The sequence below is a fragment of the Mytilus edulis genome, chromosome 3 (genome assembly GCF_963676685.1).
Source record: "Mytilus edulis chromosome 3, xbMytEdul2.2, whole genome shotgun sequence".
NCBI classification, from domain to species: domain Eukaryota; kingdom Metazoa; phylum Mollusca; class Bivalvia; order Mytilida; family Mytilidae; genus Mytilus; species Mytilus edulis.
In genome coordinates this window covers 4,202,154-4,274,242 of record NC_092346.1, presented here as the reverse complement: position 1 = coordinate 4,274,242, position 72,089 = coordinate 4,202,154, and the positions used below count along the sequence as shown (strand labels likewise).

General features: G+C 32.3%; 2 protein-coding genes and 1 long non-coding RNA gene across 4 annotated transcripts; 1 reads left to right on the top strand and 2 right to left on the bottom strand.

Annotated features, from left to right (window-relative positions):
* The first annotated feature begins 37,913 nt into the window (after positions 1-37,913).
* Positions 37,914-40,216, top strand: LOC139514762 (protein pellino-like). The gene is made up of 3 exons (XM_071304399.1): positions 37,914-37,991; positions 38,696-38,811; positions 39,202-40,216. The coding sequence occupies exons 1-3, from the start codon at positions 37,989-37,991 to the stop codon at positions 39,323-39,325; spliced, it is 243 nt and encodes an 80-aa protein (XP_071160500.1). The 5' UTR covers positions 37,914-37,988; the 3' UTR covers positions 39,326-40,216.
* A 17,104-nt stretch (positions 40,217-57,320) lies between these two features.
* On the bottom strand, positions 57,321-69,345 carry LOC139515636 (SCAN domain-containing protein 3-like). 2 transcript variants are annotated; one of them, XM_071305262.1, is made up of 8 exons: positions 68,474-69,300; positions 67,721-67,914; positions 59,928-60,017; positions 59,526-59,669; positions 59,286-59,348; positions 58,655-58,783; positions 57,968-58,084; positions 57,321-57,682 (listed from the first exon to the last, which is right to left on the bottom strand). In XM_071305262.1, exons 1-8 carry the CDS (start codon positions 69,048-69,050, stop codon positions 57,389-57,391), a joined length of 1,608 nt encoding a protein of 535 aa, XP_071161363.1. In that variant the 5' UTR covers positions 69,051-69,300; the 3' UTR covers positions 57,321-57,388. The 2 variants fall into 2 exon arrangements, with proteins under 2 accessions (XP_071161363.1, XP_071161364.1); XM_071305263.1 differs by lacking the exon at positions 67,721-67,914 and having other exon boundaries at positions 69,172-69,345.
* LOC139515637 (uncharacterized) lies at positions 61,692-66,844 on the bottom strand. Its single transcript, XR_011662817.1, has 2 exons — positions 66,774-66,844; positions 61,692-62,416 (listed from the first exon to the last, which is right to left on the bottom strand). It is a non-coding gene; the product is annotated as an uncharacterized lncRNA (long non-coding RNA).
* Positions 69,346-72,089: the final 2,744 nt, after the last annotated feature.

The window sequence follows — 72,089 nt, the reverse complement described above, 5'->3', positions numbered from 1 at the left end:
ACAGTCATGTATAGTCAAGTCATTATGTACCATTTAATCAGAATTAATCATCATCCTCTGCAGAAATGAATCTTCTATATTCCCAACTGCTTATGCATGTATTGCATACATACACAGTATTAAAGTGTGGTTGTATCTAGCCTTTTTTTAAAGTATTGGGAAACCTGTTTCGCCGAGCGTATCCAGGGAAATTCTTTTTTAAAGGGTTTGGGAGCCATTGAAGGCACACGAAGCTATAGAACAAATGATGCAAAATCATGCTTTCTGGGTGTTCCTCAGACCCTTTCTTAATCTGAATATGTAACTCTGTTTCAATAATTTTTTGACAATAATTTGGTCTCAAAGGAAAATGTATAGATTCAGTGACTTAAGCTTCTAGGGACAACATCAAATATATATTCATGATAAAGCAAAAATGTAATTCACATAGTTAAGTCTGTGCCTTCTGTTTTTTGTTTTTAATTCATGATCAAGTTAATAACAAAATGACTAAATTACAAAAAGAATGCAACACTAACAGAAGGGCAATCAATGAACAGTAGACAAATAATTAAGAAACATTGATCCCGAAAAATCAGGGGCTATGTCTGAGGGAGAATAGAACTTGCTTCTTGCAAGGCACTCGCCGTGAACACAATTTGATATGGAGACGAGCGTTTGGTTTTAAAATTTCCTACACGAGGCATTTGCCTCAATGTAGTTATGGCCCTGCAATAAATAAACTCATCATAGATACCAGGACTAAATTTTATATTTACGCCAGACGCGCGTTTCGTCTACAAAAGACTCATCATGAGGTAAGTGTTCCTAAGAAAATATACCTCAAGTTGAATGAAAGCAATTTTCAGACATTTCAAGTACATTTAAATAATATTTATACTTTTATTATTAAAAGATTTTGGAAGTGTTTCCCGATTTTTTTGGGAAAAAAAATGAATTTATGAAGAATCTAGTGCCATCTCATACTTTCGAATAGATCTGTTGAGTTATTTATTTTCAATACATTGCAATTAGCTATCAAAGGTACCAGGATTATAATTTAGTACGCCAGACGCGCGTTTCGTCTACATAAGACTCATCAGTGACGCTCAAATCAAAAAATATTTATAAACCCAAACTAGTACAAAGTTGAAGAGCATTGAGGATCCAAAATTCCAAAAAGTTGTGCCAAATACGGCTAAGGTAATCTATGCCTGGGATAAGAACATCCTTAGTTTTTCAAAAAGTTCAAAGTTTTTTATACAGGAAATTTATAAAAATGACCACATTATTGATATTCATGTCAACACCGAAGTGTTGACTACAAGTCAGGTAATTTATTGTCAAACTACCACAGAACAAGTCATTTATTTTAAATTTGTGATTATCAAAATCCTCCTAAAGAATATCAAATGGTCGTCTCCTAATTTAACAACCACATGCACACATATAACCTAAAATTAGTGTAGAGCAAAGCAGTCCATAGCTTTTTAGAAAGCTAAAACTTGTTTGGTTTTAACGTCGAAATCGCATTACACTCCTGGAATTTCAAATCAATAATAACGAATTGATGTGAACAAAAGAGGCGGAAAATAAGAATCCTACATGGATATACGATTTGCACAGTGCTCTTATCTAGTTAGTCGTAGTAATGTCCTATGGTTTTCAAACTCAAATTTTCCACGCTGCTTTAAATAGCATGCCGCTTAGTTCTTCTCTGAAAATTCAAACTCTCAGGTTATTCAATCCCTCTCAAGTAGCCATAAATTTTATTTTCATAAGATTACTATTGAAAATCGTGTCACTCGTTCAGTATGCTGTTTTACTATAGTTGAAACACTTAAAAAGATAGGTGAAAGATATTTAAGGGACATTCAAACTCACAAGTCGAAAATAAATTGACAACGCCATGACTAAAAAAAGAAAAAAAAAAGACAAAAAGACTAAAAGACAAATAGACAAACAAAACTACACAAAACACAACATAAAAACTAAAGGCTGATCAACACGAATCCCACCAAAATTGGGGGTGATCTCAATGGCTCCGGAAAGATAAACAGATACAGCTCCACATGTGACGCCTGTCAACATAAACATGAATTTGTATTCGTTCACACTAAAGGAAAGTTGCAATTTAAAATTTACTTAAATTTCTATTGGTAGTTTTAAAAGATTTGGATGCTATGTCAAGACAACTGAAAATCCATTCTTCTCTATTCTTTTTTTTGCCGGAAATAATACTTTAATTTACACTTCGCATCTGAACGTTTTGGTGTTTTTACTGGCCAAACACCCAGAAATATTTAAGATATCACTGATATCATTTACTTAAAACACTGTTGGACCTGTTTGATGTAGCCTAATTAACCATGACTCTTTGCGTGCTGGAGCTTAGGAATGAGTAAATCCAACATTGTGTTTTACCTGGTTTCCTGTAACTGTTTAAATGGGCTTTTTCAAAACATAACATTAATATATGTGTAACGTGTCCTTATCGATATTTTGGCGCACCTCTATCTGATTACGCATTATGTTGGATCATATTTTATGTTAGAGCATCTTTCAGGTAATGCATGTTTGAGATACTTAGCGCAAATACAGGTATTACGCCGGTATTGATGACTGGTGTGTTTGCCAATTATCTTGAAAACCGTGTAAAAGATTGCTAAAACCTTTCAAAACAAAAAATGATCAACAAGATAAGATCTACATACAAGTCAAAGTTTCGTTATAGTAAGTACATTTTTTCCAGTAATGATTGCCCTTAAATGACGACTTTTTTTTAATCATCTCTTAGTTTTGTGTTAGAGACAATAACAATCAAAACCAAGGAGTTAACAAAGACTCACAAAAACCAAAGGACATTTACATCAACAGTTATAAATAATAATTGAGAAAGAACACGAACTCCACTAAACTCCGGGAGTGAAATCGTGTGCTCCGGACGGGTCAGCATTTCCTGCACCGTATACGGCACCCGTCGTGTTATTTCTTTGTTCAGTCCGGTAATGATGGAAGGTTATTATGACTGAGGAAGAAAATCAGATATGATTTCTGACACTATTTTGTCATAATGGCCAATCAGCTTATGATGGCGACCGTAAAATTTCTTGAGTGATGACCTTAATTTGATTGATTCATAGCCCTGTCTTAGCAACTTTTGAGAAAGCAGTATTCCTCGTTCAACAAAACCAGCGTACTTTGACCTAGCTCTAGAGTAACGTATCAATTGAGACACATATACTCCATATGATGGTGCCGCTGGGATGTTGCTACACAGAAATGGTAAGTTGACTATAGGAAAATTAAAATCATCGCGTTTGTCATAAATTTTGGTATTCAACCTACCATGAGTAGTCATTTCGAGAAAAAAGGTCTAAATATGAAGCAGATTTATCTGTGTCGGTAGTATCTTTAATTTTAAATTCACTTGGATATATTAAATGTAAGTGATCACTGAATCTATTATTATTAAGAGACAGTACATCATCAATATACCGAAAGGTGAAATTAAAAGACTGGGCTAATTTCTTATCTTCTTTCTGAACAAGCCCTTGGATAAATTCTGCTTCGTAGGAATATAAAAACAAATATGCAAGTAGAGGGATTCCAATAGTATGTTAAAGGACCAAACCTACAAATTCAACAAATATGTTGTCCAGCATGGCAGTGATATCCTCGTCGGTATATTTGTTCATTGACTCTGTATGATTTTTCACAAAGTAAGCTGAATTACAGCCCAAAACTAGATATTTAAAACGTCTAGTGCCCTTTTTGTTAAAGAAACATAAGCTGACGAGTTCTTTCAGTCGAGCTTTAAGTTTAGTATGTGGAATAGTGGTTTAAGGTAGCACAATACAAAGATTTTTTCACTCCTAATCAGACATCTTTAAACTGATGTAATTCCACTCATCTTTCTTTAAATTTTATAAATGAGGTACTCAAAGAAAGAAGGATTAATCTTTCCAATTGTGATAATTTCATTATGACATAATTAGTTGAAAAATCCAAGGTTTTAATGTTGGTACAATGTTTTAATGATTGAGATTGTAAATTCACCAATAACTCTTTTGATTTTTTCAGTATCCACATCTGATTAACACCACTTCTTGAATATGCCGTTTCGGAATATTTTTGAAGTCCTTCTTTGACTGCAGTGAGTATGGCAGTCAGAACTTTAGAAAGGGGTTTAGTGGAACACTTGGAGGAACCTGCAATATACCTTTCCTTAAAACGATTCTAGTGAAACTTAGGAATCCAATATAAGGATGGAAGATCCTGGTCTTCATCCTTTTTGATTAACACCAAAGGAGATCAGAATCGATTTGTGGTTTTCCAGGATCTCCTGCTTCGTAAGCGTACTTAGTGTATATGTAAGATTTCCAAGTGTGTTATTTATCCCCAGTTCCTTAATCGGGCAGTCAATGTAGTGTTTCTTGCAAACAAAAACAAAATTGTTTGAGGCTATTTCAGCTGGAACGGCAACATATTTGTCATGGAGGAAAGACAACTCCTCTATGACCTGAGGGTCTTTAAAGATTGAAGGAGATTTGGTGCTCATTGACCCTTTAAGCTTACTTACTATTATCTGAATCAATGACCTCACCGATTTTACCCACTCCGAAAGAGTGTCAAGTAAAGATAGAGTGATTTTTGTCATGGTTTATTCATGTCTATAATGTTGGAGAGTTCCCATTGTTTAGATGCTCACAGACCTAGATGAAACGTGAACATATTTGTTGTGTAATCTTGTTAATTCAGTCGGTATTGGTTTTCGTAGTTCTTTCCATTTCCCCCCTTATATTCCATCCATAGAAATATTTCTTTCCGTTTTCCTTTCCGTTTCTCTTTCCGTTCCGTTTTACGTTTTCGCCGTTTAGCAACACCCGTCAAAGTCCGATATAGACTATACGCAATGCCCCTCGACCATCTGTCCCCGATAACCAGCATATCATTATCAGTGTTGGAGGTGTTCGCCTAACAGATGGAAATCCCATCAAATTTCAAAAAAATATTTCAAAGGAGTATGGAATAGTTAAACATATTAGACCAATAAGATCTGGTAACATTATTGTACACTGTTTGGATGGTATGCAACTATAACAACTGATGAAAGCGACTCAGCTAGGAGAATGGCAAGTCAAGTGCTCTAAACCACAAAGTGTTCTGAGCTCACAAGGATGCATATATAATGTACCTCAGGAATATTTCTAGGAAGACATTAAATATGCATTAAATGAATATGAGGTCATATTATGACAAACAACAAGCCAAAAGAGCACCATCTAGAACTATAGAATTGTTCTTTCGCATACCACTAAAGCCAACATCTGTATGCATTGGGTTTCTAAAGTACAGAGTCAAACTTTTTGTACCCAAGCCACTCCAATGCTACAATTGCCAACAGTTTGGCCATGTGGCCACAAATTGTAAATAAACTCATCATAGATACCAGGACTAAATTTTGTACTAAAGAAGACTCATCGGTGACGCTCGGATCCCAAAAAATTAAAAAATGCCAAATAAAGTACGAAGTTGAAGAGTATTGAGGACCGAAATTCCTAAAAGGGATAAAGCATGTGTAAAGTGTAGTTTAAGACATGAAGGTCAGTGTATTACTGAAACAGCAGTGTGCGTAAACTGCAAAGGTCCTCATCAGGCAAACTCCAAAGATTGTCCTAAAAGAGTAGAAAAACAAAAAGCTCTCAAAAAGAGCAAAGAATTAAAAATATCAGTCGCTGAAACCACCAAAATTGTAAAAGGTGAAGGTACCGAGACCTTTGTTTCTGAGAAAGAATTAAATAAGCAACATATATGTAAAACAAAAACCCACAAAAAAATCTATATTGGGTGAAGTAAATACTACTGATTTCCAAATGTATCAATAATGACTATTGCAATAACTCACTAAAAGTGAGAATTACAGTTGAGAATGTAGCAAAAAACATAAGTAAAGTGGCCAAAACTCTAAACTTGTGTAACATGTGTAATGTTGACAAAGATCAAATGAATCATTATATTGAAAAAAGCCAGTCCATCAGTATTTAAAATTCAAAATAATCAATACATAAATCAACAATATAAACGCCTAAAACAGTTTACATAACAACTCCAAATACAAAAAAAGGTAACTATAAAATTTTGATGTAACTATTTATAAATATTTCTGATAACAGATATCCTTCTTAAGGGGGTTCGCGGGTCTAAATCATTTATATAGGATTTCTCTATATTTTTCCATAAATGAACTTTATCTTAAAGTTAATAGAAAAATAAAATAAAAAAGTGGGGTCACCGTTCATTTGCGCTCACAATCTGCCTTCGAAAGAAGCATACATTTTTTTAAAAAAGGATTTTTTCTGTTGAAGTAATAGGAGAAATAAAATTAATATCGAAATAAAAAAAAGAAATTTATTACAGAAATCGCTCAAATTTTACAATAATTTAGTTAAAGTACAGCTTATATGGAAATTATATTAAAAAATATAGGTCACCGATGAGTTGAAAAAGATATTTCAATTTTAAAGCCAAAAAATGGCATTTTTTCACCAAAGGGAGATAATTTGGAACTTTTTCAATGATGTATACATTTTAAAAGTCATCTGGGGCCAACACGAATTGATTGTTTTGAATGATTTTTGTACCATATGATAAAATAACAACTACAAAAGGTAACAAATGAAATTTGTATTGAAAAACAAATGTTTAATTTTTTCTGAAATTTTTATACCCTCGAGCCTCCTTAAGTCAGATTCTGATGCCAAATGAATCATCTTTAAGTCTTCTTAGATTAAACTACTTATTATTACAGTCTGTCTCTGTTTCTATTTCTTAACCTTTTTCATCTATTAAATAAATTTGTCGAAGATACCAATTTAAATTGCTTATTTTTTTGAGGGATGTAAAAGTACCAAGCCACGTTCTTCTAGTTATACTTAGTCAAAACTTATTATTTACAATTTGATGTTTAATGTTTAAATACTCAGACTCTGTTGTAGCCAATGTCTTTCACTCTACTCTGTACTTTACTCTGTCAATTTGAAATATTTATAAATGAAGATCGTTCAGTGCTGTCTATTTAGTAATTTTACTGACGTAATCAACCTTGTACCATCATAATTGTCGTTCCCGTTAAAGTTTTAAAATTGTGCTAGTTCATATCGCACATTATTATTTGTATTTAAAGCATATATATAAACTCTATGTTGTAATAAGCCATATAACCTATGTCATGTTTAACAAATATTTAGAATGGTGCAAGCGTCTAAACTAGTTGTCGGTTTGACTTTTTTATTGTATAAATTTTAAGATTGTAATAGTTTTATCTAAGAAGACTTAAAGTTGATTCATTTGACATCAGAATCTGACTGAAGAAGGATATCTGTTTTCCAAAATATTTATAAATAATTACATTTATAGTAACCTTTTTTTGTATTTGGAGTTGTTGTGTACACTTTTAGGCGTTTATATAATTTATTTATTGTGTACATGTATCGTTACTCGGAACGATGCAACGCCCTCGTGGCGAAAATCTTTGAATTCTATTCAGACGTTATATATATATTTATCTATTTAGGCGATTAAGGGTGTAGGTAGGGTGATTCCTCATTCAATGACAGAAGTGTTTTTTTCTCCTCGTCAGGGGATGAGGAATCACTCAATACCAGGGCCCGTATGCATAAAACATTTTAACTTAGGTGTTCCTTAGACTTATATTTCACTGCGAATTCCCTTAGTTAAGCATTAACTTACTTAAGTCTTCACTTAACTAAGGAATACTTAAATCGGAACCTTTCTCTAATTACCGTACGATATGTATGATTATATTAGTTCATCAAATAACAAATAAATTAATAAAACTTGTTTTCAATAAATTTTTTACTATAATTGTTCAACTGCTTTTGGATTGCCGTCCCCCCTTTCCGACTCCCTGCTTACGTATTCTTTTTGGGTTTAAACAAATCTATTTCGATTTGAAATTAACATTGTTATCAGTAATCTTCCCTTTTTTAACAATAAGGGGGTAGGATCAATTTTCTACGAATCCATATAAAAACAAGAGCATTTTCAAAAAAGGTTCTACAATCTTAACTAAGACACATAATTAGATTGATATATTCACGGCAAGGTATTATCAACATCTTAGTGTGATTATCAATATTTTCGTTAACATCAACATAGCGCATATATAAGGAAACATGAAAAAATACGGTTAAGGTATCATAAATACGTTATATAAACTTCGAATGGTATGGCAGTGGCTAATCTAGGGGGAGGGGATCCTTTGGTTCGAACCCCCCTTTTTAGACGATCAACTCATTTGAATGGGGACATATAGTTGGAACCTCCCCTTATCCTGGGTTGGGAACCCCACTTTTAAAAGTGACTGGATTAGGATTAGCAGTGGCGGATCCAGAAATTTTCATAAGTGGGGGGGGGGTCATTGACTGCCATATGAGCTCCAAGGGTTTCCTAAAAAAATCAACAGAATTGTTCCCTCAAAAGGGATGTCCCTACCCACCTCCCTTCAATCCACCAGTTGCTTATTTGCTTAATCCTGTTGGCCCTTGGTGGAGCATAGGCCACTAACGATATTTTTCCACCTTGTTCTGTTCTTTGCTAGCCTCTCCAGATTGTGCCACTTGCACCTATGTTTCTCCATCTCGGCTGCAACATTCCTTCTCAAGGTGTATCTTGGTCTGACCCTACCATGCATTCCTTCTTGGTTCCACTGTAAGGCTTGCCTTGTAATGTTAGTCTTTGGCTTCCTCATTGTGTGTCCTATCCATTGCCATTTTTTTTTCATCAACAGGGGATTGGTTGGTCTTTCCCCAAGGCCATCTGATGTTAAGGATGCGCTGGATGCAGTTGTTTATAAAGACTTGAAGATTATATGAAGCAGTTTTTTTTTTATGTTTTCCAAGTTTCAGCTCCATATAAGAGTATGTTTTTTACGTTTGAATTGGACAAGCGTATTTTGGTCTTGAGCGTGATGTTTCTTGCTTTTCAAACTGACCCCACCATGTTAAATGCAGTTCTAACTTTGCCAATTCTGATCTTTACATCTTCATCTGAGCCACCACGATTATCCACTACGCTTCCAAGGTATGTAAAGGATTCCACTTCTTCTAATGCTTTGGTGTTAACCATCAGACTGCTTGGAACTTTGTGTTTGACTTTAACACTTTGGTCTTATTGTGATTGATGGAAAGGCCTGTTTCTGCTGCTCTCTTTTCAACCTGCTCTAGTTTGTCCTGCATTTGTTGGTGGTTGTGGGACAGCAAGGCAATGTCATCGGCAAAGTCTAGGTCATTCAGCTGAGTGAACATGGTTCATTGGATGCCATTTCTTCTGCCATCTGTGGCTTGATTCATGATCCAGTCAACTGCCAGGAGGAATAGAATAGGTGAAAGGAGACAGCCTTGTCTTACCCCAGTTGTTATATCAAAGGCCTCATCATTCCCTGGAACTGATAGTAGCATTATTCCTCTATAGTTGTCACAAATGCTTAAATTGCCCTTCTTTGGAAGCTTTACCATGTGTCCTTCTTTCCATTCTAGCGGGACCTCTTCTTCCTCCCAGATCTTTCCAAACAGCTCGTATAGCATTTGAGGTGATGTTTCAATGTCTGCTTTCAGTGCTTCTGAGGTATATTGTCAGGACCTGGAGCTTTGTTGTTCTTCGGCATTATTATGGCTTTTTTTATTTCTCCTGTTGATGGTATTTTACAGTCCACTGTCAAAAGATCTTCAGAGGGTGGAATGTCAGCTTTATTTACAGGTGGGTCCTGGTTTAGCACATTCTTGAAATGCTCAACCCATCTTTTCATTTGCTCTTCGTGTGTGTTGAGTGTTTTGCCTTCTTTGCTTTTGACTGGTCTACTTAAGCTTCCTTTCTGGTATTTCCCTGTTAGCAGTTTAATGTTGTCATATAGAGCTTTGATGTTGTTTGCTCTGGCTGCTTCTTTTGCTTCTGCTGTAAGTTTGTCTACAAATGCCCTCTTATCTCTCCTTGCACTGTCCATGACATCCTTGTTAGCTATAGAATATTCTCTTGAGGCTGATTGTTTTGGTGATTTTGTTTTGCTGTTGTCCAGGATATTTTTTATATTTTTCCTTTCTTCAACTTTTACAAGTGTTTCTGTTGTTATCCATTCCTGATGTTTCCTATTTTTTAGGCCAACTGATGTTTCGCAATCTGTTGTGAAAGTTTTTTAATCTATTGCCAGTGAGCTTCAATTGAAACTATTTCCTCATTTGCATTCTGAAATGCTGAGAGGCGATTTTTTTACTCTATCTGGAATTCTGATTTCTTTGTATTGTTTGCCAACATTGATATGTCAAATCATGTTCCTGTTGATTCAATATTTTGGTGTTTCTTTAGCTTCAAGTTGACTTTGGCTACAGTAAGGTGGTGGTCAGTGGCAGCATCGGCTCCTCTTTTAACTCTTTAAATTTTTGACGCGACTTTATTGTTCTAATACGAGTATTTATCGGGTCAATAAAATCGGTATCGGGACAATTGCACTCAGTGATCCACTGTGTAACGAATTTAGTCTGATTTTGTAATATAACTACTTATTATATTCAAATTAAATTATAAGAACAATGTCAACCATTTAAAGCAACTAGCACAATATTGTTTTTTCTTAGTTCAATTGTATTATTATTTTATCATTCTAAACCTAACATTTCTGATTCTGAATTTTAGAATTTTACTTGTATACTAAATATTTTTACTTCGTGGGTACACGAATGACAGTTTTGTTTTTGGGGTAAAAGTAGTAATTTGTTTTCTTTTAGAGCCCAATGGTTGACACTTTCATTTAAATTTTATCCATTTTTTAATCTAATTAATCTTTCATAAAAACCATTGGTCATATCCTGGTGTATATTTGGTATATAGAGAATAATACATGGTAAAATCCGTATCATATGTCGTAGCATCCCGAGACACCAATATCAGCCCAAGGGCCTTTAGGCCAAAGGGATGATATTAGTCGAGGGGGATACGGCATGTGATCTGGATTTTCCATGTTTTATACGCTTCATCATATATTTTAATAGGAGAGTATTATGTTATGTGAACTGTTTTTTGTGTGTTTTGTATTTTTTATAGGTGCATTTAGTGTGCCAAAAAAATATGAAAAGTTCACGTTTGTGACGTCACATGTACATACTAAACAATGACGTCATTCAATAAATTGCGTCACGCCCGAATGACCGTTCTATGGGACCTATTTTGAGGAAAAATATTTCTTAAGCTTACATAGATAAAAACTGACTTTATGGAAAAGAAAAAAAAAGTAGGGGTGTGATAAAGGGTATGCGATAAAGGGAGCGCATCAAAGTTGCGCAATATGGATTAAACAGCAGGCTATTTATCAAATATTCAAAACTACTTTATTTACTACTAAACATATGATAATATCAGATTATTACATGGCATTTTTCATATCGCATGTATTATCAGCCCTAGGTTTAATATCAGCCCAAGAGCCGCATGGCTCGAGGGCTGATATTGACCGAGGGCTAATAATACATGCGATATAAAAAATGACATGTTATGATCTTTTTATCATATGCTTCAACAATGAAGAAAAATAACAGATTCATTTATTAATCATTTTACGTGGTTTCCAAATAGAAGTTCAAAGAGTGAAAAGTTCACGGACGTCGGACCCCAAATTTAGTACATTCGAAATGAAACATTTCTATCATATGCCTCAACAGAGAAGAAACATATTTTAATATGGACCAATCGACAAAAAAAAATATTCAACAATATACATAATGAACACTGTTTAGAAAACTCAACCATTTTTAAGGTGACTTTCGAAATTATGTTTGAAACTTTTAAAAAACGCATTTATCTAACAATTTTTGTATTTCTTATTTTATTTCTTATTATTATACACAATATACTTTCGAGTATCCATATAATTGTTTTGTACACTACTTATTATGGTTTTCACTGAAAACGTAGCATTGAGGTGTATTTTCCGGAAATTGCCGAGTGTTACCGGAATGCCATGCGATAACGTTACGGAAAGGCATGTGATAACAATCGAAGCATTTGATAAACTTTTCATATCAGCCCGCTAAGCACCAATTCCAAACATATGCAATTTACGTTAATGTAATGCTATTATATCACAGTACAAATCATATGTTATTTAGTCTAAGTATATGATAAAATAATTTATCAAATACGTTATGCTTAATACAGTGTTTTTTGCATATGTGTAACGACCGGACGAAAACAAGCTTTATTTGCATACCGGTCTGATAACCCCGTATAAGCCCAATGACGTCACTACCCAGGCTGATATGGCCGTATCAGCCCGGGCAGAAAATCCATATCAGCTTCCGGTGTTAATCTTCTTTATTTACGGAAGTGTATGATAAAGAGATTATAACATTATATCGACCCGGGCATCATCCCTCGAACCCATATCAGCACCTCAACTATCCGAAAGAAATTATGTTTTACCATTTTATATACTGAATATAAAATCTATGGAAGATTCTGATTACATACATATGCCCATATATGATACAAACAGTAATTGATATTGCAAGAAAGCAATGAAAAGGGGATGGTAAAATTTATAAGGGCAACTTTTAGTATTTTGTCCTAACTGTTTATTGCTACCTAAAAATACATAGAGATTAATACATGGCCTTTTCCATATCAGCCTGCGTATCATCCTGAGACCCCCATATCAGCCCGAGAAGGAGTCGAGGCGCTGATATGGGCCGAGGGATGATACCCAGGCTGATATGGAAAAGGCCATGTATTAATCGCTTTATCATATACTTCCGACAATAGTTTTATGTAAGGCAAATAAACAAATGCAACAACTAAAACAGTTGAAAACTTTATAAAGAAGTTAAGTGATGAATCAAATATACTATAATTGTCCACCAACACCATCACTACCTCCATATATATGTATAGTAGCATTTCCTATAGAGGCATTTTGAAACATTGAAAATTTGGAAGAGTTTTATGATCATTATTACTCCAGGTTTGTTGTACTATATCATGATTCATAATTGCCAATGGCATTGTTAGCAAGTACTTAACTATCCCCACAAAAGTTCACGTAATTTTTTCTATATTTACGATTTACATGAACCATTAATTTTTTTCTATCGTGAACAACAATTTTTTCATAATAAATCCTAATTTGGACTATATTGAACGGCATGCGACATTACCAATTTATAAGTATATAACTCCTAACATTTGACATATAACTAAAACTGTGATGGCCAGCCGAGACCGGATCCTAGAAAAATATCTAAGTTGCGAATAGCCTTGGTTAACACCTTAAAAATGTGCTAGGTCTGGTTCTGTCTTTGGCCATATGTGCTAACCAAAAAAATGTGTAGTTGATAGGAAAAATGTCCGTTAATGAGCAGCTTTGAACCTAAGTAAAATCTAAGACTTAAACATTGTACTTCGCAAGATCTGGTTTGCTCTTACCCAGTTTTAATTACCGTGGGGTGTTGTCTTCCTGCCGCTAGCGTTCCAGCATACTAGCAGACTATAAAGTCCTGCAACTACAGTAGGCTAGCACAAAGCAGTCAACATTATACATTCACCCTTTGGTTTTTTATTTCTATCATTTTCTTATCTTTTTCTTGTACATACCAAACCTTTTCTTATTATTTTTGAAAAACTCACATACACAATTCCCCATTTCCATTCTCAATTTTATATTTCGGTTTATACAACATATTTGGTATTTCAAATTTATCCGCTCTTTACTTGGCCACTGGTGTACCAGGATACCGTTGCTGCCGCTCACTTCTGTTTGTTTGGTCTAGCTTTACTCCTGTTCCTACTTTTGGTGCCTCCGTTTCGGTTAATCATTTATCTTTACGCATATTTTCTTTCATTTTTAAATTATTTTATTCTATTTATATTCATTCATCAATTTATTTATTTGATTTTGTCATTTTATTTATTCATTTCTTTACCTTTTTATTTACCTTTTTATGTCATTCTAAATTATATCAATTACCATATTGTAAAAACTCGAGGGTAAAAAATAAATTATTTAAATGAAAAAAAATGCAAAAGCCAGGATCGAAGGTGCAAGGGCTGTATAGCCAGTCAATGTCGTTAACAACTTCAATATATATATATATAACGTCTGAATAAGAGTCAACGATTTTTCCCACGTGGGCGCTGGATCGTTACAAGTAACGATACATGTACACAATAAAATAAGTTATATAAATGCCTAAAAAGTGTACAAAACAACACCAATAACATAAAAAGGAACTATAAATGTAATTATTTATAAATATTTCGGATAACAGATATCCTTCATCTGTATATATGATTGTGATGTTGAATTAATCAATTTTCAGTCTACTTAGATTAAGCTGTTACAATCTTGAAATTTGTACAATAAAAAATTCAAACCGAATATCAGGTAAGACGCTTGCACAATTCTGAAAATTTGTTAAACACGACATAGGTTATATGATAATTAAATCAGAGAGTTCAAATATATGCTTTAAATAAAAATAATAATTTGCGATATGAACTAACACAATTCTAAAGCTTTAACGGTGTCGAGAATTATGATGTTACAAGAAAGATTGCGTCAAGAAGAATTCCAAATAAACAGCACTGAATGGTCTAAATTTTTAAATATTTCAGATTTGGCAACGGTAGTGTAGTTACATTAGAGTCTGTGATGTTTAAAACAAACGGCCGTTAAAATTTAATAATAAATTTTGACTAAAGTAAACTAGTTGAACGTGGCTTTGTACTTATACATCCCTCAAAAAATTAAGCAATTTATATTGTTATATTCAACATATTTATTTTAGAGATGAGTAAGGTAAAGAAATAAAAACAGAGACTGTAATAATAAGTAATATGACCCAGATGTGAAGCACTGCATGGTGTCGAACTACATCTTCCCATTTGGTGCCAAAGTTGTTAATGTTCTTATCCAAAATCTTTCCCGAGTAAGTCTATCCTCCCTAGACCAAGCAGAGTTGTGGTCAATGATTGTAATGGTCAGTCGATTGAGATCTGCCTAAGTGTGGCCAGGGGATCTCAAATCTCGACTAAAAGGGAGGTCTGGCTTGTATTGGTAGTCGCTACGATGACCGTTCATTCGTTTGTGAAACGGCTGTTCTGACTCGCCAATATACTGTTTGACACATTTACACTGTAGGAGATACACAACATTTGTAGTCTTGCAATTAAAATTGCAAAATATGATGTATTCTGTACCAGTGGAGTGACTGTTAAAAGTCTGGGTAATTATTTGCAAGTCAGACATCGTTTGTTTCCACAACCCTTACAAGAGCCCACTGACGAAGAGCCTGCTTGAGAGGATAACTCAGCTCTCACCAGCAAGTCTTTGAGGCTTTTAGGCCTACGGAAAGCAAGTACAGGTGGCTCGGGAAATATCTTGGATAGTTTAGGATGTTTTTCGATATCTTTCCAACTTTCGCGGATAAGGTGAGATAAGTTGTGAAATTTTGGATGGTAAGTCAACACAAAAGGCATCCTCCGGTTGACCTTTTTGACTTTATAATGTAAAAGTTCATCTCGGCTGGTGTTGTTAGCACGAGAAAAACCTTTATCAATGTCTTTTCTTTTGAAGCCGCGATGTTTTAGGTGACCGCGAAGTTCTTGTAGTCGTTTTTTTGCAATATCGTTGGTGGAGCAAATCCTTTTTATTCGTATGACCTGGCTGTAGGGAATGCTCTTGGTGCAATGTTTAGGGTGACAACTCAAAGGAGACAGATATTGATATATATATATACTTAGAACGGACCGTGCTATTGCTGTATAGCCAGTCAAGGTCGTTAAGCACTGCCACCATCAACATTAAACCCCTGTGGTTGTCATACAAGGTCCGGATCGATCCCAGAACAATATCTTAGTGGCGCATAAAGCCTCGGTCAACACCTTTGAAATGATCTAGGTCTTTTTTGATCTGGGATTGGTTGTACCTGGCGAAAAGTTATTTCAAACGGGATAGCACTTGAAGTCTTCGCCATGTTTTCGGAGATGTTGTTTACTAAGAAACGCTCCTGATTCACCTATCGATCCTTTAAATAACTTTATTCTAAAAGGTTACTAATTCAACCCTGAATATTCTTTTTAATGATATTAATCTTGATTTTGATATCATTTAATTAAAAGCGAACTAACTATTCTAGGCATTGCACAAGGTTATGTTTTTTCTCTGACTGTTTATGACGTCTTTATACTTAAACCATTGGATTTTTGATATGCACTGACTGTTGCAATTAGCTTTGAACTAGCTGGTTGATCAACTGAATGATCTGATAAATTAGCATCCGATTTTACTGTAGATATATTTTGAAAAACACATTTGCATCAAACGAATATTCACAACAGGAAAAGATAACGGCATATAAAAAATCCCTTCAAAACAAATAGTTTGGAAAATTTCCTTGAATAATGCACTAATGTATGTTCCATATAAAGCACTGCACGTGCTATCTACTCCTTTGTAAGGTAGCAATAAACAGTTAGGAAAAAATATCAAAATTTACCCTCATCAATTTTACCATCCCCTTTTCATTACTCTCTTGCAATAGTAAGCTTACTATTTGTGTCATATATGTGCATATGCATGTATTCAGAATCTTCTATAGATTTTATATCCAGTATATAAAATGGTAAAATACAGTTTCTTTTGGGTGTATCCATGGCAACAATCTGCATTTATTTGCACTAAAATCTTGCAAAAAGGGGGGAAAGATGTCACATATTTCCCCAAAATTTGACTTAAAGTAGAATTTCAATCACTTGAGGTAGTACCTTTTCTGAAGCTGTTTACATATATCTTTCAGTTAATCCAATGAAAATCATATGTCTTTCGTCTCATTTTTTTGTAAAATTGCGTCAAAAACTTCGTGTAGAAAAAAAGTGTTTGTAAACATTACATTAATTTCTGGACCGATGGCTGGTCTAGCTATGACAATATGGAGAGTCAAACAGAAAATAGCCAATAAAACATGTAAAAAATCATCTTGATGATCTTATAAACCATCTTTGAAGGCTAAATTAGTACTCAGCTGTCTAAAAATGAATTTTATTACACAATAACTTTCATATTTGAAAAATCCACAGGGGCCAAAATGCGTAACTAAACTTCTAACTGTGTATTGCTACAATACCGCCCACGTGGACTTTGTCATTTCCACGCGCCAACGGCGTTCGTGTGCATTGGGTGGACATTTCGGTCCACGCCAGCCCACGTGTCCACTTGTCCACGGTATGTCGTGTGCATTGGGTGGACATCTGTGGTCCACGCCCACCGACTGGTCCACGGTATAGCGTGGAATCCACGCCCACTGCTGTCCACGGGAGATCGGGTGGGCGGGGTCGATCCATGAACGGTTCATTCAACCTATGCCAACATTTTGATATTAAGGTATGAAATTGTGTGAAAAAATGTTGGAATAGGTTGAATAATTTGTTACAGATTAAGTGTTATAAAAACATAAATTAATTAGGTCTAATAAATCTACAACCAGTTTAAACCTAGCATTGAAGTATACCCAAGATACAATTTATTTAACAAGTACTAGTGAAAATTTAGATAATTGTGTGTTTTGAGGATTTCATAATTGAATTAGTTTAAAATTAATATAATGAATTAATGGTGGAATTTTTTTTGTATATATAATTTTAATTAAAGAAACAATCATCTAGTCATATTAAATATCTATCAGTGTCATTGTCATGAATAATATAAATATATATGATCAAAATATTAAATTTTATGAAAAATAGATTTCTTCAAATACAATGGCATACAACACTTTTGAAACTCGTGTATTTCATAAATACTGACTCATGTAAAATATCTATTTTAAATGTCCACTTTTAATTCCTAATTTCTAATGATTCAATTTTTACAACCTCAATTTTGCAAATACTTTATTTTTGTTTCTGAATTTTTAAAGAATATTATTAAATGCTTAAATATACTGACTGTATTTTACCTTTTATTGATTAATAATTGTTATAACAACACCAATTGTATTTTGTTTGTAGGCATAGGTTGATGATATATTTTTATCAAATGTTGGCATAGCTTGAAGACACGCCATGAACGTTATATATCGGTACAGTGGTTGCCATAGGTTTATTGATTTGTAAATGTATTGATATGCACTTGTTACACTTTGTACATGGAGTAATTTATCCTTTAATAAAGCATTGTGAAATGTTTGCATTGTTTTGTACGTGAATTAGGAAGCTTAGCTTAATGTTTTGTTTAGAGTTCAGTTTGTATTGATTTGACACCAATGAGTAAACTTAAATTGAAATTATGTGAATTTGCCATTTTAAAATTGTTGTCGTAAATACTGATTGCCGTGTAGATACAATAAACCAAGATGCCACCTGAATTATTTCAATAGAATAACATGTGCTCTTAGAAGGCAGGTATTACCACGTGCTTACAAGTCATCAGCTGTTCACTATATTCGTTTAATCTTAAATATATGTCCCATTTGTCACTTACAACTGATTTAACCCGAACATATTTGAATAAAAAAAAGTCATGGAAAAACCTTGTTAATTACCGAAAAAAAATATTGCTTATTATTTAAACATTATGCCGTGAAATTTCTTTTTTTTCGACCTCATTTCGTTATTTCCAGAAGGACAAATAAAAATACTATGAACTTTAAAGAATACAAAAATGAAAGAAAAGATCACTGACGGACGCTTATATATGTACCACTGTTAAAATTAAACATCGATTGTTAATTATATCTTCATTATCTTTACTCATGAAATTGACAGGTAATAAATCACACAAGATATTAGCGTTGTTTGTTGTTTGTACGTATTCATTGAGCTGTGATTCGATCATCAGATATAGTAATAAAAGATTTTGTGATTTGAAATGCGATGTTAGAATTCGGTTAGATTGTCTATTGCATAAGTTAACCGCTCTTCAATTTAGTTGAAGCAACACTTAATATTGGTATCATTGATTGACTGAATCTTTTTTAACGTCCAGTAGCAATAATTTCATACAGGTACAAGTTTAATTAACAACTTCATATCAAAATAACCCTGACAGGTTAAAATGCAAACTTTATAGATTTGTACACAAGAAATATACAACATGTGTACAATACGTTGGGAAAAGTTCTAAACAAGTAAAGTTAATATCAATAATATATTAGTACATAGATAATTGACCAAAATGGACCTTACTTTCGCAACACCCTGGATTGCTTTATGCAGTCAGCCACACCACTAGACAAAATGTCTTCTTTGTGAACTACATTTTGTAAATAGTTATCAAAGGTACCAGGATTATAATTTAGTACCAGTTTTCAAATTAGATCCAGAGTCAAGTTTATTTAAATTATGATGCTTATTTTCAACTTCATTTAACATATATTTCTAGTATTACTGCTGGTTTGCTGATGAAGGTTTAAGTGTTCCTCATCATCTAATTGGCGAGCTTTACCCGCTCTATTTTCTCTTTGATTTTTCTTAAATAAGCCTATTTTATTTTTCAAAGTTACATGTATGGTCATTTATACGTAATTTTATTAAAAGCTGACGACTGTTATTTTTTGGGTTTGAATTGCGCAACTAGTTTTCTATTATTTTTTTTTGTTCCTGATAGACTGTTTACCAGTGCGTAATTTATTATACATATTCAAGACGAATACTCAACAATAATAGATACATGTAGTTAACCTTGGCACTTGTAATGTTTACAGAAAGTTAAATATACCTATTTAAATAAAGATGATTTAGATGATTTTGATTTTTTGGTTTTATTCTTTTGTGAGAAGACATGACACTAGCATGATTCGTTTAACTATAGAATGTACAACATGCCTTGTACTTTTCTTCATACATGTATTATAATGCATCTTGTCAGCATCATTTTGTTAATTTCGTGTATGTGACCAATCTCGAGGAGGTAAAACTGTATGCATATATAAAGAAACAAAGCAATTAGTATGAAAAAATAATCAGGTGAAGACATGAATTATATCCGGATTAATGAAAATTTGTGTACTAACATAATTAACCATAATAGATGTTCTATACTAATGATAACGAGGCCGGGATAAGGTACCGGTATTTGATGTATCTATTAACAAATGTAAATATTTTAATAAAACTTAGTTTTAACGAAACAAAAAAAAAGAAATTATTAAGACGATCAGGTTGAAAGACAATAGGGAAAGGTTTGCATGTGTCTTTATGTATCTATCAAGTCATTCCAGGGATGAAAACACATTACGAAGCAAATTACGGCTAGTTATCCTTACATATTATATTTTGAAATAAAAGTGCTTTTCTAAAATTCACTTATCATTTGTACAATAATTTTAAGTTAACATTTTATTATATAAAAAAAGCATTTTTACTTACAATATAATTTAAATTTAATGCACAATAAACCTAATTTACTTAAAACGAAAATCCCGAATGACATTCAGGATGACATTGACGTTGAAACACCAATCATATGTAATAGGAAGCGTGTGCTGTCTGGCCAACAGATCGAAGCCGATATTTAACAAAGAAAACGAAATCGAAATTATCAGAACTTGCTGATGGGGATAATTTCATTATACCAATTATTTGGTATGATCGTGCCACAACTTATCTTCGAAAGATATTAAGTGTAATTATTGAATCTTGAGAATTTGGGTACTGCACTTGATCGGTCTGTAGGAATTCAACAGGATATTTACCGAAAAATGAAATTGAAGCTGTTAAAGACACATATGTATTCGCAGCAATGGTTCCTGTTTTACAACTTCCGCTACGTGAAGCATTCGTACTCAAGTGACATTCAATGAAACCCCTTAGCTGGAGTATGGGTTACGATTGTTTTCAGCTATTTATGGGGAAAGAATGTCCACACCGAAAGTAAAAAATACTGAACTGATTGCTGACTGATTTAATACACAATCAAATCTTTCTTAAAAGGGTATACGGAGCTAAAAATCCTTTTCAGCCTACGATTGAAAATCAAACAGACCAACAAAAAGCCAGTTGCACTTGCACGCTATCTGTTCATCACGTCACGACAAATTGCATGCGATATGTTGATATATATATCGAGTTCATGCATTGGTAATATAATTGAAAATGATTATTAGGAATGTGTCAAAGAGACAACAACCCGACCAAAGAGCTTTAAACAGCCGAAGGCTACCAATGGGTAATGAAAATAACGCACCCAGAGGCGTCTTTAAATTGGCCCCTTTACAAAAAATATAAACTAGTTTAGTAATAATGAACTTCCTACATAACTCTGAAATATATAAAAGAAACTAAAAACTATAAAAACTAACAAAGGCCAGAGGCTCCTGACAGGCGCAAAAAGGCGGCTGGGTTAACAAGTTTGTTAAGATCTCAACAATCCTCCTATACAATTAGCCAATGTAGAAAAAAACTAATACATCGCAATACGCACACTGAGACTCAGTTCGAAAAAAGTCCGAGTCCGATATCAAAATAGGAAACTAAAAAAAACACTATCCAAAACTACGATGATTAACAGAGGACTTCTAACTGTTACTGGCATGCCAGCTACAGATCTCAATTAAACTGATTGAAAGATCATGTCTTCATCATAAAAATATAAAGCACAAACCCTCTCGTTAGGGATTTAGTGTCATACCATCATTACATACATGAGAAGAACATAACCCGTATCATGCTAAAACATGTTTAGAATAAATGTGTTTATTTCTGATGCAAAGACCCTACAAGTGAATCTTAACTAGTTATCAAAGGTTCCAGGATTATAATTTAGTACGCCAGACGTTGCGTTTGGTCTTCATAAAACTTATCCGTGACACTCAGATTAAAATAGATATGAAGCCAAACAAGTACAAAATTAAGGAGCATTGAGGACCCAACCCAACAAAAAGTTGTGCCAAATACGGCTAAGGTAATTTATTCCTGGGATAAGAAAATCCTTAGTTTTCCGAAAAATTCAAAGTTTGTAACAGGAAATTTATAGAAATGACCACATTATTGATATTCATGTCAACACCGAAGTGCTGACTACTGGGCTGTTGATATCCGCGGTGACGAAACGTCCACCAGCAGTGACATCAACCCAGTGGTGTAAATAGTTATCAAAGGTACCAGGATTATAATTTAGTACGCCAGACGCGCGTCTCGTCTTCATAAGACTCATTCGTGACGCTCAGATCAAAATAATTATAAAGCCAAACAAGTACAAAATTGATTAGTATTGAAAACCTATAATTCCAACAAGTTGTGAAAACCTATAATTCCAACAAGTTGTGAATTTTTTATGTGCATTTAGTATGTTATAAATCAGAAATGGAAATTGAAGTCAAATGGGTGAACATGAATTTGACAGCAAATGCTCCTTTAATGTTTTCAGTGTATCATTGCATCACAAGAATATTGAAACTGCTTTCAATTTGTTATTAATTCAATTGTGTTCTGATCTAAATGCTAATGTTACTACTTTCTTGTCAGGAAATTATTTTCCTTTTGAATATGAAGTATAAATTGGTGTTTATACTTATAATTAAAAGAAAGCAAAACCTGTGCTTTGAACCTAAGTGTGTCCGCTACTATGTCTTAGAATAACAAGTTTGTAGACAGACTGTTCTAGATTTAAAGTATGTATAAAATAGCACTAAGCAAGCAGAAAAATGACAGCCATGAAAATTTGAGATGATTCTCTCTAAACTTTACATTATTTACATTGGCATTTGTTATCTTTCCCAAAGTATAACTAATTAACAAGGATTTTCAAAATGGGTGTTTACGCTTTATGTAATAAATTTCTAACAAAAAAAAATGGCAAGTCGGTACGTTTTTTCATGGCATCATATTAATAAAAACCTAGTAGCCTGAATATCTGGCAAAAAATCACAAACACGACTTTCCAACATCCTTAGAATGTATCGAATATTATCGGTCTTTATCTATATTAAACAAATAATATTGATTGATCAGGATTCATTCTGTATTAAACGTACACTACCGGTTGAGTGTTTTTTAAATGATGCAGTTGATCAAATAATTAATGTTTCTACAGTACATTGACAAAAATTTGAAAGCCTCACTAATTCGAATTATTAAATTCATTTAAACATCATAATTCGTCAAAACAATAGTCATTTGACACTTTAAACAATCTTTTAAAGCAGATGTTTGAATATTTTTTGTCAAATTTAGGAGGGTTGAAACTTCATAATTAAATAACTTAAACCATCGCCAGTTATACCGTGCATCGTTTGTCGTGGGGCAAAAACTATGATTGAACGATAGCATTTCAACAGAAAACAATAAAATTACAATTGCAAACAAAATTATTTTGTTTTCGTTTCTGTATTGTTCAGAAATTGTTCCTCGCTCTAAGTTAATATACGGTGGGTCATATTGAGTATGAAAAAGTGTATAATATAGTTGATTGGTTTTACACTGTCTAGTAATTTTTTGGGGCCCTTTATAGCTTGCTGTTCGGTGTGAGCCAAGGCTCCGTGTTGAAGGCCTTATCTTTACCTATAATGGTTTACTTTTTAAATTGTTATTTGGATGGAGAGTTGTCTCATTGGCACTCATACCACATCTTCCTGTATCTATTAAATATATTTTATAGACTCGAAATTAAAGTTTTTCCAACGGAAATCGTCTTAATAAAAAAAAAATGCATACGTACAATTTTTACCTGTTTTGCATACGTGAAAACAATTTAAAATCTAAATACATTTCCACTTGCGCAGTTTTTGGTTTAGATATTAGAAAGCAGTGTATCAGAATTAGCGGCGGATTGCATCTAAAACGAGCAATAAACATCAGACAAGTTCGTCAGCGTAAACCTTTGCTGACATGAAAATGTGTGTTTAAAACACTTACAGTTTGCAATAGGCACTTTCAAAATAGGGATTGTTGAATTGCGGTTAAAAACATTATTTCATAAGTTATCTTTCGGATAAAATACTATAATCTTTCTAATGATGATGACAAAATCTGTTAATTCGTGGATTTTTTATGTCAAAATATTCCTACATCAGTGTAAAATTAAATGAGTAATGATAAAATAATATGATAAATTAAAGATTATTACCTTACATGCAGTCAAAATTGTCGTGTCTTTCCTTGTCAGAAGGTGTTATACTCTCTAAGTTGATACGCTGATTGAGAATACGTCTTCAAAACTGATCTTTTTAACATCTTTTAGTAGGTCAAAAATAGAATTCCGAAAAATTAAAATTCAACTTTTGGAAAATTAAAGGTCTCGTCAGCATAAGTTTCAATGTTGGTATTTTTGTTAAATATTTACGTACGAATGTACTATTCAGAACATCTTTAAATTTTTGTTGATGATCTTTTTAAAAACAACATATTTGTAATCCATTTACCGTGGGAAGATATCAAACCATTAAAAATCACGTAGCTACAATTACCAACACGACATTAAAAGCCCTAATTATGAGTACATTTCGTATGTAATTCCGAATGAATAGCATTTTTTTTCATAAATAAGGATAGATCTATAAAAGTTTACATTTGAAATCAATGTTGACAATTCAAATTAAGAACAAATTATAGAATTAGAGGTTCAAACACTCTAATGCAGGTTTATCTTAGACGATATTGTTACTCCTTTGGTATTCCTTTTGTTCTAACACATCCCAACGCATCGGTGTACTATATATACATCTCTGGATTGTGAATACATTTATATGAGTGTTCTTGATGACTTCAAATTGAGAAAAGAGTGTGGGACGCGCAAAATGTGTTAAGTGTGATTTTCTTTCGAATGTTACCACTGTTTCGAATTTTAAGGTAATAGAATGGAGTAATACTTCAATTCATCAATTTACACGAACCTATAAAACAAAAAACAAAGTTAAAACAATAATGCTAGCTGCCCTTCAGCTGGGGAATGGGGATCTATGAAAGGTAACTGGCCAGAATTGGAAGAAGCAGTTGGAAGTATTGATAGCACCTCCCATAGAATAAATCATTCAACCGAAACTAGGCATCCATAATTGTTTTATAGTGGATATCCTTAGTTTAAACATATTTATTTATAGTAAATTGGAAAACAAGTTTTGCAACTTATATTAATTCTTGTCAACTTTGCGGGTGCAAGTGCTGCCTTGTAGTGGCATTAGCCTGCTCTTTTTCGAAATCTACAAGGGTGTCTGTTACGTGCAAAATATCCTTATAATAATGCACTGTATCCATACGGAAGTCATAATAAACACAGGAAAGAAAATAAGATACATCACATCTGGTTTCCTATGTATTTACAATGACGTGATGACTTACAGATTGATGAATACGATCGGTCCAAACAAGATATTACCGTTTCCTCTTGATTATTACTTATTTGGCGATACCATATATCCATCTGCACATCTTATTGCAAAACAATATACTGTTTGGAGCAGCTAACGCAGTCAAAATATAATAATCCAGGATCAACGCAAAATTGCCAATAAAAGATATGTGCAAGAAGACTTTATGCAGAAGATTCCATAAGACAAATGAAGATTCATAAAATGGTAGATATAAGAAGATATGGTTTGAGTGCCAATGAGACAACAATCCTTCCAAGTCACAATTTTCAAAAGTAAACCATTATAGGTCAACGTATGGTCATCAAGACGGAGCCTTTTCTTACTATTTCTAGACAAAGTCGGAACGATAATGCACCTATTGTAGAACTATGTGTAGCTCTTTGCTTACGAAGAAACCGGCTTCATGATTAACGTACATCTTAAATAAACTCATCATAGGTACCAGGATTAAATTTTGTATTTACGCCAAACGCGCTTTTCTTCTACAAAAGAGTCATCAGTGACGCTCGAATCTAAAAACGTTAAAAAGGCAAAACAAAGTACGAAGTTGAAGAGCATTGAGGACCAAGTCATCAATAGATTGTATCAATATCTAAACTTGTATACTACTTGCAAAAGTGAATTTTTAACAGTGATTGATTTAACTTTGCTTTATTGATAGATTCATGCGAATAGATGAATTGAAGTAATACTATATCTGGTGTATTCAATTTTTCAAACAATACAATAGAGTAAAAGGGTTGAGTTAATTAACATTATAACCAATTTCCTCACTACTATTTGCTTTCGGTATCGGTTTTGGTATCAGCTTATGGTGAGTATATCAGGTTCCTATAAAACAACATCGTTTTGACCATTCTCACTTCTTGTCAGCATTTACTGGTAGTATTCTTTTATAGATTTGTGTGTATAATTGCCCAGATGACAATGCTTATTTCAATATCTCAGATACAGGTATAAAAACATAGGCTCATTTACGACTAAGTAATATTTATGTATAAATAAGGATACGTGGTTTGATTGTCAAAGAGACGTCTTCCTTTCAATGCTCTTCAACTTCATACTTTATTTCGCGGTTAACATATTTGTTTAGTTCGAGCGTCACTGATCAGTCATCTGTAGACGAAACGCGCATCTGGTGCAAATACAAAATTGCAATCTTTGTATCTATGATTATAAAATTGAGAAAGAAAATGAGTTCATTTCTAACTGAGATATTTTTTTTAAGCTTATACTCATTTCATTTGTAAATAAAGATAAGTGGTTTGCTAACCAATGAGATTGTTTTCTTACTGAAAAATATTAAGAAAATACTCCAGATCATTAAGAATCAATATAATATTATCGCGTAATTTTCAACAAATACATTTTTTCAACTAAATAAATTTGTTTTCAGCGCTGAACATTGATATTGTGAAGAATTGTTAAAGGTTTAAATATTTTGTTTGTATATTTTAACCAAAGGATGTCTTTTAATAACATGAAAGGATTGTATTCAAAAACAATATTTAGTTATACAATCCCTTAGTTTTCTGTTGTTGATTAAGAATGTCCTTTATTAAAAAATTAGAGATGTCAAAGATCTGAAATTTAATACTCAGATTCTCGGTCATGGTACTCGCAAGTACTAGAGTACTCGAATGAATCTCAAACGTTTATTGAAAAGTTTAGACTTTAGGTGGGATGCGGTTTTGTTTTGCTATTATACCTTCATAAACATACTGTATTAACGAAATACAAACGTACTACAAAAATAATTTGATCCTCTGTTATGGGTATCGGTCCTTCTTTTTGTTTCAATTAAACAATGAATTGCCCGAATACCGTTTCTATAAATAACCTATCATAATAGCAATAATTGTTTGTGTACGTGTTCATGAACCAAGTTAGAAACATGCCAATAAAACCATAAATATTTGCATATAAAAGTAGACAATATGTATCATCTGTTCCTGTTGAGTTTGTATTTTCTATATAACGACTTGTCCATTAATTTGTCAACAACAATATTTGACTTCAAATTACTTGTGCGTGTGTGAGCCAAAGTTTGTCCCTGTTGAAAAAGTCCCAGTGGAACTAATATCACAGGAGATATGTTCTGTGAGAACTATTTTCACAGATGATTTCTATATATTTTGCTCCATCTCTATAATATAGGGTTATTGCATGAATATTGGGGAATATTGTCCCGAGTAGAATTTTATATTGCACGAGCTTGCGAGTGCAATATATGTTCTACGAGGTACAATATTCCCCAATATTCATGCAATAACCCTTTTATTGTAAAGCAATATAATATTTGAAAGTAAAAATTGGTATAAACTAAGATTTTGTCGTTGATGACATCATGAATTTTAAAGATTTATTGCCCTCGTGCAATATTACAATTTATTGCACGCTAACTTTTGGTTACTTTCTGTGGGAAATATTATATTGCTATGGAATACAATAAGTTCCACACTTTACCTGGTGATATAAGTACCGACTTGGTGAAATTGTTCTTTATCTGGTTAAATAAGTTCTAGGTTTAAGATATTTTTTCCTTACCTCTTGAAGTAAGTTCTGGGTTTGTGAGATTTGTTCCTCACCTGGTGAAATAAGTTCCTTGTCTGTGAATATGTTCCTCTTGTTAAACACGTTTTCTTATATACTGAGCATTTGTCATCAGTGAGTTTAAAACTATCATTCAAGTGCATTATAAAAAAAAGTATTATATCAATGATATATATAATTATTAATCACTATAAATGATCCAATTCGGATCCTGTGAAGTATAGAAAATGTTTAATAATATACTCCTTAAAAAATATCAAAACGACACTTTTGAGCAAGTAAAGAGTAGAATAAGAAAAATCATTCAGAAAAAAGTACAGTTAAAGATATACTTATTTGAAAAGGACAAAGTGACTGATCTATTATATCAAAAGCAAGTAGAAACAAAAAAGACTATCTTTTAAAATTTTGCCTTGACTTAAGTACAGGAGGAATACAACATCAAACATAAATACAAATTATGATACATTACCATGGCTTTCATTTCTTATCTTCATCCTATAGTGACGGTCATACCTTCAATTGCAAATCTAGCTTGAATTATAAATTAGGTGTAATAAGAAAATGCTTCGCTGAGCAATTTGTTGCAAAGGTACTTCTGTGAAATTAAAATAGGTTTGAGAGGAACTTATTCATTGATTTCTATGAAATATGTACATGTTTGTTTAAAACTACTATCACAGAGGGCGCGGACAGGGTATAGGGAGACAACATGATTATAAAATTTATTAAAATTTAGCTGGAAAACAATTATCTTATTAAGTTAGTTAATAAAAAGCTTCAAGAAAGTGCTATTAAAACATAGAATAACAAAAAATACCTAACTTAGAGGAACATTAAAAACGAAAAGTCAAATGGCAAAATCAGAAGCTCATACACATCAACGAATGGATACCAACTGTCATATTCCTGACGACTTGGTACAGACATTTTCTTATGTAGAAAATAATGGATTAAACTTTTTTTAATAGCTAGCAAATCTCTCACTTGTATGACAGTTTCATAAAATTCTATTTAATATTATAGTAAATAAAACGCCGGACCTAACGCCACTAATTCATAACGATCTCTTATACACAAAGAAAGTCTAAAATTGAATACTAACAATTTACAGGATTTTAAAGTGAATCCGTGAATGTATAGAGACACATGTCATCATCAGTGGGTTTTTTTTTTAGATAAATTGCTTCAAAGTTGACCGACATGGATAGAATTTGACAGAAAAAAAGATCCCGTTACAGAATATAGAGTAAAGTTGTTTTTTTCCCGGAGGTATTGCTAAGATATGTAACGGGGTCTTTATGGTGTGTTATTTTGTTTTCATTTCCCTTGTCTGGTTTCCTAAATGTCCCATATATTCTACTAGGAAAAAAACACCATATCTAATACTTAATCCTACAAAACAAGACAAACGTTATGCCACCGCTACTTCCATGCATGGATAAAATGCTTCAAAAATTGATTAAATAAACAGTAATTTTCAAGTATAATTTGAATTGATTGATTTGAGGCTGCAAAATGTTCAGTGGCAAATATTTCAGGCATATTCTGGAAGATACAATACAATATGAAAAGAGTTGTGTCTTAAAGACATTTTTAAAGCAGCCATATGAAAAAGGTAACTAATAAAAACAATTTAATAGTTGTAAATTTAAAAATGATAGATGAAATAATACAGTTTTAATATAGTATATACTCTGTATGGTGTAAAGGTTTGGGTTGTGTGAGTAGTTGCCGGAAAACCTTGCAAACTGTATTCAAAAATACATTTGAAAAAACCTTCTGTCATTTGTATTCAATAATACAGAATTATAAATTCCTGAGAACACATATGCATTCTCAATAAGTAAACCACTTGACACAAGAAAGTTAAACCTTGAAATTGTACACTGTAGAAGGAGTATGTCGGACTATGTGCTTTGATTAAGCAACCTGTCGTTTAAAAAAACTACGCCTAGCAACATGTCCTTTAAAAATCACCTGACAATATAAGCACTAACCAGGTACATGATGTAAAGTTGAAGCTAAACAAAAATATAGCACTAAGAAATAAATTGTATAAACCCTTAACTATATATAAAATTGAGAATGGAAATGGGGAATGTGTCAAAGAGACAACAACCCGACCATAGAGCGGACAACAGCCGAAGGCTACCAATGGATCTTCAATACAGCGAGAAAATACCGAACCCGGAGGTGTCTTTCAACCGGCCCCTTTACAAAAATATAAACTGGTTTTGTAATAATGAACGTCCTACTCAACTCTGAAATATATTAGAAAAACTAAAAACTTTAAAAACTAACAAAGGCCAGAGGCTCCTGACAGGCACAAAAATGCGGCTTGGTTAATAAGTTTTTTAAGATCTCAAAATCCCCCTATACAATTAGCCAATGTAGAAAAAACTAATACATCGCAAAACGCACAATGAGACTCACTTCAAAAGACGTCCGAGTCCAATATCAGAATAGGAAACAAAAGAAACTTAACAAACCGATAATGATTAACAGAGGACTTCTAACAGTTACCGATTATTGATTTATTGTTGGCCCCTGATTTTTATTTAATGAATTGTGTTATTGTAAATTTTGAGATATATATAAAAATGAAGATGTGGTATGACTGCCAATAAGTATACTGTCCACAAGAGACCAAAATGACACAGACATTTAAAACAACTATAGGTCACCGTACAGCCTTCAACAATGAGCGAAGCCCATACTTTGTTTTGAAAACGGAATAGAAAGAAAAATATGTAACGGAATCTGAATAATCTAATTTCATTTCGTCCCAACGGGTGCAGATTAAGTGTTGACATCCCAAAATGTCAAGCCTTAGTTTGTTAATTCCAAATAACGATGTTGCTGCCCAGTGTAAACTGCGCTTATACGATTACAGTAGCGTGTTATTTAGAAATTGTTACACTTGGAACATAGCCGAGGGAAAGTTGTGTGGCAAAATAACCAAGTTCAAAGATTGTTTATTCTTCTTTGTTAATTCCATAAAAATGAGAACGGAAATGGGGAATGTGTCAAAGAGAAAACAACCCGACCATAGTGTAGACAACAGCCGAAGGCCACCAATGGGTCTTCAATGCAGCGAGAAACTCCCCGGCGCACCCGATGGCGTCCTTCAGCTCGCCCCTAAACAAATATGTAAACTAGTTCAGTGACAATGGACGTCATACTAAACATGCATTCTAACAAACCATTTTCTACCTTATTTTCATCAGCTGCTTTTACTATGCATTTTTGCTAATAAAATTATATCACTTTTCCAAATGAATTTTATTTTTCTATTTTTCGAGCAGCGTTTTTCGGTAACTATTTTAAAACGAATGAGTTGCTTAACGAAATTGCACTAAAGGTGAAAAACAATCCCTCATATTTTCACCCATATCCTGCGTTTCTATAATTTAGATTTATTCTTTTTTTTTAAATCCATTGGGAAACTGCGTGTTCCGGAACTTATTTCACATTTGGTCATTTTGAACATATTTTCTGTGATATATATTCTGGTGGAACATATTTCCTTTGAAATTTGTTCCGGGGGAACAAATGTCACGACGGAACAAACATTTGTTTACACTTGTTCGTTTTGCTCCGTCTTAAGTTTTCTGATTTTTTGTTTTTTTTGCACTTTCGTTTGTCTGTTTGTGTTTTCCCTTATTTTTTATCCATGGCGTCAAATTTTTTTTTCGACTTATGAGTTCAAATGTCGCTCTCGAATTTGAATTTACTGTTGACGTAATCAGTATTAATACCAATAAATGTAAATAAACAACATCTGCATACAAATAAGGAAGTGCAATCCCGTTCAAAATAAGTTTTTTACAGGTACAATCAAACTTCAAAACACAATATTATGTCTATGGAAGAATTTGGTAAAGCATTTTATCAATTTTTGGTAAAAATCCTTGTAGTACATAGATAACATTCATTTACATCCAAAACGCTCGAACAGATATTGACAAGGCGAATACATCGATATATATATACACCGTAAGATTGTGCTAAAGGAACATCACGTCCAAAAAAAAGGAAAATGTACAATAGGGAATGGACAAAAATGTCCTTTGTGTCGTAAATTGTATTGTAGTTTTTCCGTGTCAAACTGAAATATCTAAATTTAGGAAAGGGCAGTTATTACTATTTTGTTAAAACCTTTGAGTTCACAGTTTAATCTAATATATATATATTACAATGTATGTTCAAATGATTTTTTAGAAAAGAAAATTAAGGAAACTCTTGAAAAATTGGCCTGTTAATTTTGTGAAATAAATTCAGATTAAAGGACCTTACCGTGTTTTTTTCTTCTTTCTTACAATTTTTGAAAAGGTAATCAATCAGTCAATTTAAAAAAAAAAAATACCTGAATGTTCAAATAAAACATCGTTATTTATTCCATTAAAGACATGTATTACAATTCTGCAGGTTATTTAGGTATAAGAGTCTTTTTTTCCAAATCTCAATCCTCCGACTTCCCCTTCTCTATATCAGTTGAAATATTGTGTTCACTAACAGACGCCTTTTACATCAATAACAGATATCGTAAAACTACACCAAATCAAGTGGCGATCTTTATCTAGTTTGTTACCAGAGATAAACCTAAACATTACTTTAAATCAGTGTTCCAGCTAGGATTTCAAAAGGGCAGGGTGCCAATCCTGAAAAAGGGCATTTAACACGTGCTATGACAATATGAAAAGGGCATGTGTTAATAAAATATATTAATCAAACATTGTGTTTATTCGTTGAATCACAGGTTATACAAGAACAACATCATTAGCCCATATAGAACTCTATCTTTCTACTTTTTAGGCTGAAAAACTTTTCAAGCAGCTTGTCACACAAGTTTTTAGATCATTGCTTGGCACAATTGAGCTTTATATGCAGTATGTTTTGAAAGGTGACCTGTTTCATTCTGTTTCAAAAGTCTGGAACATTTTACCAGTTTCACCTTTCTACCCCTGCTGTGCTTAATGGTAATACAGCACAAAACAGCTGTGCTCAGTAAATGCACAATGTTAGGATATATTACAACAGTGAAAAATTGTATCAAAAATAAAGAATACAGAAAAAGATGACCAAGGCACCCTACCAACACTGCTACTAAGACCCTCTTTAACTTTTCCCATAACTCAAAATACCTAAACATATATATTCTTAAGCAAGAGGTATGTAGACATATTTTAGAATATGTAAATGGGTTACTCAATGCTAGGAAAAAATCAGATTGAGTTATCTTTCTTTATTCGGGTGTACTCCTTTAATGGAGGATTATAAACAGTACGTAAATATGATGTTAATAGGATCACAATATGGCGGCCGATTTTGTTATTTTCGTGTAAAAATGATGGCAGTCAATGACAAATACGTCTGAATTTTCTTTTTATTTCACGGAAAACAAGTAAAACAATGTCTTCAAGGAGTCTATTATGGTTTTCAACTTCCTGTCATTACGTTTTCTCCATGAAACTACGGTAAACATTGCAAATTGTGCCCAAGTTGTTGTATGCACATTTCTTAGATAATTGCCGACTGACCGATTCTATTTGAATGAATTAATGTTGATGATCATAAATGACCCATCCGATAAACGGATTACCTATAACAACAGATTATTACACCAGTTGTAACCATTGATTAGCTTGGGGTCGTAAACAAAGTCATAAACTTTTCCCCAGGTAAAATTTAGTAATTAGCGTAACATATCAATACGAACAAATTAATATACAATCGATCTTCAAAAAAGACAGGGCGCCCTGGTAACTGTAAAAAGGTCACAGGGCGGTACTTGGGAAAGGGCGGGCGCCGCGCCCTCTGAAAACGGCCTAGCTGGAACACTACCTTTTCTGATGGTCGTGGCCTCTTATTTATTTCTCGCCTGAAAAAGTGAAACAAAAAAAACAACGTTTATTTGATGGGCTTATAGCTGACTGTGCGGTATGGGCTTTGCTCATTGTTGAAGGCCGTACGGTGACCTATAGTTGTTAATGTTTGTGTAATTTTGGTCTTTTGTGGATAGTTGTCTCATTGGCAATCATACCACATCTTCTTTTTTATATATTACCTCATCAAGATCCGATATTTTACATTTGCATTCAATTTGGCTATTCTCTATATCATTGATTACTTTTAAAAATCAAAATGTTGTACATTTGCTCTATGGCAACAAAGATATGTTTTTTTTTAAATAACATATAAAACCGCAACATTTTTTCACTCATAATAGTATGGTAAACAAAGTAAACATTTTGTGTGATATTTTTATTTTCATAAATATACTAAGCTTCTAGGTTACATAGATTATTTCCAATCTGTTTCATGTAAATGCTTATGAGAAATTGATGAAATTGATACAAACGCATCACTAAAGAGTTTTCTCCCTTAAACAATGTCAACCCCCTTAAATATCGGGTAATTATAATTTTTATTTTTCCTTTTATAAAATATTAAATATAACTAACGAGTATAAAGAGAATGAACACAACAATGAACTATATTCTCGTACATGTATAACTCAAAAAATTAAACTGTAAAAAATAAACATCAATGTGTTTGTCATTTGATGTCTTGTTATGAGTTGTCTCATTTGCAACCATACCACATCTTCTAGTTTGTATACCGTTTTGTTATAATTAAATCAAATGTTCAAGATGCTTTAGAATTCATTATCGGAAAATAGATCTTTAAATTTTCGCAAATGCTCAATAAAAAAAGTGAGTGTCAAAATGTCTAAGACAGGGATTATCGGGATGCAGGCGATAAGCCATGCAAACGTTTCAGTCAATAAAACATCACTGAGTAGAAATAAAACTTAATACCGGTAAAATCTAAATATATTGAAGCCCCCATGAATTATTTCTTAAATATAGACATTTGTTTTAACGAAAAGAGGAGCTAAGGCTATGCATATTGTTTAAATTTGTAGAAGACATGAATTTTCAATTTTATCCTTTTTACAGAGCGAACATGAGTTTGAGAACCTAGTGGAGACTATAAACGCTGGTCGTCCTCAGTGTCCTGTAGGTTTAATGACTCTTGTTTTACCGAATAAAGGAACATTGGGTGCTGCAGATAAACAACCAAACGTTTATCTAAAATGTGGACATGTTCACGGTCAACATGAATGGAGACAGAAAGATGACAGTAGAACCTGTCCTCTATGTCTAATGGTATGTATACGTTTATCTAAAATGTGGGCATGTTCACGGTCAACATGAATGGGGACAGAAAGATGGCAGTAGGACCTGTCCTCTATGTCTAATAGTATGTATATGTTTATCTAAAATATGGGCATGTTCATGGTCAACATGAATGGGGACAGAAAGATGACAGTAGGACCTGTCCCTTATGTTTAATGGTATGTATATGTTTATCTAAAATGTGGGCATGTTCACGGTCAACATGAATGGGGACAGAAAGATGACAGTAGGACCTGTCCTCTATGTCTAATGGTATGTATATGTTTATCTCAAATGTGGACATGTTCACGGTCAACATGAATGGGGACAGAGAGATGACAGTAGGACCTGTCCTTTATGTCTAATGGTATGTATATGTTTATCTAAAATGTGGACATGTTCACGGTCAACATGAATGGGGACAGAAAGATGACAGTAGGACCTGTCCTCTATGTCTAATGGTATGTATATGTTTATCTAAAATGTGGACATATTCACGGTCAACATGAATGGGGACAGAAAGATAACAGTAGGACCTGTCCTCTATGTCTAATGGTATGTATATGTTTATCTAAAATGTGGGCATGTTCACGGTCAACATGAATGGGGACAGAAAGATGACAGTAGGAACTGTCCTCTATGTCTAATGGTATGTATATGTTTATCTAAAATGTGGGCATGTTCACAGTCAACATGAATGGGGACAGAAAGATGATAGTAGGACCTGTCCTCTATGTCTAATGGTATGTATATGTTTATCTAAAATGTGGGCATGTTCACAGTCAACATGAATGGGGACAGAAAGATGACAGTAGGAACTGTCCTCTATGTCTTATGGTATGTATATGTTTATCTAAAATGTGGGCATGTTCACGGTCAACATGAATGGGGACAGAAAGATGATAGTAGGAACTGTCCTCTATGTCTTATGGTATGTATATGTTTATCTAAAATGTGGGCATGTTCACGGTCAACATGAATGGGGACAGAAAGATGACAGTAGGAACTGTCCTCTATGTCTTATGGTATGTATATGTTTATCTAAAATGTGGGCATGTTCACAGTCAACATGAATGGGGACAGAAAGATGATAGTAGGACCTGTCCTCTATGTCTAATGGTATGTATATGTTTATCTAAAATGTGGGCATGTTCACAGTCAACATGAATGGGGACAGAAAGATGATAGTAGGACCTGTCCTCTATGTCTAATGGTATGTATATGTTCATCTAAAATGTGGACATGTTCACGGTCAACATGAATGGGGACAGATAGATGACAGTAGGACCTGTCCTCTATGTCTTATGGTATGTATATGTTTATCTCAAATGTGGGCATGTTCACGGTCAACATGAATGGGGACAGAAAGATGACAGTAGAACCTGTCCTCTATGTCTAATGGTATGTATATGTTTATCTCAAATGTGGACATGTTCACGGTCAACATGAGTGGGGACAGAAAGATGACAGTAGGACCTGTCCTCTATGTCTAATGGTATGTATATGTTTATCTAAAATGTGGACATGTTCACGGTCAACATGAATGGGGACAGAAAGATGACAGTAGGACCTGTCCTCTATGTCTAATGGTATGTATATGTTTATCTAAAATGTGGGCATGTTCACAGTCAACATGAATGGGGACAGAAAGATGATAGTAGGACCTGTCCTCTATGTCTAATGGTATGTATATGTTCATCTAAAATAGGGACATGTTCACGGTCAACATGAATGGGGACAGAAAGATGACAGTAGGACCTGTCCCTTATGTCTAATGGTATGTATATGTTTATCTAAAATGTGGGCATGTTCACGGTCAACATGAATGGGGACAGAAAGATGACAGTAGGACCTGTCCTCTATGTCTAATGGTATGTATATGTTTATCTAAAATGTGGGCATGTTCACGGTCAACATGAATGGGGACAGAAAGATGACAGTAGGACCTGTCCTCTATGTCTAATGGTATGTATATGTTTATCTCAAATGTGGGCATGTTCACGTTCAACATGAATGGGGACAGAAAGATGACAGTAGAACCTGTCCTCTATGTCTAATGGTATGTATATGTTTATCTCAAATGTGGGCATGTTCACGGTCAACATGAGTGGGGACAGAAAGATGATAGTAGGACACGTGCTCTATGTCTAATGGTATGTATATGTTTATCTAAAATGTGGGCATGTTAACGGTCAACATGAATGGGGAAAGAAAGATGACAGTAGGACCTGTTCTCTATGTCTAATGGTATGTATATGTTTATCTAAAATGTGGGCATGTTCACGGTCAACATGAATGGGGACAGAAAGATGACAGTAGGAATTGTCCTCTATGTCTTATGGTATGTATATGTTTATCTAAAATGTGGGCATGTTCACGGTCAACATGAGTGTGGGCAGAAAGATGACATTAGGACCTGTCCTCTATGTCTAATGTTATGTATTTGTTTATCTAAAATGTGGGCATGTTCACGGTCAACATGAGTGGGGACAGAAAGATGATAGTAGGACCTGTCCTCTATGTCTAATGGTATGTATATGTTTATCTAAAATGTGGGCATGTTCACGGTCAACATGAGTGGGGACAGAAAGATGACAGTAGGACCTGTCCTCTATGTCTAATGGTATGTATATGTTTATTTAAAATGTGGGCATGTTCACGGTCAACATGAATGGGGACAGAAAGATGACAGTAGGACCTGTCCTCTTTGTCTAATGGTATGTATATATTTATCTAAAACGTGGGCATGTTCACGGTCAACATGAATGGGGACAGAAAGATGATAGTAGGACCTGTCCTCTATGTCTAATGGTATGAATATGTTTATCTAAAATGTGGGCATGTTCACGGTCAACATGAATGGGGACAGAAAGATGACAGTAGGACCTGTCCTCTATGTCTAATGGTATGTATATGTTTATCTAAAATGTGGGCATGTTCACGGTCAACATGAATAGGGACAGAAAGATGACAGTAGGACCTGTCCCTTATGTTTAATGGTATGTATATGGTTTACCTGTAACAGATTTTTTTCCTTCATCTTATTGTTGGTTAGTTCTCCCTTGTTATAGTTTCCCTTTTGTCGCTGCTATGTTTAAGCAGGAAATATCCTTTCAGAATCTATATTTTTAATTCCCCACTTTAAAAAAAGTGGGGATATACTGTTTTACTTCTGTCTGTCCTTCAGTCCTTACCATGAATATTTTTGTCACATCTTTCTGAGGAACTACATTACAAGGATTTCTGAAATTTGGTTTGAGGATTTATTTAAGTTATACCATGTGATTTGTTTCCAGTTTTATCACTTAACAACTTCCTGTTAATCTAACATTTGTATCATTTTACCGGTACATATACATATATGACATGTATGATAGCGCATTTTTATCAGGAACTACAATACAAGAATTTCTGAAATTTGGTTTCAGGGTTAATATAAGTCAGCTATACGGTGTGATGCATTTTCAGATTCATCACTCCACAAATTTTTGTTACCCGAAATATTTGGGCAGGGGTATCATCAGTGAGCAGTAGCTTGTAATTCACACATTTATTTTATGTAATTTCTGGCTGTTGTAGATGTCACGTAATCTATAATTTCTATTGTAGGATGGTCCATTTATAAAGTTAAAGATGGGATGTGAACTAAGTGTTTATGTAGATTCTGACCTTCCTACTCATTGCTATAATCCATGTGGTCACAGGGCATCTAAAAACACAGCAAAGTAAGTAAATTGATTTATTAGATAATGGCCAAATTTTGTTTGTTTATATATTTTTATTTGAGACACATTGCAGAAATATATCATAAATAAAACTTAGGCTGTTAATTGCTTAAATAAATTTCACTTCATACATATATGTAATCAGAAGCTTGGCAGTAAAGAGTGAAAATTAGAGTGTCATTATCACAGTTTTTGCTGTTTTAATCTCCATTACTTTCTCCAGGGCAGGTGCAGGTTATCAAACATCCAAAATTTTTCATACTTTTTGCGTTTTTGATGCCCTTTTTCCACTCTCATCTCACCCAGTTTGATTCACAATAACTATACATTCTAGGCTGCTCTTCAAAATGTTCTGATACATTTATTTAATATTTTTTGTGTTTGTTTCAGATACTGGTCACAAGTTCCTGTCCCTCATGGTTGTCAAGGTTTCCAGACAGTTTGTCCATTCTGTGCGACACCATTATTAGATCCTCCATTTATTCAGTTGATATTCCAGGACAACATTGAATAATCTGACACCTCTCTCTCTTCATTCCAATTGCTCTGTATAGGCAGGGATACAGAAAATCCTACATTGTTTTCTTTACCAACAATTCTGAAATAGGAAACAGTTTGTAATGGGAAAATAGATTTTTTCCTATGTTTAACTTTGATAAAGATATCGAAGAATTAATGTTGATTTGTTTGCTCAAAATCAATGCAATTTTAAAACAGGAGGAAAATGAAAAAACATATCCAATTTTATCCATTTCTTCAATATGGTTTGTGGTGACCTCAGTAGCAGAATGGTCTTAAGAAGTTGATTCACTGTATCACTTGCCTGTCAAAATTGAAGTTGTGAGTTTTAACCCTGCACATAGCAGGTCCTTTTTACTTCAATCTGTATTGACTAGCTTTTTTGCTGAAGGTTAAGGTTCTCTCCTGGTATTACAGCTTGTTCCTCGAGTAAAGACTGACCACTATGACAGGCTCTTTCCACCAAGACTGACCACCATCACAAAACCAATATTGATGAAAGTGGTGTTAAAGACCAACAATCAATCAACTGATTTGAAGCTTTTGGTGTAGCTGTCTCTTGCCCAATGAGATTCTTCCCGCCATTTTTATGTCAGCCAATCTATTGTCTTCGTTCTTATTTTGTACACATTGTCAGAGATGTAATACATTACGTTGTGATTTTCATTCATATCTTATTGTAACTTATTTGTTAAATACCATATATATAACTACTTATTTTTGCACTTTCTAAGAAGGATGTATTTCTTCAATCAAGCATGACAATTATTTATGATATAAGGAAGTAATAATATTTGTGAAAACAAATTTTTGTGGTTTTGTCAGTTGTAAATTTTTTTCTTGAACAAATCAAACTATTAAATTGAAATACTTCTTCGTTAAATAATAATAGACAAATTTAAAATTGTAAACTCTTTAACAATCGATGAAAGTTTAAGTATTGTCATAATAATTGTGGTGTTTTATAATCAGTATAGTGCATAATATAATACAGTTATATTTTTATATTGTTTGCCAGGGTAAACACATTGCTTTAAATAGTGTGTTATATTTTTAAAGTTCTTGTATTAACTGCATAATGCCATAGAAAAATATCTCGCAATTTAGATTGAAATAATTATCCATATGACCCTCTAACTTTAATACACCATTTGATAAAATGATAATATTAAATGGTGTAATTTCATATAAGTATGAAAGCTATTTACATAACCATGTGTCAGTAATGGAAGATATATTCTAAGCTGAAAGCAATAGATAGCATTTAAGCTAAAAGTCACATTTAAAGACATTTATCTGTCTCAGATAAGAATTTCCATTGCATAATATACAGACAAGTATTCATTAATATAAAAACGTACCATATTAATTATCTGCAATAGTAATTAAATGTAATTTAACACATCTGACTGAATGAGTGTTAGTCTTGGCATTGTGAACAATGTGCATATGAACAATTATACACCATGTGAACAATGTTAGTCTTGGCATTGGTATTTTCTGGAAATGTTAATATTAAAACTTTTACACCCCTTGAAAAATGTTATTATTGAAACTTATATAACAATGCTTGTATTGAAATTGTACACCCTGCAACATTTTAAGTTTTGACCCCTGTGCACCATCAGAAACATTTCACTTTTAATTGTCAGCCGAAATCATATGCGAAACAAAGGGTTCTATGGAATTCTTAACTTTTTTCTAAAATTTTGAGATCTGCATTTATCTCTTAAGTTATGGGTTGTTACCTCAACACATTGCACAGGGTAATAAATTAAATATCTGTCAGAGTTTTATTTCATACTTTGACCTAAAATTTAATAAGGTGTATTTGTCTAAGAAGATATTTTTGATGATTGAGATTAAAAATCTATGAATTTACAGCAGATTTCAGTGAGTATGTAGCTAAAGGTAATATCTTTGGTTAGCTTGCTTGTTAGCTGAACTGTGAAGTCATTGTTAGGTAAGGTATACTACCCTCCTTTTAAAGTAGATTAGTCATAAAGAGAGATAGATTGGTTATCTGTTGGGCTAGTCTACTATTAAAGGAGGGAAATTTACCTAACCTAACAATGACTTCACGGTTCAGCTAACAAGCAAGCTAACCAAAGATATTACCTTTAGCTACATACTCTCTGAAATCTGCTGTAAATTCATAGATTTTTAATCTCAATCATCAAAAATATCTTCTTAGACAAATACACCTTATTAAATTTTAGGTCAAAGTATGAAATAAAACTCTGACAGATATTTAAACATATTTTGAACATATGAAAAATATTGACCATGTTGACATGACACAATTAATCTTTGTTTTGTGTCAGTGAATTGAAACCATATTTAAAGATCTTGTTGAGGGTCCTTCATTGCTATGATCTTTAATGATTTAGGTAATATTTCTCCATTATTATATATTCTTTATATTTTAGCATTATTCTTTTTTTTTAAATTTTGGGCCGATTTCTTTTAATTATTTTGTTCTGTTTATCTATAGTAATGGTCTTATTCTCCATTTTGTAAATCTCATCCAGACCCTATTATGCATATTGTTACAGTAATTATAATTCTTCCACTGTTAAAGGGATAACAAAAGTAAAACAATATCATGCTAGCTAACTTGGGGGCAGATCCAGCCATTTTCAAAAGGGGGAAGGGGGGGGCAACCATATGACCCAATTCAAATGCATTGATTGGCATAAAAAAGGGGGGTCCAACCACAGGAACCCTCCCCTGGATCCGCTACTGCTTACTGTTTTTTTTTCAGAAAAATTGAACACAGCTGGACAAAATAACCAAATTCAATTAGGATGAATATTTCTCAAACATTAAATATTGCTATTTTAATTTTTTGTGTATAGATTATGTAAACAAGTTTATGAAGGACAAAATGTGTTGTTTTAATTAATTAAACTTTAGAAATTGAGATTGGCATTAAAAACCATAACTTAAGTGATTGTCCCTTTTATGCTTGATTGAGATGTATACTTTAAGGCAGAAATACATCAGGTTTTTATGAGTCTGATCATTCCATGAAATCTGTCCATATCTGTCTGCTAGTCTTATTTTACAAGTTTTATGCATTTATGCATACCCAAAGGCAGTTGTAATAAATTTAACAAAACGTAGAAATATTAATAAAATGTTGAAATGTTAAAGTCTTACTTTTGTTTTTTAATATGAATAAAAAGAAAAGTTAGTGTTTGAGACCTACACAATTAAATTAGAAAAGAATAGAGGTCAATATACATTCAGAAACAATAAGTGTTAGTAACTAATTAGGTTAAGCTCTTAATTATTTATATCTCTTATGCTGTGTTTTTAGTACTGCACTGATCTTGTCTGTGTCATTGTCCATTCGTATCAGAAGTGCCAATGAGACAACTCTCCATCCAAGTGAACATGGTCACGCTTTATAAGAAAAGTTCCACAATAGTATTTTAGTTTCATTTTCTTAAATGTTTATTGATAAACTTGAAACACCATCTACATCGAAATGATGAACGTTATATTCAGAGCCAAATAAGACCCTTATTCAACTAATTCTTGGCACCTATGATGAGTTATTACTATTACTACACCTTTTTTATTGTTGTCTTTATTAGATTAATTTTTATGTTTGTTTGAATGTTTTGGTCAGTTGTATTGTATGTCTGCGGTGTATGTTTTTACATTATACTTATAATGGATCCATCATATTCAACTTAGTACTTTGTTTGGTCTTTTAAACATTTTTTGATTCCAGCGTCACTGATTAGTCTTTTGAAGACGAAACGCGCGTCTGGCATATATATAAAATTTTAATCCTGGTATCTCTGATGAGTTTAATTAGACATGGTTTACTTTTACAAATTGTGACTTGGATGGAGAGTTGTCTCATTGACACTCATACCACATCTTCTTTTATCTATGCTGTATGAAACTCTTGACACTGTATATTGTATCCTGTATTTAGGATTAAAACAGTATAACAGAAACTCCTGTATATGCACGAGCATAACGTATTAAGTGAGATATGTAAACACCATATGACGGAACAGAGGATATGTTACTGCTGAGAAATGGGACATTAATAATTGGGAAGTTGAAATCATCCCGTTTGTCATAAATTTTAGTGTGAAGTCGTCCATCTGTGTCAATATTGAGGAAAAGATCAAGGTATGGAGCAGTTCTTCTTGTATCAGTAGTATCCTTTATTTCAAGTTCACTGGGATATATGAGAGGCAAGTACTGACTGAAATATGGGTTATTCAGTGACAGGACATCATCAATACATCAGAAAGTAATATACAAGAATTTTGCAAGGTGTTTTTTTCTTTTTGTCTTTAGAAGGTTCTGATTAAATGCTGCTTCATACGGGAACAAAAACAAGTCGGTCAGAAGGGGTACACAGTTATTACCCATTGGAATACCGACTGTATGTTAAAATATCAATCCTCCAAACTCAACAAATATATTGTCGATTAAAAAGTCCATCTTCATTGTATTTTCGGATAGAATCAGTTTGGTTCTTCACAAAATAAGAATTACTTTAACCCAAAACAAGAAATAAATATCTGCGATTCCCATTTTTATAGAAAAAGCTCTGTTTAATGAGATGGTGAAGTCGATCTTCATTGGCACCACTGGTTACAAATATCTCATCACAATATTTGTTAAGGCCATCTTTTACTGTAGAAACAATAGTAGTCAACACTTTAGAAAGATGTTTAGTCGAACATCTTGATGATCATCCAGCTATGTATCGTTCTTTACACGGAGTTTTGTGAAGTTTTGGTATCCAGTATAATTCCAAGCTATTTTATGAGACATTGCAAATAATGGTTTTTGGAAAGTTTGCTATAGCTTTCTATAGCTACTTTCCTTAGGCGTCGGCCTCAACTTCCGGTAAGACAGCCCATCGCAATGTTCTACTCCAAGATAATATAGTACTAGCGTTCGAATTCTGATTCTTGGATAATTTGAGTTGCTACTCTTTTGAAAAGATTACAGCTTGAATAAAAAAGGAATGAATTGTTACCGACAATTCAGATGAATTTAACTTCATTTTGAAAATAAGTATCACAAACACTACTTTGCGGATCGGCCATTGGCTGAAGAGAAAATCAAAAGAAATCTACGCGAGACATCGTTTCATTCATGAATATTTCATGAATGAACATTTTCCCGCACTATTTTTTACTTTGTACGATATTTACAACTGTTTATTATTGAATAAGTAAAAGCCAGAGTGTATAGAAATAGTCTGGTATGCGAGAACAAGTTGATATTTGACAAAGTTGTCGGATAATTGACAAGTGATAATGGTTTGATTTATGTTAACAATACAGAGGTGATGGAATATAAAATAATGGATAATTATATGGCTTATGTCTCACGTCAAGGACGAGTAAAGGTAAATACCGGCTTTAATAGAAAAGTGCATTGTTTTTGTCAAACTGACACTGAGAACTGACATCGATCTGAAAGTTTTGATGCCAAAGATCATTTGAAAACTGTTAATTCCGTTATTTAAATACAAGCTCTTTCACATTCCAATGTGGATATAAGGACCTTCACACGTTCAGCATGCTCAAGTGGATCAAACTGACAACAGAAAATATTGTCTTAATGACAATAATGAATTAGTATCATAGCATCCGTATAATTTAAAAGCAACCGAGTCATCATCTACTTCTTATTAAGTATATACACCCTTATATATATGTTTGACTTGTAGCTTTCTTCGGTTATACATTTATCAGGTGAACATAAAAACGGCCTTTAGATTTATAAGTATAGATATATAAAACAAGAATGTGTCCATAGTACACGCTTGCCCCATCTGCAGTATCATTTTCTATGTTCAGTGGACCGTGAAAATGGAGTAAAAACTCTTATTTTACATTAAAATTAGAAATATTATATCATAGGGAACATCTATAATACTAAATAACGAGGCCCAATTTGTCAGCCGTCATGGGGTAAAAACGACAAATCAAAGAATTCAATTTTATATATATCCAATGTAGGACAGTGGTGTTGATAAAAAATTACACCACTCCGCAGACCCTTTTGTTTTCCACATAATTAATATTGCCAATAATTAACAAGTTCCGGATCGAATTTGATACCGATACCAATAGATATAAGAAGATGCGGTGTGAGTGTCAATGAGCCAACTCTCCATCCAAATAACAATTTAAAAAAAGTAAACCATTATAGGTCAATGTGTGGCCTTCAACACGGAGCCTTGGTATATTCAACTGTTACCTATTACCTTATCTGTACGTTTCTCATCTGACAGACGCACCACCAAACGGTGCATTTCGGATTTTGCTATATACACGGGTCATAATCACAGGGTTGACACTACTAAATTCAATCATTGTCAAATTGTTCCCTATTGTAGTATTTTAAGCAGTAAGACTTTCTAAGAAGACAATACGAGGACTAACAATCTGGACTTAAAATAAGGCGGATGGGTACAGTTTTCAATTTGTTAACGGGCATGACATAAAATAGGGAATGAAAGAATTCAACTTTATTTATAACTAAATTAATAAATATAGGACAATACTGGTGATTAAAAAATAATACTCCATTCCAGGACCTTTTGTTTTCCAAATAATTAATATTACCAATAACTGATAAGTTACAGGTTGACGGGTTCAAACAGAAAGATTTTGAAAGCAGACAAAACTGTGCATCTCATAATCGGCATGACTTTATCAGATATCAATAACTACCTCGACTAAAAACCTTAACATGAATGGGACAGACAGTCGAACGGACGGAAGGACGGACGTACGAACGGACGCACAGACCAGAAAAAATAATGCCCATAAATGGAGCATAAAAAGTGATATTTGGAAATTGCTGTCGAGACAATGGTTTAGTTTGAAAAATCAAAACTGTGGTTAAATACATATATGAAATAATACACGTCTATAACCTATTTGAAATAATACACATACAGTTGCAAACTTTCCAGAGGCACTTTGATTACATACGAAGACATTATTGGAAACTTTATCTGCTGGAACAACGACATGTTTGTCATGCAAAGAGGATAACGCATCCACAACCTCCGGGTTCTTGAATGGGTTAGAAAACCTTGTGCTCATAGTACATCGTAGTTTCTGAATGCGCTTCTGAATGCATGATCGAATAGCTTTGATCCATTCAGACAAAGTGTCCAGTTCTGGTTCGTCTGGTTCGCGCGTTTCCCATTTTCTAGCATAGTCCTCAACTGCATCCATCAGTAACCTGAATTTCTTTTGTCAGTTGATAGGCTGAGGAATTCTGTATTTTGGTCCCTTGGCTAACAACTCTATTTGTTGTTCATTGGTAACGATGTCATGGTCGCCAGTAATAACATGACCAGCTGGACTATAATTGTATTTTGACGATGCACATGAACAAACCGCGATATCCACGTTTACCACTGAGAAGATATCTTATTTAGTAAACCTAATAGGGAACAATAAATAAAGGTACATTCTAAACAGTTTTCCTTATTTGTTGATTTATTGTTTCTTACTTATTTAACGTTCAATTGTGAATGATATGTTCATTATCCAGGGTGAGTTTTCTAAATAGTGTTACATAGTAAGTTACAGAAAATTTATCTATACGTTATATCTTTTTTCGATAATAAAACAAAGGATCTTGTATGTTTTCTAAATTCACCAAAATTATTGTATTTTGTATGTTGTATCTGAAACCATAGGATATCTGTTTAGGAAAATGCTCCGTCAACAAAATAATCTTACCAAAGGAAATAAAATTGTTTTTGGGTTTGAGCGTTTATGATGACCGTTAATCCAGAAAATCGCTTCGGACGCACGAAATAAATAGTGTTTTTTTCATTTAAACATATAACTTACGTCCATTTAGTAATCTTGTTTAGGTATTGAATGCTCATAAATCAAAGGCTAACTTTAAGCATATGTATAAATGCAACAAATCATCAATCATGTCTCATAAATAACTTTCAAAGTTTGATGTATATTTAAAACTATCCACACAAGTATTTACCATCAAATATCTAAAGTTATTATGTATTAAATTGTTAAAGTTATAAACATGAAAGTTTAAATGCTAAATTGATTGTCAAAATTATTCTATATTAGGATCTTTAGGTACTTTATGTATTTTTTTTACCAGTCCTTAAAATTCTCACGGACGGCCGACTTTTATCATTCTTCAAAAAAGAATCATTGTTTGAACGATTGTTGATATGATGCAAGTAGCTAGCGAATGTGAAATATGATAGTTCTCGCAGGTTTGTTTGAAGTTATTGTAAAGTTTATGCCCTTCTTTATGTTTTATCATCTGTCTTGTTCCATTGATGTCCTATGCTTACTTTTTGTAATTGTCATCTATATTACGATATTTCTCCACTACCACTGAGTGTTGGTATCACTATAAACTACCTTAGTATATTGAAGCTAAAACTAAGTTATCGTGATGTTTCTACCGAAATTGGTTTAAAGATGTTAAAACTATTAAGTTATTGTGATGTATCTATAGAAATACGTAACATTATAGACTACCCTGGTTTAAATATAGTCTTAACATTGGCTACACTTAAGGGCATACGATACAGTTCAAGGGCAGGTAATGACGTTGCTAACGTAATTTGTTAATTTCGCGACGTCAAACAGTGACATATCGGGAAAAGATGCATTTTTCGACTGATTTTTATCATTCAAACTGATTTAATTTGAAAACGAGTTCATGGACCCCTATTTTTCAAAGCGGCATTTTGTTTCATTTTGCAGGGAGATTACGTGACCCAAATTTGATAAAACTGTAAATAGAGGTTTTTTTTAAATTTTGGTAAACATGCAGTAAAAAATGACGTTTTTTCTTCAATTCATGAACATTTGATAAATATTAGTTATTTCTGAATAAAAAAAATGCATATTTTTTTAGGATATTTATAAAATACAAACATTACCGATTATTTAACAAAAAATGTGTAAGGGTTCCGCGGAACCCAGTGTCTCGCCTATTTTTGCTGTAAATTGCAGGCTCAACAATAATGAGGAAAAAAGTCAATAAAAATATTCCTCTTGTTACTATTTTATGATTGTAAGAAAATCTAAGTCCATTTAAAAGTAAATTACAGAAAAAACGGAGCAGTCTTTCTACAAACTTTACTTCTGGATACAATCTTATGATCATAAATAAGCTTCTGTCCAAGTTTGGTACAAACCCAGGATAGTTTAAGAAAGTTATTAAAATTCTAAAAACTTTAACCACAGAGTGAACATGGTGAATGTAATGGTTCCCCGCAGAAAAACTAAGTCCATTTAAAAGTAAAATATGGAAAAAATGGATTTATTTATTTACAAAATTTACTTCTGGATACTATCTTATGATCATAAACAAGCTTCTTTCCAAGTTTGGTACAAACCCAGGATAGTTTAAGAAAGTTATTAAAATTCTAAAAACTTTAACCACAGAGTGAATGTAATGTTTCCCCGCAGAAAAAACTTAGTCCATTTATAGTAAAATACGGAAAAAATGGAATTTTATTTTTATAAAATTTACTTCTGGATACTATCTTATGATCATAAACAAGCGTCTGTCCAAGTTTGGTACAAACCCAGGATAGTTGGAGAAAGTTATTAAAATTCTAAAAACTTTAACCACAGAGTGAATGTTTTGTTTCCCCGCAGAAAAAACTAAGTTCATTTATAGTAAAATATGGAAAAAATGGAATTTTATTTTTACAAAATTTACTTCTGGATACTATCTTATGATCATAAACAAGCTTCTGTCAAAGTTTGGTAGAAATCCAGTATAGTTTAAGAAAGTTATTAAAATTTCAAAAACTTTAACCACAGAGTGAATATTTGTTGACGCCGCCGACGACGCCGACGACGACGGAATGTAGGATCGCTTAGTCTCGCTTTTTCGACTAAAGTCGAAGGCTCGACAAAAACAATTTGTGTTTATCTTTTATAACAAAAAAGTTATGTCTTTCTTTCGAAAAGGAAATTACAGCCACAAATCTGAATTTTGAGCAAATATACAAAATTTCGACCTCATTTTACTCAAAAAGTAGCACATGAAGATATATTTTTTATGACATATTTGATTTTATCAGGTAAAAAATAGCCTATTTGCAAATTTTCATGAACTTGTAAATACAGGATCAAAACTGTATCGTATGCCCTTAAGCAATATTTAAGAAATGTTTCGCACTCATTGTAATACATGATCATATTTCTTATGAGTGCAAACAATTTTAAAATTTCTATGTAGGCCAAATATTTCTTTAATTCATTATGATCAAACTTAATATATACCGGTAGTATATTTTACTTATGATTGCAAATGAGACAATTATCCATCAGAGATCATATGATACAACCAGAAACTATGTGTGATGTTTACAACACACCTTTTTTGCAAGACTTTTCCATGAAATTTAACAAAACAAGAAATGAGCTTTCAAATTGACAGCAAAACGGGTGTTGATGTATTCTAATGTACTGCATGGTACATACTTTCAGGATTGTTTGACCTGCCACGTTCTGTAGCAAATTTCTAATCTATCAAGGAGAATATGTCCGGAACGGTAAAAGCGAAAATCGTAAATATCAAACTTGACCCCAATTTCATTATCAGTAACAAGATATTTGAATACTAAAAGCATTCGCAGAGAAGTTCATTAGTTTTTGTATGGAAACGACATAGAGTGCCATATTTCAATATATCAAGGACCATAACTATTGAACAGTGAATAACAATTGAAAATCGTCAATATAGAACTTGACTTTGCTTCATTTTGTCATCAGTAACCACGTGATTGGTTGAATGGTTTATAAAATATTGCACGAAAAGTGTTGGCGGCGGTCCAACATCAGTACAAATATAATGCAAGTCAGAATAAGTAAAAAAAATTACCGACTACACAAAAAAAAACCATGAGTGTGACCATGTGCTCCAGGAGGGGTATAATCTCCTCCAATCTTTGACTAACCTTATAAAGTCATGCATGTAAAATCCTCTAAAAAGAACCAGAGGTTTATTCAATTAAACTTGATATACATGTGTATTGTAGTCATGTTTTACATAAAATTTAAATTGGTCTCATTCAATATCATCGAAAACGTTTTTCAGCAAAATAATAGATGTACAGCTTATAAGCTTACAATTTCTTTTATTTGAGATGACTGAGCAAGGTCAAATACACACATGAAACTGTGAACCGTTAAAGGATCCTCATTGTAACCAATGGAGCATTTCAATATCTCTTAAGTTTTGTTTCGTATATATTTGACTTTTTTTAGTTATTTCCGCAATGACTTCATTGCTTGATTCAGGAAAATGTTCAAACGACCAATGTAACTTTTTTTTATGGATTTATTAAAAGCTTTTTGAGAGTCTGAAAGGATGCTCCAAATATTTTTGATACTTTTTAGAGATTCGAAGGTTTACATATATATAAAATTGAGAATGGAAATAGGATATGTGTTAAAGAGACAACAACCCGACCAAAGAGCAGACAACAGCCGAAGGCCACCAATGGGTCTTCAACGCAGCGAGAAAATCCCGCACCCGGAGGTGGTCCTCAGCTGACCCCTAAATAAAATTTTGTACTAGTTCAGTGAAAATGAATGTCACACTAAACATAAATATGTTAAGCATAACTGGACTAATGTACCTATAACAAATTCCATGTTAATTTTGTATGTTCCTTAAGATTTGTGGAGGCAAAAAAAACAAAACCGGTGGGAATGATCAAATGTTTGATTTTATTATTTGCTTTCTATAAAAAAAAATCATTATTGGAGCAACTGAAATGCCAAAGTTTGATGCATGGTTTACATTTAAGACGAAGAAGATATCTTTTCTTTAACATACGTCCAGTTTATAATATTATAAAAATCCCGAATTGTTCTAAATTAAAGGCTACTATTGAAAGTATAACATGATGTGCATACAACAACTCATCGAGCATGTCTGCATAATAACATTAAAGATATTATGTCTATTTAAAACTACCACCAAATGTAATTTATTCTCGTATATTTGATGTAATTATGTAGTAAAATATTAAATAATTCACATTACTAACAGACTACCTTGGTATAATGATGCTAAAAATAAGTGATCGTGATGTTTTTACAGAAACAAGTAGCACTACCTTGGTTTAATGATGCTAAAGCAAAGTTATCGTGATGTATCTACAGAAACAAGTATCAGGTTTGCACTCTAAGTAATACATGGTCATATTTCTTTTCAGTGCAAACCATTTTTTAAATATTGCTTTTATTTGAAAAGTTTTCTAAAATACAACTCAAATATCTATATAGTCCAAATGTTCTATAATTCATTTTCATACTTAATGTTATAGCGGTAGTATATTTTACTTTTGTTATAGTCGTATTGATCTGATATATTGGTCAAACAACATCAGATAAAGCTGACACTGACAATAACTTTAAAAGAAGATGTAACCAGGAAACAATCTGCTAAATCTAATAACCGTTAGTAGATGTATGTTCACATCTCTTCTCCTGACGTTAACAAGAAAACAATACTCAGTAGTTTTTATTCTTATAATCAGATTAAAAACGGAAAGTAAATTCCTGTTAATTATGAATTTAGTTTTTCATTTGAACATCCAATCCCCCCCCCCCGGTAAATCGATCCGTCTTAACAAAAGCTTATGGGATTCATTCTAAAATAGATAAATACATAGGGAAGCAGAATTTTGCAATGTAATTCTCAAATATAGTATTATTAAACATTAATTCAAAACTCTGTTATAATTAAAAATTGAATAAAATTGAGAATGGAAATGGGGATTGTGTCAAAGAGACAACAACCCGACCATAGAAAAAAACAACAGCAGAAGGTCACCAACAGGTCTACAATGTAGCAAGAAATTCCCGCACCCGGAGGTGTCCTTCAGCTGGCCCCTAACACATATATACTAGTTCAGTGATAATGAACGCCATACTAATTTTCCTCGTATGTGTTTCAACCAAAGGGTCTAAATGAAAACCACCCATAAAATCTACTTCAATTTGAATATGTAAATGATACATTTGAAATTAGTGTTTTTCTATAAAATGCAATTCATTCAATTACATTCAGTAAAAATGGTATTCACTATTATATTTTTTTGAAGACAAATTTGATATATCATTCTAAATTAAAATATACAATTAAGATTTTGCACCACATGATCTTATCATTAAATTACGTAACTATATTACATGAAATTTCCATTTGAATGATAACTAAAAACCAGTCAAAACAAATTATGACATTAAATATCAAAATATATTTATAGACGATACATACAATTCTTTTGATGTAATTTCCCTTTTCACACTTCAATCAAAATAATTTCTTTACTTTTATTATTCTAATTTTTAATGAAAAGTGTTTCTCACATGCAGCTCATCAACCATTTCACATACGTTTGAAAATCATTTAATAATTTGTATACACTTTATAATCGTTCTTTAAATAACTTAATCACTTCGATTGCATCTATGTGGTCTGGAGACGCAATTAAGTTTTTATTTGATTATAATAACTTAATTTTTTTACAGTTTGAACTTAGCAATAAGAATAAAGCAAAATGTGGGGCACATGTTAATGACGCAGCAAATCAGCGATGCTGACACATTGCCGAATCTAGATATCAATATACAGTCTCGTGACCTGGAGGTTGCACTTCGTAAATACAGCTGTTTCACAAACTACGCCTCTTTTTGGTAGATACATAATATTCATATATCCCATACTATGGGACCACTGAGAAGATATCGTATTTAGTAAACCTAATAGGGAATACTAAATAAAGGGACATTCTAAATAGTTTTCCTAACTTGTTGATTGATTGTTTCTTACTTATTTAACGTTCAATTGTGAATGATATGTTCATTATCCAGCAGGATGGGTTTTATATCGAGCAGGGTGGGTTTTATAAATAGAGTTACATAGTAAGTTATGGGAATTTTATTTTATGCGTAACGGTTATATTGTTTTGATGATAAAACAAAGTATCTTGTATCATTGTATTATAATTTAATTTTGAATGTAAGGCGTCTTCTGATTGGCTGACGTTATTTAGTTATCAGCCCATAGGCATAATTTAGTCATGTGACCGTGACGTCATCAACGATTTTTCATGCTTTTCTACGGTTTAAAATGGAATTTAGAATTAAATTATAAGAAATGACTGTAATATTTTTTTCTGTCTATTCGAAATAACATAAAAAATATGGTGCACACTGTTAAATAACCTGCTACGCGCGTTATTCAGTGTGCACCAAATTTTTTTATGTTATTTCTTCGTAGACAGAAAAATATTACAGTCATTTCTTAAGTGTATGTTGTATCTGATACCACATGATATCTGTTTAGGAAAACACCTCGTGAACAAAATAATCTTATCGAAGCAAATGACATTTTGTTGTTGTTTTTGTTGTTGATTCCTTTGTATAGATTGAATCAAATAAGTAAATGCAGACTATGTACAAAACAGTTAAGAATATTACAAATCTTTAAATAAAACTAAATTTTATTATAAATAAGAAACAACATTACAAAACATGTTATTATAGAAATTCATTTACAAACCATACTCACATTACAAGATTGTTAAATCACTTTAATAATTGAAGATAATAGATATAATAAAAATGGTAAATAAGTTAAATATCACAAATATGTGAAATATAATAAAAATAAGAATCATGATATCTAAAACAAATGTTTGATTTAGAGCAAATAGTGAAAGAAACAATGGTTAATCATAGGATCAAACTGACCCAGTAGCGTTAATCAATGTTTTAATCGTTATTTTAAAACAACATTTTTTAAACAATTTCTAACACCATAGTAAAATTTTCAATTACATAATATTTCCTGGACATCGATTTGATTACGGCTTATACAATTTAAGGAATGTCTACTTTGTCCATAAAGGGGATAACATTTCGTGCCACAATAAAGAATACAGTTTTTATTTTTTATTTTTCAATGTACATTCAAATTCTAACATTGCAACTACGTGTTAAATCGACATGGACATTTTATTTTACATACACTAGAATAAGCATTTTCGTTTCTACAAATAAAAAAGAAGTGAAAAAGCAAAGCAAACGGGTAAAACTAATATTATTAGATAATCACAATTGAAATAAGGTAAAGCAAAAATAAACGCAGACCATCATTATAATACAGTACCAACATATACTCTTTAAAAATCTTCTCCTGGGTGTCCTGTGACTTCTTATTTTTGCGCATATTGATTGTATTGTTGCCAGCACTACCTCTATATCTACTAGATTGATGGATGTACAACTGTTTTACCGTTAGATGCACAACTACAAACCTTTCGTATTACAAAGAATGCGATTACACAAAGCACTACAACAGCACCAGTAACTGTCCGGGTTATAATAGCTATATTGTCGGCCTCTGAAAAAACCCGACACAATTATTAATTTAAAAAAATTGGGTCCTCAATGCTCTTCATGTTCGTACGTTTTCTTTGCCTTTTAAACATTTTTTATTCGAGCGTCACTGATGAGTCTTTTGAAGAAGAAAAGCGCGCCTGGCGTACAAAATTTAAACCCATGTATAAATGATGAGTATATTTATAGATCTTTACTCGATTTTGTGAAGTAAAAGAATCCGATCATTAAGTGATCAAGTTGTGTGTTTAATATTCAAATTGGCAGATTTATTATTTAATGACAGAAATAACTCACTACTATCGTTTGAGATCATTTGGAATTGAACACACACGCTTTGTTACCTTCATAGACGTATGTAAAATATATATCATTGGTTTTCTTCGAAAGTATTATTTTTTTTAAAGAATGAAAACGCATGATATGTTAATCTTCACCAATTTTGAAGAATATGCTATTTTAATATCGACAAAATTCCATGTATTACTTCTAATTTGTGAAAAGGCTAAAACTGGCAAATCGAAACTTTCTAACCTTCTGTTTTATAACTAAAACATATATGAACTCGTGGTTTGTCTTTTATGACGGCAAATTTAACTACTGTACATGTTTGTGTAAGAAGAAATGCAAATTAAACTTTTTTCACTAAACAAATGTTTGTTTCCATATATATGTATACCATCTTTTCCGTAAGATTGTTGTTTTCTGTTTGGCATTTAATTTAAAATAATTAGGATCCATTTTGTTACATCTTGTGATCCCTTTATTTGGCAATCGCCAATAGCAGTCAGCAGGGTTTAAGAACATCTGTTGTTCAATCTGTTAGTCAAATGCGTTTTGATAAAATGTACTTTTTCACTTTTGTCTTTTGGAAAATGTTGTTTGTGCTGTATTTAGACCCCTCTATCAAGAAATTTGGTTTGCATTCATACGTATAAACATTGCGAATTTTATCCTACGCAATCATAGGTTTGAAAGTTGTTTTCAATTTAGATTTGTTTATATTTCTTCGTTTGGGCTTGTATTATATTTTCCTTCGGGTTAATATGATCCGTTCATCCTATTTCTAATATTTCGACTATTCAAAATTCAAAAGTCTATCCTAAATTGAGGTAAATTATATGGCCTTCCAAATACCGTTTCGATCCCTAACATCACTGAAGAGACATTAATCGTCGAAATCCGGATATGGTGTACTAATTTTTGCACCTTTTATTTGCGGTATACCATCTTTTCCGCAAGTTTATTGTTTTCTGTTTGGTATTAAATAAAAAACTAAGATCCAGTTTGTTACATCTTGTGATCCGTTAATTTGGCAATCGCCAATGGCAGTCAGCAGGGTGTAAGAACATCTATTGTTCGACCTGTTAGTTCAATGCGTTTTGTTAAAATATACTTTTTCACTTTTTGGTCTTTTGGAAAATGTTGTTTGTGCTGTATTTAGACCCCCTATCACTGATATTTGTTTTGCATGCATACGTATACGAATTGCGGTTTATATCCAACGCAATGATAGGTTTGAACGTTGTTTTCAATTTAGATTTGTATATATGTAAGACTCTAAAGTGCGATGGTACTCTAAAGTGCGATGGTCACGCTAAAGTGCGATGGTCTACGCTAAAGTGCGATGGTGTAAGTCGCTTAAGTGCGATTGTTGTTTGTTTTTCAGTGTAAAAAGATGACACGCTAAAGTGCGATGGTATGACACGCTAAAGTGCGATGGTCTATGACAAGCTAAAGTGCAATTGTGTAAGACACGCTAAAGTGCGATGGCATGATACGCTAAAGTGCGATGGTGTTTGTCACGCTAAAGTACGATGGTATAACACGCTAAAGTGCGATGGTATGAAATTATAAAGTTTTATGGTAGCACATTTGCACCGCTTACAATCAAGTATGTAATGGAAATTGGGTTAATGCAATGGTTATTTTTAGTGTTTTTGAAAGTCATTTTTTTGTTGTTGTATTATTTGTAAATTATGCCGTTGGTTTTCTCTTTCAAACTGTTTTACACTATTCATTGTGGTTCTAAATAGCCTGGTTCAATGTGCTCCATGTTGAAGGTCATAAAAAAAATATTTGCATACACCAAAAATATTTGGTCTTTGGTGAATAGTTATTTTGTTTACAAGTTTTTGTTATGTATTTAAATTAGACTGTTTCAATTATTTTCCGCTGGTTGTTGATACCTGTCGGTTGTATAAGATTACTTTTTGCAGGGTTATTTATACGGTAACCTATAGTTAATAAAAACATATTTTATTTTGTAAAGAGCCATGTTGTCTCATTGGCATTCATTTTATAATACAACACCTGTAGGTTTTTTGTTACTGGTTGGATGTCGAGTATTTATTTATTTCCCGTAATTGTCTCATTGTCAATCAAAATATGATGTTACAAGTTGTGTTGATAAGTTACTGTCTTGTTGGCGAAACTCAATATATTAAACAAATGTACTTTTACATTTAAAACCTGTGACTTTGATGTAAAGTTATCTCATTGGCACTCATATCAATCTTTTTTTAAACTCTATTTAATAAAATATAATTATTTAATTTCAAAGTGAACAGTAGATTTTATTTGGCACAACTTTTAAAATGACATGGAATTCATAAAATAGATATCTAAATCAAATTCGGACGAATCAAATATTTTGAAACTTGGTGAATTTTGCCATTTTCAAGCTCCTTTATGGTATACACCTTCCCTTTACTGTCATCATTTTCAATATTTATAACAAGTCCTTTCTTCCAATACCCGGACAGAAAAACGTTTGTATCCGCGGACAAAGCTGAATTTGGTTTAAAGTCTATAACTGCATTAACTGCGGGATGAAAAGTTTGCATTTCTGTAAGTTTGGATACTTTTTTAGGGAACAACTCCTCCGGATACAAGCTACTGTCCCATTCTTCACGATTCTAAAAAGCGTAAACATCAAGTTACAATAAAATCAAACCAAGTAATGAAAGTAACAAATGTAACTTTAAAGAGTTCAAGACGTGATTATGAATTAAGCAAAGTCCTTAATAAACTTGATAAAAGAACATTATTTTTTTTATTTTTTTAGTTTGAAAATTTTAAATAACTTTACTATAACATTTAAAAGTACGTTCACAAATGTGCGTAATAAACAAATACTAGATTACAATTTGTTTAATCACCTTTAATTCTATATTTTGTTACACGGTAGTTAAGATGCTTACCTGAGACATATAGATTTCTGTTTCCAAATGACGGCGTTTCAGGCCTGCTATACCAGAATCAGTACGTTGTATAAATTTTCTTGCATACAAGTCTTTATAATATGGGCTAACTTCTGACTGAAAGCAAATAAGAAAAGGTTTAAAAAAAAATAATATTAACTTAAAAGTGTTGATTATATTCAAATTTGTACACAAAATAGGCCGTTGGTGTTTTCGTTTTTGTTTACATAAATTTGTTATTTAAAGACATTCAGTTATACATAGCTAATCAATATGTATAAGTTTTGCTTTTTTTCAACGGCCGTACAGTGACAAATATTTGTAAACTTCTTTGATCAGTTAGTCTCTGTTAGATAGTTGTCATACCATGATGAATATTAAACTACATCTTCTTATTTTTATATTTTCACGTTTTAAAACAAAAATATAATAGTTCAGTAATGGTGCATTTTCAGATACATGAACATGTATATGATGATAAACAAAATAACACAGATGACATCTGTATAACGTTTAGTACGCAGAAATAACTACGGATTTACATTTGTATAAAGAGTTTTACTCATAAAGCCGCAACTATTACCATGCAATACAATAAAAGTACATTATGTTGAAAAATACCATTGAAGTTGATAGTGTTAAGGCAATATTTTTATAAACTACTTTTTAGTGATAAAATTTACGTACTTGATGTAAACTTGTATTGCGCATCATTTGAGAATTTGTGATATCTTGCAGTGGTTGAGACATTTGGAGTTGCTGCTGTGATGGTATCATTTCGTTCAATCTATCGTAAGTCTGAAAAGTATTATTGACCTACAATGACAAAAATATTTTAATATTAAAATTGGGTATTCATTTTAAAAGTATAATTAATGAATGGCTATCATTTATTTTGATTTTATTGAACCATAAAACTAATTTTTGACTCTTCACATTGAATAATCCGCGAAGCGGATTATGTTAAATGTGAAGAGTCAAAAATTAGTTTTATGGTTCAATAAAAATCAAAATAAATTATTGCCATTCATTATAAATAAATTTCTATAAAAAATAAGTCTCAAAGAACTTTTTATATTATTTATATTTACAATAACAACCGTACACACATGTTGGCGTATGAATACACAACGTCAAAGTGGGCGTGTCGCCATCAAAATTAACAACATTGAAAATAAAACTAATAATTTTAACCAATCAGAAGACAGTAAAAACATCAAATTTATTTATTGATATTTATAAAATGTTTAGGACAATTGAACTTTTTTTTTTAAATAAAAACTTAAAATATTAATGTAAACATATTAGTAGTACTAACCTCAACATTTTCTACGCCATTTACGGACTCATTACTAGTTATAGTTGCATTTGCAGATATTGCCTAAAATGTAAAAAAAAAACACACTTATAATTATTGACAAAGATGTATATTGTAATCAAATTATTAGTACTTTATCCTTCATTACGTGACACTTTTTCACCTTATCACAACTAAATTATAGTTATATGAACAGATTTGTATTTAAAAACAATTAGAATAAACAGGTCTGTATCTTACTAATTCTCTTTCTTTGATCCTGTTGGTAATTTTTGTGTGCCACATCGCTTCAACAAATTCCTGGTAATCATTTTCTGCATCCGTTCTGGCAATTTCTCCAGCTTTATTCTCTAAGGCTTTATTAACCACATGTTTACTGTTAATCTATAAGTATGCAATACAAATGTTTTATAAATTACGTTTAATAACAAGACAGGATTTTAACCCTTGGGTCTCAAATTAAATGAACGAAAATTAAATTTGACATATAACCTTTAATAAGACATTTTTTCCTAAAACTCAAATTAAAAAAGAAAGAGTGTAAAGGGCAAGATATTTAACCTTCTATTGCATGGAAAAACACCAAGAATTCTGAATATTTAACACTTATACTAAAACACAGATTAAGGTTTTCGCACTCACCTCAAAATTTGTATTTGATGCACCAACTGTTGCAGAGTCCGTAGTTATGGTATGATGTAGCATCTCAGACTGCTGAACTTCATTATCTTTCTACAAAGGCATTACACATGTAAAATATTTTTAAATGCACAGGTACATTAGAGTAAGCAATCAAATAATGTATAGATTTTAAAAAAAATCATAACTTTTTTTTTAATTACAACTTGTGTGCAGATAATAACCCATATTTCGAACGCGCCCTTGCCATAACCACGGTAGGCCAAAGCTCCTCGAAAAACAAAAGAATATTTGATATTATACGTAACAATTCTTAAATTTCTGATTTCATGTGATTTCATTAGACATTTTCCCTAGTGTTGAGTGCAAATTGAGGTGCATATTGAAGTCATTTATCGTAAAAACAGTGTAGTTTTGCTGATTGTTGTTATACAATATCATACAATATGGCGGACGGAGGGACAATTCCAAAAACCCAGACAAAAACGTATGCTGAAATAGCCTCTTCCGAAGATACATCTTCAAAAGATCAGTCAGTAAGTGACGTAAAACCAATTTTCATAATGGAAGATGATTTATTTGGCTCTAGTAAGCCCACAAGAGATCAATATCTCACACATGTCGAACTATATAAAGCAGTTGAATGCCTTGTAGACCCCAGTCACTTAAAAGGCTTACAAAGAGTGAGGGGGATGTGAAGGTTATATTTTGATAATCATGAGGACAGGGAAAAAATGCTTACTAATGGTATCGTCATTCGAAAGAAGCTGATTCAAACTTACGCCAGAAATCCTATGGTAGCTAATAATGAAAATCCATCAAACATTTGGGTGAGAGTAAAAAATATACCCTGCTCAGCTGATGATGGACAAATCCAAAGAGCATTAGAAGAAAAGAACTGTATTGTACACAAAATAAATAGGGAGAGGTTAAGAGTTGATGGGCGTCTAACAAACTGTCAGACCGGTGATCGCTTTGCTATTTGTGATCCTATCCCCACACCATTACCAAAAACTCTTCTTATTGGTAAATATAGAGCTATAGTTCTCCACAAGGACCAAGAAGACACTCAGAAAGCAGTCAAATGCAACAAATGTCTGCAAGAGGGGCATAAGCTTTTTGAGTGTCCAAATGACTGGGTATGCAGAACTTGTGGAGGCAGTGGACATAAATCAAATTACTGCACTACGTGTCCGAATGACTGGTTGTGTCAAACTTGTGGCAAATCCGGCCATACAGCCCAATACTGTAATGCTGAAACTGTTTCCTCCAGTGAAGACAGCCAATCAGAATCCGATTCTGATTCTGACAACAAATCTAGTCATCAGCCTGATCAGGAAAACAGAAATTATACTAAACACCAATCTCCAGATCTGTCGAATTCTAAAAACAGATTTACATTCAACAAACAAATACATGTTGCAAGTGAAACAGCAGAGAAAGAAGTTAATAACAATCAAAACAATCAATCAAAAGAAAATCCGAAAGCTTCTGATACTAATTCTACAGACGAAAAGAGACAGGTTAGAAAAGCTAAACGACAAAAAACCAAAAAAGACAAACACCGTTCTTCTGGTGATCAGCAAAGCATGGATCACTTCTTAAAGGAAGCTTTTCGGACACCTTCTCAAAAACCCAATGATGAGACAAGAACACGAAATAAACAAAATGCAACCACCCCTACTGATGAGCTGCATGCAAGAGAGGAACCTGTGAAAAAAACTAAATCCTAATTTCCTCTAAAAAAATCAAAAAAACAAAAAAACATTTTCTGTAAAATATGTTTTTAATTTTATTCAAATTGTATATATATTTTTGTTTACTTTTTCATGTAACTATAGACTGTGTCTATAATGTTAACATAAACATAATTTGTGAGTGTGATGTCTATATAACAGATAGAATACATTCAAAGAAGAAAAATTTAAATACAAGTACATGTAAAGAGTTATTTAAAAATATGGTAAATATTTCAAATACAGATAAAAGTCTATATGAAGACTGTTTAGAATGTAAAAGCAATTTTTTGAATAGAAAGACAAAAACTCTATCAGAAATAAACACTGTTTATAAGTCGCTTGAAACTGGTACGGCATTCATGAACTGTAAAAGCATCAGCATCACTTTAAAAGATTTTGTTGAAATGTCCAATATAATACACTTATATGGATCTCAGTTCGGCAGTAAACTAATTCAATTTTATAGTTCTAAGTTTGGGATAAATATACTGTCAAGGTCCATTCTTCTAGTATGTCTATTTATAAATTTCCATAAATGGTTAAAATCGATATCAGTTACATGTAGAATATCAATTTCACAAAATAATGATGTATCCACACTATATTGTAACGTAAATCCCGATGTTTCCAATGTAAATACTCCTAGAATTATTCATTTGTTTACATTCCATATTATGCACATGTTGACTGTAATAATAATTCGGGTAGTCGTTAACTCTTACAAGGTCAACACATCAATCTTAGATGTTGAATCTGAAAAAGATAAGAAAATTTGTTACAAGGTAGAAGATAGCATATTTTATATAAATACCGCAAGTGTCAATTTTAACATCAAAATAATTACACTTCAAAACTATCTAAATCCGGTACATTTCAATTACCTATTAAGAGAGATTTTCGGAAAGTCAGTAATGAAACTAAAAATAGATTAAACCTTTCACAATGCTATATATAGATCTATAAATAACCTGGCGTTTATCTGGGTCATGATCAAGCTCGATAAACAAAACTTCAGTTGGCATTTAAATGTTCTATTAGAACTGTTTTCTATAACAACAAATACAACGAACTACTATGAACATTAAAAATCTTCATATTTGTTCATTAAATTGTCAAGGGTTAGCAAAGAAAGATAAACGCTTTAGACTATACACATGGTTTAAACAACAAAAGTGTGACATTTTAATGGCACAAGAAACCCATTTTTCAAAAGATATTATAACGAAAATTAATAATGAATTTCAAGGAAAACACCATCACAGTTTAGGCAAAACAAATTCGAGAGGTGTTTCTTTCTTTATACGCAAAACACTAGATTTTAAAATAATAAATGAATTTTGTGACAATGAAGGAAGAATAATTTTAATTAATTTGGAAATTCAAGATAAGATATTTACTTTAATAAACTTGTATGCACCAAATGAAGTCCACGCAAGGAACACATTCTTTAAAAAAGTACAAGGTTTAATTGAAGAGCACAGTCTTGGTGCATTAATTGTAGGAGGAGATATGAATGACCGTCTATCTAGTATAGATACAAAAAATAAAAATCTTCATAAAAAGTTTAAAAAACCAGTAAATAATCTTAAACAGGTAATAAAAACAAATAAACTGATAGACATTTGGAGGCTATTAAATAAAACCAAAAAACAATATACATGGAAAAGAAAAAATTCTACAGATGAGGCAAGTAGAATTGACTTTTTTATAATAAGTTCACAAGTACGCATGCTGACAATATCAGCTGACATCAGACCAGCTCACATTTCAAGTACAGACCACCAAGCTATTTCTTTAAAAGTAGATATTTATTCAAGTAATCGAGGAAAGGGTTACTTTAAAATGAATAATAGTATATTAGCTGACTTTCAATATCAAGAAATAATAAATAAATTGATTGATAAGTATGAGAATAAATTAAATAATGAAAATCTTCTTACTCAGTGGGACTTGTTCAAAATTGATACCAGAGACACTACAATTAAATACTGTAAATCGAAAGCCAAAGAAAGAAAAAATAAAATCAATGTTTTGGAAAGCCAAATTAAAACTTTAAACGATAGGTTAGATACATTACCCACAGACACAAATAAAAATCTTTTTAATGAAATTAAACAATTAGAAAATGAATTAGACCAAATATATTCATTAAAAGCAAAAGGGGCTCAAATTAGGTCAAGAATCAAATGGGTTGAGGAAGGTGAAAAAAATACAAAATTCTTTTTATCTTTAGAAAAACACAGGCAATCAAAAAAATCTATTAATAAGTTATTGTCCCAAAATGGGGAGGTAACTGTAGATCAAAGTGAAATTCTTGATATGAGTAAAGAGTACTACAAAGTCCTATACAAAAGCTCTAACCCCGATACTGAAATCTTAAAATCATATATTGAAGGAACAAAGATAAATCATTCTTTGACATCTTCTGAAAGTAAACAAGTAGATGGTAAATTAACACTAGAAGAGTTAACATCCTCTATTTTTAAAATGAAACTAAATAAAACACCTGGGAAAGACGGTTTAACTGTCGAGTTTTACAGACAATTTTGGCCAAAATTGAAGAACATAGTTTTGAAAGTCCCTTATACTTGTTATGATAAAGAATCTTTATCTAATACCCAAAAGATTGGGATAATATCATTAATTTATAAGAAAAATGACCCTTTGTCCCTGGATAACTACCGTCCAATAACTTTATTAAATATAGATGTGAAATTAATAACATATACTTTAGCACAAAGACTTAAGAAAATCTTACCATTAATAATCCATAGAGACCAAAATGGATACATAAAAAATCGCTTTATAGGATTCAATGTGCGTCAAATTCAGGACATCATAGATTATTCTGAAAATTTTAATATTGAAGGAGCTATACTATTTATTGACTTTTCTAAAGCATTTGATTCACTGGAGTGGGATTTTATGCTGGAATCATTAAAGAAATTTGGGTTTAATGAATCATTTCAGAAGTGGGTTAAAACCCTATATTATGACATAAAAGGATGTATCTTAAATAACGGGTGGATTTCAGAAACCTTTAATATTGAGCGCGGAATTCGACAAGGGTGTCCTTTAAGCGCTTTATTGTTTGTTTTATCAGTTGAATTACTTGCTTGCAGAATAAGAGACTCTAATGATATAAAAGGAATACAAATCAAAATTGATAAAAAAAACTCATAGTCTAAAAATTTCACAATTAGCAGATGACACAACTCTTTTTTTAAAATCTAAAAATGAAATAAAGCATGCACTTAATATTATTGAAACCTTTGGATCGCTCTCAGGACTCAAACTCAATAGAAACAAAACAGAAGGTATATGGCTAGGTAAACTTAAACATTGCAAAGACAAATTTGAAAATATTAATTGGAAAAATAACGTAAAAAGTCTTGGTATTTATTTTGGCTCTGATAAGAAAGAATGTCAAAAACTTAATACAGAAAAACAGTTGGAAAAATCTGAAAGAATAATTAATGATTGGAAAAAAAGGAAAATTAGCATGATTGGTAAAATCACTATCATCAAAACACTTGTCATACCTAATATAACATATATTGCATCACTAATAAATCTGTGCAAAGAAACTATATCTAAGTTTAAGAAGATGATATATAATTTTTTATGGGAGGGTGGTAGTGAGAAAGTTAAACGCTCAGTGCTAAGAAAAAATTATTTAGAAGGGGGGTTAAAAATGACAGATATAGATTCTTACATTGAGGCAATGAAAATAAATTGGGTAAAAAGACTTACAGATGAAACTTGGGCAAACTGGAAAATTATTCCAACCTATTATTTCACTGAGTTTGGGGGTAAAAACCTTATATTTAAAATGAATCTGGGTTCTCATAAATCATTAGAAAACATAAAAAACCTGCCTACTTTTTACTTAGAAATCTTAAAATGCTGGATTAAAAATGGTGGCGGGAAGACAAAAAAACCTGAAACCTATTTAGATATCAGAAAACAAGTTATATGGGGAAATCAATATATTAAGAATCAAGGCAAAAGTTTGTACTTCAAACATTGGATAGAAGAAGATATAATTTTTATAAACGATATAATCGACGATAAAGGAGAAATTTCCAAACAAATCTTAGACAAACTTAAAAGGAAACAAAATTGGATAGCAGAAACATGTATTTTACGTAAAGCCATACCAAAAACCTGGAAAGAAAAATTAAAGAGTAAAACATCTTTAAATACTAAAATTCATTTTCAAAATGATATAAAGATGAATAGCCATGGATTGTATTACAATCTGGACAAAATTTCATTCAAAGAAATATATAATATTTTAATTATATCTAATAAAGAGCTTCCAGTAGGATTCTATGTATGGAAAAATCATTTCACTTTTGATAACGTTACTTATTTTATAAAGAAGAACCTTATTTTTACGTTCCATTTTTTAAAAGATAACAGAATGAAAATGTTTAGATGGAAATTACTGCATAATATTACAGCAATTAATTCTAATTTGCACCGCTGGAAAATATCTGATAATCCAAATTGTGTGATTTGTTCAAAATGTGATAACTATAATCATTTTTTCTTTGAATGTAAATGGGTAAAAAATTATTGGTCAATAATTTATGACATATTTATGTATTTCAGTATAGACCAACATGTCTTTTGTCTTAAAAATCTTGTGCTTGGATATAAAATTGAAGATATTGAATATAATTCACTTAATCATGTCATAACAATGATTTGTTTTGTGATTTATAAATGTTTTTATTTATCAGAAAAGAGAACTAAATTTGTGAACATGTTGTCAGTTCTAAAAAATGAGATTGAAACACAAATGTTATATCATCCAGAAAGTCTATTTTTGAAAAAATTTCAGAGGAAAATGTCCAAACTTTGATTATATCTATTTTTGGGAGAATTAGATCTAATATAAATACTTCAGTCAGTATTTTTAAAAATAACAAAGAATCAATCAATCAATAATTTACAAATCAATCAAGATCAGGGGTCAATAGCTCCTTCTTTGATCTCTTCAATATTTATATTTCATTATTACTTACCAGAAATAATCGATTATTATAAGTTTAGAAATTTTCACATTTGATAAGTCACTTGATGACTGCAATAAATTACTCACCACTTTATGAAATTAATCGTCTAGCCATGAGGTCGACCATGCTTGATCATTCTTGATCATTCTACTTTCGGCAGATATATAATCAAAACAAATGACGGACAAAAATCCGTCTTTTGGGTTATTTATTATTATAATTTATTTCTTATATGATTGTTTATATATATAAGATCACTGAATAATATGTAGGTATTGTGTGCTCGTATGAATACTTTGTAAAATGCAACTAACAAAAGATATAAATATAAAGTACATATTTTGCTAATCAAATCCCCTGGTTTTATTAGCAATTAACAACACAGGGAGGACCCTTAGCGTCATTGTTGTAGCGCTAAGGGACACTGTTCACAACCAGGAATGAAATAAAATATTTAAAGTTGAAAAAAAAAAAAAAGATAATAACCCATATTAATTTATTTTACCAGTTTCGTTATTTTTTATTTAAAATATTATTACACTCAGCTATTTTTATACCTGATTAATATGACTCTCTTCTGCATCTGTAATTTCATTAATTTTCACTGATTTTAAGTTTTCATTTCAGGCCAAGTTATTGTTGTCGTCATCATCTTCTTCAACATCTAAGTGAGCCATTTCTAGAAATTCCTTTTCCTCTTTAGTCAAATTACACTTTGCAACCTAAACATAAACAGTACAATAGATTAATTAAAATTAGTATGAATAAACAAATGGTTGCCAGTAATTGTCAGGTAAATGCATGTAATATTTGTCACTGTACGTTTAACAAGTACGGTGTCAACATAAAGATATTACACAAATTAATTATAAAACTAATTACTTTTATCTTGATAATAAAACATGAACTTAAAACTTGGTGATGCGATTTATACTTAGACAAAATCGTTGTTTATAACTTAATTTTTAAATCCTGTTTAAAGAGGGGCTCTATAATTGCAATAATTATGCGTGAAATAAAAAAAAGTTAGTACCTGTTCTTCTAATGCCATTGAAAAATTTGGCCTCTTAAAAAATCTTTGGTGAGGTGTCATGGGTCTAGTGGATTTGTTGACTCTGTTGTTGTATTTATAATAAAATTCTCCTAGTAAACTTGGCCAGTCTCTAGTATCAACAAATTGGGCTCTAAAGTATGCGACTACAGTCCTGTTAAATCTTTCTACACGTCCTGAAATTATTGTGTAAAAATGTGTTATAATAGTTTGCAGATTACATATATTTGTTAATATAAAATTTTAAAGATTATAAAGCTTTAAAACAAAACAAAACATAAGGCTCGCCAACCTATTCTCCTGTTTTGCAGCGACTCCACATAAATGTTATATTTTCCAACAATGTACATATTTTTTTTTATCCAGCAATTAGCTGACTATTGTACAAATAAAGGGAAGACATATATTTTTTTGCTTTATTTGTGCTTGTTCAAATGTCGATTTGTTTGAAACATTAGAGGCAATAATTTAGATTTAAATAATTTAAGATTACGTAATTTAGTAATTATATATTTAGAGCTAATGATTTCGTAAATTAGTAATTTTTTACTTGTTGTTTGTTTACGTTAAAGGTATTAAAATTGTGTTAAGAACGGCCTGTTTAAGAAGTACACCAGTCCTGTAAATGAAATGTAAAGGCAAAATATAATTGTATTTGTATTTATTTTTTAAATAAATAAGTGAAACTAAATTATCATTTATTAATGCAGTACAATATAGTTTTATATGACTAACCTTGTGATTGGGGATGGTACGGACGACCATTAATTTTTCTTGTCTTAAACTCATCAATTACTGCACAAAGATCAGCATTATTAAATTCTTTGCCGTTATCAGTCTGGAGAATCCGAGGTGGGCCAAATATGTAGATGAATTTCCGAAGCAATTCCGACACTTCTTTTGCCGTCTTCTGTTTAAGATGTCCACCAAAAGCAAAGTGGCTGTAACAGTCAACTATGTTGCATATATAATTGTAACCTTTGCATGGGGGCATTTTCTTCAGATCCATTTGCCACCTACTATTTGAATAGGTAGCCGGTATAGGTCTTCTGGTTATTTGTGTTTTTGGTAGATCTACAGCTGCTAGGCATTGGGAACATTTTATATGTTGCTTGAACAGTAATTTTGTATTTTCCCGAACTACGGGAAAATAGGTCTTTCTAAGTGTTTCATACACCGCGTCACTTTTACGGTGATCAATTTTATGGTTGGCATTAATTTCTTCTATCATTTTGTTCTTTTGATAAAACTCTTCTGTGATTGTCTCCAATCTTAGTACTTCTGTGGTACAATGCACAGGTATCATCATCATAAAGAAAGTTGGCCAAATATGTTCTTACACTTGTCTCACTCATTTGTAAACTTAGTTGCTCTTTTATCTTTTTAGCACCCCAGCTGTTTTCATCAAATTTCTTTTTACAAATTAAATTTACCTCTTCTAAAACCGACCAAAAGTGTTCCGGATTCGGATCATTTGTTTCTCTTTTCTTTCTTTTTTTGTCAAGAATAAATCCTTCATTTGGACACATATTTAAGTTTAACGGCAGCGGCACTTCCATTTTTGTTTGTTTGTATAAACGGCTTATAACGTCATAATAATAGTTAACGTTCCGAACGTAAATACTTTCGCGAACAAATGCACTTTCGCGGAAAAACGCACTTTAGCGTATTGAGGCATCGGACTTTAGCGTGTTCTACTTTATATGACATACCATCGCACTTTAGCGTGACCATCGCACTTTAGCGTCCCCATCGCACTTTAGAGTCCTACAAATATATGCGTGAAAATTAAGAAAAAGCTAATTTTGAATAATGGAATGGATATTTGGAAAAATGGAATAAACTTCAGCGACCCTTCAGCCCCTGATTACAGATTACCGTATACCTCCTTCGAAAGCTTATTTTAAAAAGAGAAACATAATGTATATATTCAACATATTTCGCAACGTATATTAGAGGAGTAACAAAGTACCTCTAATCGAGATACGGGTGAACATTATTGGAATAATGAAATGAACTTCTGCGAACCGTCAGCCCCTAATTAAGTTTTTTTTTACACCATTTTTTGAAAGCTTCTCATTGGATTAATTTAAGATTTAAATTATTTAATTAGCAAAACAGTGAAATTTATATTTTACACATCAGTAATCACACTGGTTCAAACTAGATTTTCATTAGTATAAACTCTTGCATTAAATTTACTCACTATATTATTTCGCTCTTTTTATTGGATATAAACTTTTCCTTTGTTGTTAATTGTTTATTTATACTATTGCAAAGTGTTTTCTTTACATTTTTGAATTTGATATTACGTTGAAATTGAGTGGAAGGGTCTGAAAAAATGTATGCTCATATAATAAGGCAGATTGAAAATGGTTTGGCTGATTGGTCCAAAGATTTCAGTGAGATGGAAACTCCCATTTTGATTAAATATGTAAAATCAGATGTCAAGTCTAAAAAATCTATTCAGTATTGGGAAAACAAAAAACCAGTAAAGAAAGAAGAGACTGTGTTTTATTGTTCGCATTTTCAAAGGAAAAAATGTGTGCATAAGGATTCACATTATGGCAAAATTCGAGGTGTCGATAAGTACCTTCAACATATTTGTGCGACTTGCTGGAGAGAAGATAACAGAAAGGCTTATCATCCGGAATCGTCAGAAAGTTGTCCGCATCAAACTAAATGACTGGCAGTAAAAAATGTGTTTGGTAAATGTACAATGTTAAACCCACTAGCAGAAGTTATTTACCAAGTTATATGAAATCGTTGGAAAGTGACGACAAACTTGATAATGATAAGGTTGATAATCTTGACAATGGAAATGCATTTATTAATAAGTGTACACATTTTTGTAAAAAATACAAGAAAGATTTATTGTGTGATGTAAATGTAGACACATTGAATATTAAGATTAATAAGGTTGGTTTAGTTGCTCAGGATAAACTGAACGATACTGAGTTTAAAAATACTATTGAAATACATAATCAAATTGTTCAATCAGGTTACCCAAATTATTTGGGTTGTAGAATTCCAGTTAAATCTGGAATTAATGTAGATTTTTTTAGGGAAAATTTGATAGACTATGACGATGAAATCATTTGCGAGTTTTTACAGTTTGGTGCTCCGATTGGATATCAGGGAGAAATGTTAAATGAAGGTTCATCTAAAGTTAAGAATCATAAAGGGGCTACAGATTTTTATGATGAAATTTTGGCTTATTTATTAAAGGAAGCTACATATGGAGCAATAATTGGACCGTTTGACAAAAATCCTTTTTCTTGTCATTTCAAAATTTCACCGTTAAATTCGGTGTATAAAAAAGACTCGGTGGAACGAAGGGTCATTTTAGACTTAAGTTTCCCACCTGGAAGATCCGTAAATGATTTTATCTCAAAGGATGTTTATTTATGTGAAAGGGTTCAATTATCGTATCCGAAAGTTGATGATTTAGTCGGTATAATTAAGGATAAAGGTGGTAAGTGTCTGGTTTTTAAGAAGGATTTGAAAAGGGCCTACAGGCAAATTCCAATTGACCCAGGTGATTTGCATTTAGTTGGTTTTCAGTGGGATAATAAGCTCTTTGCGGATCGTGTTCTTCCTATGGGTTTACGGTCTAGTGCTTTGATTTGTCAAAGAATCACTACAGCTGTTAGTTTTATGTTTTATAAGATGGGATACATGGTTATCAATTATCTAGATGATTTTGGTGGTGCAGATACGGTGGATAAAGCTGATGAAGCTTATATTGCTTTAGGTGCATTACTAGATAGTTGTGGGCTAGAGGAGTCAAAGCAAAAAGGAGTAGCTCCTACTACGAGGATGGAATTTTTAGGAATCACAGTTGACACTGTGAAGTTGACTTTGGAAGTTACTTCAGATCGTGTTCTAGAGATTTCGTTGTTAGTTCAGGCTTGGTTAAGAAAGAAAAAAGCTTCTTTAAGAGAGTTACAGTCAATACTTGGGAAACCTCATTTTGTGTCCACCTGTGTACGACCCGGTAGATTATTTGTCAGTCGTTTGTTGAACTGGCTTCGTAGTGCTTTCCCTTCAAATGTCGTGGGCAGTGGACATAAGATATATAGAAAGATTCCGGTAGAGGTACAGAAAGACTTATTGTGGTGGCAAAGGTTTCTGTCGAGTTATAATGGTATCTCGATGATGTCTCTTGAAGATTGGTCGTCTCCAGATGAGATTTTTTCAAGCGATGCTTGTTTAGAAGGGTTTGGAGCTATTACTTCAAATCAGTATTTTCATGCTGTTTTTCCTTCTGATATCACAAAAGATCAATTACATATCAATTGTTTGGAGTTTCTTGCTATTGTAGTTGCGGTTAAAATTTGGGGGAAAACAT

What these genes read in the sequence shown, in the direction of transcription:
- LOC139514762 (XM_071304399.1), top strand. An exon ending in GCATCTAAAAACACAGCAAA is followed by an intron (nt 38,812 to 39,201) that starts GTAAGTAAATTG and finishes TGTTTGTTTCAG; the next exon opens with ATACTGGTCACAAGTTCCTG.
- LOC139515636 (XM_071305262.1), bottom strand. Translation starts at nt 69,050, where the DNA reads ATGATGATGATACCTGTGCATTGTACCACAGAAGTACTAAGATTGGAG. An exon ending in GTACCATCCCCAATCACAAG is followed by an intron (nt 67,915 to 68,473) that starts GTTAGTCATATA and finishes CAATAATTTCAG; the next exon opens with GACGTGTAGAAAGATTTAAC. An exon ending in CATCAAATACAAATTTTGAG is followed by an intron (nt 59,670 to 59,927) that starts GTGAGTGCGAAA and finishes GCATACTTATAG; the next exon opens with ATTAACAGTAAACATGTGGT.